The sequence below is a fragment of the Jaculus jaculus genome, chromosome 3 (genome assembly GCF_020740685.1).
Source record: "Jaculus jaculus isolate mJacJac1 chromosome 3, mJacJac1.mat.Y.cur, whole genome shotgun sequence".
In the NCBI taxonomy this organism is placed as follows: Eukaryota; Metazoa; Chordata; class Mammalia; order Rodentia; family Dipodidae; genus Jaculus; species Jaculus jaculus.
In genome coordinates, this window is record NC_059104.1 from 9,507,665 (window position 1) to 9,568,612 (window position 60,948).

General features: G+C 44.3%; 1 protein-coding gene across 1 annotated transcript; it reads right to left on the reverse strand.

Annotated features, from left to right (window-relative positions):
* Nucleotides 1-39,698: 39,698 nt before the first annotated feature.
* On the reverse strand, nt 39,699-59,143 carry LOC101596738 (protein-lysine methyltransferase METTL21E-like). The gene is made up of 6 exons (XM_004663365.2): nt 59,122-59,143; nt 58,877-58,908; nt 53,881-54,025; nt 46,489-46,655; nt 44,782-44,899; nt 39,699-40,102 (listed from the first exon to the last, which is right to left on the reverse strand). The coding sequence occupies exons 1-6, from the start codon at nt 59,141-59,143 to the stop codon at nt 39,699-39,701; spliced, it is 888 nt and encodes a 295-aa protein (XP_004663422.2).
* Between the last annotated feature and the right edge of the window lie 1,805 nt (nt 59,144-60,948).

The window sequence follows — 60,948 nt, forward strand, 5'->3', positions numbered from 1 at the left end:
GAAAGCAGAAACAGGAAGACTGGGGCTGATGAGAAACGTTGGGGTGTGTTTCTGCAAAGCACCATGCGTGACTCTGCCAGGAGTCACCGGGCAGGAAAGGTGACGTGCAAGCATTGTCTTGAAAGGTGATTCCAAGCATGGTTTATGAAGAGGAGAAAACAGGCATCCCATTATAGGGAGTGTTTTGGTTCAGGGACTGAAGCGCCCCTTACAAGCTCAGGCGTTGGAACACTGTGTTTACCTTAGCTGGTGGGTGCAGGTGGACCCTGGAAGGTAATAAACAAACCCACTTTCTATCTGTACTCCCCACCTGCCACTGAGATATGGCCAGACACCAAGTCTCACAAAGTCCCAGTCACCAAGCCCTGCCCACCATGACGGACTGTAGCCCCAGAACTAAATTCTTCCTATAACATTGCTTCCCTCTGATATTCTATCACCACTAAGAAAAAATTAAAAAAAAAAAAAAAAAGCAGGGCTGGAGAGATGGCTTAGCGGTTAAGCGCTTGCCTGTGAAGCCTGAGGACCCCGGTTTGAGGCTCGATTCCCCAGGACCCATGTTAGCCAGATGCTCAGGGGGTGCACACGTCTGGAGTTCATTTTCAGTGGCTGAAAGCCCTGGTGCCCCAATTCTTCCTTTCTCTCTTTCTCTCTCTCTCTCCTTCTTTCTCTCTCTGTCCATTGCTCTCAAATACATAAAAATATTTCACTGGCGAAATAAGCAAGGGTGATGTTTTCCTGTGAACCGGATACCAGCACAAAGGGGAAGGAGACCAACGCAGAGAAAAATCAACTCCTACCAAATCAGAGAGCCAGAGCCTCAGAGGCCCCCAACACCTCAGCACTGAAGCAGACCAAAAATGAACCCAACATGGCTCAGGGAAATTTTGTGGAAGAGGGGGTGGAAAGAATGTCAGAGTCACATGTTGGGTCATGATTTGCAGAGACATTTATCATACCAAGAACTGGGGCTAACTCCACAATGCACGACCCATTTTCATCAACAAGGAGGGTCTAGTGGGAGGGGGTAGATCACAGATGAGCCTAAATAATGGTACCAAACTGCCTATATTTACTGAAAAGAAAACTAATAAATTAAATTACAAAATAAAAAAATTTTTAAAAAATAAAAATATTTTTAAAAAACTTTTAAAGTAACTAATACAGGGAGGGGTGGTTCAGGCTCCAGTCTGTGACACAGAACATCGAGACATCATGCGCTGTGGCTGGCTTGTTGGGTGTGCAATAGGAAGCTGTTGGCATATGTGGATGTGTTTGAGGGTTCCCCTGAGCGAGAAGAACTTTGCAAGGGAATATCCCCTGTGACTGGCCTGCAGCCATCCGGGGCGCGGGAGAGCGTGAGCTGCATACGCCAGGAAGACAGGAAGCAGGCACAGCGGCCAAGGGCGGGCACTCTGGAGCCCACGGCCTGTGTCTGCATCCTGGCTCAGCCCTCCCTAACCTCATGGCCCGGGCATGTGGCCCCCTCCCCGTGAAGGAGGAAGAGCCGCAGGAGCTATCTGAGAACGAAAGAGGCTGTGCGGGTTGGAGGAGTTAATTACCTGTGAGGGGTTTTACACGCATCTGGCGAAGAAGAAGGAATACTTAAATCCTTGTCAACAAAACAGCGGTTGAGGCAATGAAGCATTGTGGACTCACTGGGAATGCCTGTTGTGGATGCCAGCATTAAGGGAGGTATTCCTTTAAAAATATATTTATTTATTTATTTAAGCTGGGTGTGGTGGTACATACCTTTAACACCAGCACTTGGGAAGCAGAGATAGGTGAATTCCAGGTCAGCCTGGGCTAGAGTAAGACACTACCTCAAAAAAACAAAACAAAAAAAATTACTTATTTGAGAGAGAGAGAGAGAATGGGTGTGCCAGGGCCTCTCTCCACTGCAAATGAACTCTAGACACACGCACCACTTTGTACATCTGGCATAATGTGGATATTGTGGAATTGAACTTGAGTCATTAGGCTCTGCAAACAAGTGCCTTAACTGCTGAGCCTCCAGCCTGAACCACTCCTTTCAACAACAACAACAAAAAAAAGGATTGCCAAGGCCCCTGGATCCAGTATTGTGCTCTGAGGATAAATTACACTCTGTTGTTACCTGAGCGGAGGCTTGTGTAAGGAGTTATGGCATTCTTCCTAAAGGCGGTAAGTCGTGAGGCCCCCCTAGAGAAATCAAGTACAAGTCTGTTTGCTTTAGTAGACCGTTAAAAGGAAAGAAGCAGATGGATGTATCTGGAGCCGAGGCAAGAGACCCTCCCCCCACCGTCAGAAAACTATGATTACCTTCACCTCGCTCGAAGGCAGTCTTTCCTTTTAATAGGTGCTTTAGGAAGAAATACAAGGGTATTAAGTCCATTTTTAATTCCCATAGCCAGATATTGTTGGGTCACTCCACCATAATTACTGAGTTATGCATCCAGATTGTATATAAAATAAATTGCTGTGTATATATGAAGAACTGAAGAAAAACTGAACTACAGTAGTCCTTATCCTTGCAGCTAAAATCACCTAAATAGATCATTAAAATTTTTACAGGAACACACTGGGTTGTATTTTATCTCCAATTTAAACTTATGTGGCCCAAGGGTCATTCAACCTCATCCTTACAACAAGAAAGACAAGATCACGCTGGGCAATTGACTGGCTAAACTCTGTGGGCTTTATCCTACAAACTCCTGACCTCTCGAGATAATAAAACTGAAGATTCTACCAAATCTGTCTCCTTGAAATAAAGGTGTAGGTACATGTGTGCAATACAAAATGCTGACCTTCAATTCAGAATCCTTATCGAGAACATATCCGAATCAGAGCTTATTAAAAATTAATTAACTGCAATGAACAAATTTATTAAAATCTCTTAAACATTTACAATTGAGACTCTATATGTTTCTCTAAAATGCAAATTTATTTTAATGTCACTGTGTATATTCCCCCTCCAAACCCTCACTCCTTCCTAAGTATAAATCTGGTGGTAAATATAGTGAATGAGAAAACCCCATATAACACGCAACTCTTGCTGGACAGAAATCATGAAAGTTTATTATTATCTTCATATGTAATTTGGGGGGAAAAAAGTAAATAGTTCCTAAAATATTTGTCTTGATGAACTAATAAATTTCCTTTTGGAAAAAAAAAAAAGAAGAAAATGAAATGAGGAAAGTGAAAAAATAGAATGCTTTGTACAGAGGCTATCAAAAGGCTTTGGACCCCAGTATTGAACTGAGAAGCCAGTACCATCAGGCCAGTGCAGAAGGCTTCTGATGTCACAAATTATATGCCTTTCAACACAACAGTGCTCCCCCACGGGAAGTTCTAAAAGGTTTGGTTTAAATTTTTTAGAGGTTCATTTCATGTCTGCACCATCACATATGCCAAATGACCCATTAAGGGCATTCCATCACAGCCCAGAGAGGTCTGAGTTAAACACACCAGGGCCTGGGGCCTGTGGTGCTGAGCAAACACGCGGCTCGATTTCCATTTGATGTAACTCTGCAAGAGGATATTATGCACAGAACATTAGCAGCCTGAAAGCCAGCATTCATGCGATGCCGTGGGACTTTTCCGAGTGGGCGCATGCCCTGATCCCATGAGACCACAGCCCGTCTGTCTTCATGCCGTGGAAAGTTTGTCCATTGCTATCATCTACTTATGGGATCTCAAAGTGTAGAGGGCACATCATCTGTCTTTGTGTTTTCATGAGCCCTTCATACCATCACGCCAACCCACTCTTCCTGGCCCACGCTCCCAACAGCTCCTATCATGAGTCCCTTCAGAATGTGACGTGTGGAGAGTGGGGGACCATGCACCCTTTTATCTTAGCTGTTCTTGTGTTGATTAGCCTGCTTTTGTCTGCAGGCAAGCATCCGGGAAAACACCTCTGTGACCACAATTACGTAAGTCATGTCTGTGTGTCTGCAAAGAAAACTGACAGCTGTAAGTCACTGAGAAGGTTCTGTATTCAAAACACTGAGCATGCCCTGAGCATGTTCTGCCACATGAGACCCCCGAGTCCACACAGAGTCAATGGTGCAAAGACATCCTGTGGACCTTGAATGAGTGCCACGTTGAGAGAGGGAGACATTGGATACTCCAGAGGGTGAAGTCAGAGATGCGTGTCCTAAACGCATTTATTCAAGGAGAACATTTAGACAGACTTCTGCAAAGTTCAGTTCACCCACATACATCAACCCTTATGTGTTTCTTTTTTCTTTTTCCATTCAGTCACTGTCCCCAGAAATCACCAAACTCAAGCAGATATTCTAAAAAGGATGGCAAAACAAAAAAAAAAAAAAAAAGAAATCCAGGTGGTTTCACAGGGGTCAGGAGTAGGACAGGTCAGGTTTGGACGTTCATCTTTAATGGCTTGTGTCCGGGGAGAGGTGTGGGGCTGGGGAGAGGTCTCAGTGGCTAAAGTACTTGCCATGCAAGCATGAGGAACTGAGTTTGGATCCCCAGTACCCACATAAAATGCCAGGCGTGGTGGTGAGCACCTGTCATCCCAATCATGGGAGGCAAAGTCAGGCAGATAGCCAGGCCTTGCTGGCCAGCTTGTGTAGCCTAATCGCTGGGCTCTGGCTTCAGTGAGAGACTCTATCCCAAGCAGTGAGAGGGCGAGCAACTGAGGAAGACACCCAATGTCAGCAGCTGGCCTCCTCATGCATTTTGACATAGACGTGTACCCACACACACTCACACATGTGCGCACACACACCATCCACGCATGATTGTGCAAAACTAGGGAGGAGTGAAGGTATATGCTACCCTGACGATAGGATCGATCAAACCTTAAGGACCTGCGGCAGTGTGTTCAAGAAACAATGAGAATGCATGTTTCCCAGAGAGGAAGATTTGCCTCACAGATGATGAGCCAGGCTAAGGCCGGATAGTAAAAGTTCTTGTGCATTGGCCTGAGGAGTTTGCAGCCCATCTTCCAGAGGAGGAAGCCACTGGTGGCTCTTGGTAGAATGAAAACCGCATTCCAGGAACGCTTACCTGGAAGTGTGGAACACACCTGAGGGGAACAGGATGAGCTGTGGGAAACTGGCAGATGGAAAGTTCCAAACTTCCCTACACGGAATCATTCCCGCGGCCTCACTGCGACGCCTGTGCTCAGAAAGAAAACTGGGGCTGGAGAGATTGCTTAGCAGTTAGGCACTTGCCTATGAAGCCTAAGGACCCTGATTTGAGGTCCGATTCCCCAGGACCCACGTAAGCCAGATGCACAAGGAAGTGCATGCATCTGGAGTTTGTTTGCAGTGGCTAGAGGCCCTGGTGTGCCCATTCTCTCTCTCTGCCTCTTTCTCTATCACTCTCAAATAAATAAATAAAAATAAACAAAAAAATTAAAAAAAAAAAGAAAAGAAAAGAAAGAAAACTGAGAAGCTATGCTGAATGGAGGTCAGCCGTTCCCTTTTTCCTGGGACTAAGCCAACCACATCCCTCAGCGTGAACATGACCCCAAGAATTCCAAGAGAAATGGCTGTGAGCTCCTCTCCCGACTCCCCTGGGGGAAGCACATTTTTTTTTATTTATTTATTTGAGAGCGACAGACACAGAGAGAAAGACAGATAGAGGGAGGGAGAGAGAATGGGCGTGCCAGGGCTTCCAGCCTCTGCAAACGAACTCCAGACGCGTGCGCCCCCTTGTGCATCTGGCTAACGTGGGACCTGGGGAACCGAGCCTCGAACTGGGGTCCTCAGGCTTCACAGGCAAGCGCTTAACCGCTAAACCATCTCTCCAGCCCGGGAAGCACATTTGATAGAGAATAGCAAGTGTCCCTTTAAGGGCCCCGGGTCTGCCTGAGCTGCTAAGAGCCCTGTAAGATCAACAAGCTTTAATTCGGGACGGTGCCAGCCCAGCACATCTAACTGCCCTTGGTTAACAGGTCTGGGCGTCTCTCGAGCCACAGAGGCTGCTTTTGCAAGTTGCTAAGCTCTGCACAAGCTCCTCACGCTGCCCTCTCCCCCGCCTGGCACGCCCACCGCAATGAGGTGCTTCCCACCTGCCTGCCAAGGCTTCCCTCCGGAACTCTGCCTAGTGCCCCCTCAGACTTGCCAGCATGGCTCCAAGCCCAGCCGCCGGGGCCCTCTCCCCCTGACCATTGGTCCTCGGTGACCTCAGCTTGTCTCCAGCCCTGTTCTCTTCACACCCAGGGAAGCGGGAAAGGGATTCGGTCCGTGTGGAGTCTGCGGCTGGCGGCGGGCAGCGGAGGAGAGGAGGCATCCCACAGAAGGTGTCCTGTTTCTGCTGCCACGTGGTGGGGAAAGGACGCACGGTCACTCCTCTCCAGAGAACCACACAACTTACAGGGCATGTCCCCAGTGCCTTGGGAGGGTCAGGAACGTGTCAGTGAACTTAACTCCTGAAAAGCCTTCACGGCACCACTGCTGGATCTGAGGCCTAAGCTCGCAGTAAGTATTTACACAGGCAAACAGAACGAAAGGACACTTCGCTCCATTCCTTCGAAGTGACTGAAATTGGGTCATCGAAGAAACATCTCCTCGTGACCAAATCCAGGTCAACGTGATACAAATGTGGAACTTGTGCGGGACTCAGTTTCTAGGCTGCTTGCATTTTAAACGAAGAGGAGAGCTGGAACAGAACAGGAAGATGGGAATGCCAATGTGCCACAAGGAACGACAATGTGGGCCCTGGGGAACCTCGTTCTGCCCAGTCACCTACATAAAAATGGGTTTTCTGTGGGTAAGTCCAATCTAACATCCTAAATAAAGGCGTGTGGCCATGACACACGAGGACATACATGGAAGGTCGTGGTTAACGTGCTGTCTTTGTTAAGTTCAAGGTCACACTGAGCCAGGATGAGTCAAAAGAGACGTCATTCCCCAGCTGCCTCTGATGCAAAGCCTGGCGACAGACCTGTGTCAAGCCACTTCTCTTGGAATCCACCACTGCCTCTTCCTGCTTTTCTACAAAACCTCCCCCATGTCAGCTTTTGAATGTGAAATACCCCCCACCACCACCACAGGTTCATATGCTTTTTTTCCTGTCTAGTGGTCCTGTGTGGGGAGGCTGTGGAGCCACTGGGACAGGAGGCGGGTCTCAAGGTGACAGGCACTTCAGATGCCAGCCTCAGCCCTCACCTTCCTGCTGGGCACCGAGCGAGAAGCCAGTGCCCAAGGCCACAGACCAGCCTCTCCAGCCAACACGTCCTCCCAGACGTGAGGGGCTGGCTGAGCCCTCGGACCTGTGAGCCTGAATCAAGCTCTCCTTCCTCAAGTTCCTTCTGCCAAGGATTAAAAGCCACATAACCCTCTTTCCAGCACTGCTCACCCTTCAGCCAATGGCAGCGTGGCAGCCGGAGATCCTGTGAAGTCACACAGCCGTGTTACAACCCTGCTCTGCCGAGTACCTTCTGGCAGCTTCCTTTTGCTTTTTCAGATAAAAAGAAAAAAAAAAAAAAACAAAAAAAAACCAAATCCTCAAGATGGCCTACAAGACCTAACAAGATCCACAGTCAGCCTAACCCTAACCATGCAGCTCCCTCCCTCTCCCCTTTGTTTGTTTGGGTTTTTTTTTAATTTTTTTTGTTTATTTACTTGAGAGCAACAGACAGACAGAGAGAGAGAGAGAATGGGCGCGCCAGGGCCTCCAGCCACTGCAAACAAACTCCAGACACGTGCGCCCCCTTGTGCATCTGGCTAATGTGGATTCTGGGGAATCGAGCCTAGAACCAGGGTCCTTAGGCTTCACAGGCAAGCGCTTAACCGCTAAGCCATCTCTCAGGCCTCCCTCTCCCCTTTGACTGCTGGGATCCAGCACCACTGAGTGCTCCCAGTGGCTCAGGCCCCACTGCTGATCCTGCTGGGACCCTCGTCTCCAGGGTCTTTTCATCAATAATTCATCCCACATTTTCCCTCCCTCAGCACCCCGCAGGGCCTCATAGGTCCGACCAATTTAAAACTAAGCACAGAACTCTGGCAACAGAGTGCTCAAAGCCCCTGACACTGCATTGTTTTCATGGCACACATGGTGGTTCGATTCAGGTGTCCCCCATAAACTCAGGTGTTCTGAATGCTAGGATCCCAGCTGATGCAGATTTGGGAATTAGCGCCTCCTGGAGGCAGTGTATTGCTGGGGGTTGGCTTATGGGCGTTATAGCCAGTTTCCCCTTGCCAGCATTTGACACCCTCTCCTATTGCTATTGTCCACCGGATGTTGGCCAGGGGGTGATGCCCACCCTCTGCTCATGCCATCGTCTTCCCCTGCCATCCTGGAGCTTCCCCTCGAGTCTGTAAGCCAAAATAGACATTTTTCCCCACAAGCTGCTCTTCATTGGGTGTTTTCTGACAGCAACAAGAACCTGGCTGCAACAGCACAGATCTCTTACTGAGTCTAGGGCTAACTTCTGGTCTCTTCCCACTCTTCCCATGAGAACTTAAGCCACGAGGAAAGAAAGGACAGTACTCCACTCAGTCCTGAGTTCTCCTGCCGTGAAGAGAGAAAGAGGGTCAATGAAGCAGACAGAGCCAATAGCAAGCAGATGGGTCAGAAAACACGGGAGAGGACAAGAGGATGGCACTTTTAAGATGGCAGAAGTAGAAATGTGATCACATGGTGGCATTTATGATTTGTTATCCAGAAGTCATCAAAACACATGGAAAATCCTTTGCTATAAATGAATCAAAGGAAGCCACACAAACACCAAGCAACACATGCAATTTACAGCATATATTCTTAAAAAAAATATTAAAAATTAAAAGACAGAAAGATAAGACATACAAACACAAACCAAAAGAGAAACTAGACTAACTAGTTTGTTTCTTTCTTTCTTTCATTTTCCAAGGTAGGGTCTTGCTCTAACCCAGGCTGACCTGGAATTCACTGTGTAGTCTCAGGGTGACCTCGAACTCACAATGATCCTCCTACCTCTGCCTCCCAAGTGCTGGCATTAAAGGTGTGCACCACCACGCCCAGCTTGTGATCATTTTTAAAAAGCACTTTAAAGACTAAAGAGGATTACTGCATTTTAGTTAGCAGAATAATCAGGTAAGAAAACATAGAAATGTGACAATTCTAACCTTATAATCACCTAATACTGCAGTTGATATTTGAGTGACAAAAGCTTACTTTAGGCTCACGGCAAAGTCAACAAACCATCCTAGTGGGGAATGGGCTAGCACACTTCTCTTGGCAATTGGTAGATGGTGCAATATAAAAACCAGTGAGGGGCTAGAGAGATGGCTTAGTGGTTAAAGTGTTTCCCTGCTAAGCCAAAGTTTTGATTCCCCAGGACCCATGTAAGCCAGATGCACAAGGGTCACGTGCATCTGGAGTTCATTTGCAGTGGCTATAGGCCCTGGTGTGCCCATTCTCTCTTTGTCTATCTCTTTTTTCGCTATCTCTCATGCTCTCTGCTTACAAATAAATAAATAAAAATATTTTTAAAAAATCAGGGATGGCTGGAGATATGACTTAGCAATTAAGGCACATGCCTGCGAAGCCTAAGAACCCCAGTTTGATTCTCCAGGTCCCATATAAGCCAGATGCACATGGTGGCACACACATCTGGAGTTCATTTGCAGTGGCTAGAGGCCCTAGCACACCCATTCTCTGTCTTTCTCTCTCTCTCTCTCTCCCTCTGTCTCTAATAAATAAATACATAAAAATATCTTATTTTAAAAAAATAAAAATAGAGCCAGGTATGGTGGCGCACACCTTTAATCCCAGCACTCGGGAGGCAGAGGTAGGACGATTGCCGTGAGTTCAAGGCCACCCTGAGTCTCTGTAGTGAATTCCAGATCAGCCTGGGCTAGACTGAGACCCTACCTTGAAAACCAAAAAAATAAAAATAAAATAAAAGCCAGTAAGACTACAGTGGATTTCCCAGTGCAACTACAAAGCTTGACCTAATTCACCTGCACAGAAATTGTTTCCTGCATTAAAAAAAAAAAAAAACATATTTAGGAGGCATGTACTATCATTTCTTTAGGAGATGAAGACAGCCTAGAGGAAACCAGTCTCAGAGGCTGGGAAGAGCAGGGTTGGATAAGGATGAGGCTGGGAAAGGGCAAAGGTGGGCTGGAGAGAGAGTGTTGAAGCTGGTCAGCAGCTGGATGCGCCTCGAGTGATGGGAACAGAACGGAGCGAGGGCTCCTTTGGGTGGGACGGTGAGGACGGCGACTCCGGTGAGAACTCGTGAGCTTCAAGGTCCTTTCAAGGAGGAAGCCGACCTTTGCCTCCCTAGATGTGTTCCATTTCGGTGGCTTTCCAGTACAGCTGGCCTCCCCCATGAGCTTGCTCAGCGGCGGACATTGCTGACTCCGTCCCTGTCAGCTGCTTTGGGCCGGGTATTTTGTCCCAATGGTGTGAAGGTAACCGCGACAGTTTGTGAGACACAGCAGACTTGTGATTTTCATGGAAATGCTGGGAGAACAACAGGATCAGGTTTGTATTATCCAGGAGGCAAACTTCAGACTAAAGACGTAGCTGTGCGGATCGTGAGTAAGGAAACCTAGGGCGCTCGTTGAGCAGCACATCACCCTGGCTATGAACTCAGCATAGGAAGTTCTTTTCAGCTATAAAGAATCCACTCCCTGGGCTGGAGGGATGGCTTGGTGGTTAAGATGTTTGCCTGCAAAGCCAAAGGACCCAGGTTAGATTCCCCAGCACCCAATTTAGCCAGATGCACAGGGGGGCACATGCGTCTGGAGTTCATTTTCAGTGGCTGGAGGCCCTGGCATGCCCATTCTCTCTTTCTCTATCTATCTATCTATCTATCTATCTATCTATCTATCTATCTATATCTCTCCCTCTCTCTCTGTCAAATAAATAAAAATAAAATATTTAAAAAAGAATCCACTTCCTGTACACTCTCTACTTATTTGTAAGTTACAGTCCTATTTCTGTTCTTGTGTTGAGTAAAGTCTTAGCATTTTGCCAAGCTGTCTCCATTTTTGGTTACATGAAACTTAGGACTTAGGTAACATAGAAGACAGGTCACATAGGTTGAAAAGGGTGTGCTTAGCATGAGCAAAGGCCCTGGTTTCAGGCCCAGCACAGAGAGGATGGGAGGTGAGAACGGCACACTGCAAAAGATGAGGACAGGAGTGATGTCCTGCAGGCCCAGCCTGGTGGCCTTTGACCTCACGATGATGACATCACGATCCTCCGCTCAGCGGCAGTGAGGACAGTGGTCATGGGGGGTGTTCAAAATGGAAGAGCTAAGCTCCATGTGGTCACTTCATACGCCATCACCCTGAAACTTTACGGTTCACTTGTGATCTCAGTGTAGTCAAAAGTGTATTGTAAGTTCAAAGATAAACTTTATCTCTACCTTAGATGAACTCGAAGGACTTAAGTCCAGGCATCTTTTCCCATATTTTACATGAAAAATATGGTTGGAAGATAAAAAAAAAAAGACAGATACATTTAGATAGGTATTAGAAGGAAGATAAGGAAAAGGAAGGAAGAAAGGAAGATCATGATTGAGTCTTAGAGATCAAAGTGGCTCCTTGGAAAGGCCTTGGGTTACTGCTTGAAATTGAATGGCATCTCTGCAGAGTGATGTTGAGCTGAGATCCAAAATATAAGCTCTGAGCTCTCCAGAGATACGAATAAAAACATGCAGGAACACAGAAAAATTAATGCAAAGGCTCTCTGTGAGCAAGCATCATTCTTTCAAAAATCACAAGTGTGACTAGAAGGCAGTCAGCTCAGGAGTGTGGTCTGAAGTAAGACTAGAAAAGCAGCCTGTTCTAGGTCTCATGGGACTTTACACACCATGATAAGAAGCCTGAAGCTCCTCTCTAGGAGCTCAGAAATCACTGGACAGATTTTAGTAGGAAAACTCATCATCCAAATTCTATTTTTAAAATATCACACTTGGGTAGGCATATAGCTCAGTGGTAGAGCAGTTGCCTAGCATGCATGAGACCCAGTACCAAACACACAAACACAAAAAGAAAAATTCAATTTTTCTGTCTAGGGAACCCTTGCACACTGTCCTTGGGAATGCAATTTAGTGAAGCCATGTGCAAAACAGTATAGAGGGTCCCCCCCAAAAAAAAAATGTTTTCAAACCACCATATGATCCAGCAATTTCACTGCTCAGTGTACAATCAGCAAAAATTAAATCACTTGTCAAAGATGCCATCTATTCTCCTATGTTTATTAAGGTGCTATTACAATACCAAAGAAATGGATCCGAGCGAAGTGGCCATCAGCTGATGGATGGGCAAAGAGAATGTGGTGCCTATATACACACAATGAAATACCACTCAGCCAGTGCAAACAGAACCCTATTATTTACAACAACGTGGCAGGGAGTGAAGACCATTATGCTAAGAGAAATAAACCAGACCCAGAGAGACAAAAGAGCTTCCTCATACTACAAGCTAAAACTCTCATAGAAGTTGAGGAAAAAAACAAAAAACCAGGGGATGTGGAGAATAGAAAGGAAGTAGGAGGGATGGAGAAAGGTTGATCAATGGGTAACTATAATTAACAATAATGCACTCAACATTTCACAAAGCTCGAAGGAAGGATTTTGAATGTTTTCACCACAGGTAACATGCTTGAGGCTATAACTATATTTAGCCTAACTTAAGCAAGATTTAATATATACACGTATGAAACACCGTACGGTAGCCTATTAGTATGTATAATTTTTTTTAATTCACAAAAATACATCCCACTAGCTTGCCAATGATCAAGATAGAGAGCTACCTAAAAAGGCATAGCAATAATTGAAAGCTGACATTTCATAGCCTGAAAGCCGCTGTTTCCCAAGCAGCCTCCACCGTGGCTAACCTGCGTCTAACACACAAAGCTCTGGTCTCGTGGCGCCATCTAGTGGCCAAAATAGAAACTGCTTCCTCTGCAAGTAGCCCTTTCCAGAATATTCAGCCCAAATTCAATCATCAAATTCTTTCAAACCCACTCTTTAAAATAGATTTAATCCCATTTACTTAGTTTCTATTTGTTTTACAAATATTAAAATGATAATATTTTTATTATAACTAAGAGGAATATACTGAGTGGACTAGGCTATAATCTTATGAGTAAAATTTACTATTATTTGGAATAGATCTCATGGAAAAAATGAGTATCAAGTTATCCCTCACTTAAAACCACTTACAAGCACTCCTTGAACATAACTAGGGGTAAATAATGTGATTTATGATGTTACTTTAATGAAGAGTCAAGCTCCTGTATATATTTTTAGCCTAGAATGTGGTCCTAAATGTGTAATCATAACATCTGGAACAGCTGGTGAGCGCTGAAAGTTCAGGGTTTTTTTTTTTTTTCTTCAAAAAGTAGCAATTTGAAGGATGAGGCTTTGTTTCAAGTGGAAAGCTATTTATAACTGTAGTTGGCAATTGTCGGAGCCGGCTCCTGCTGCTTGAGATATATATACATGGAACACTTTTCAAGACTATAATGGTCAAAGGAGAAAAAAAAAAATCCAACTTTTTCCTGGCTAATGTAAAGCAGCTCCCCTCATATTAATTTAAATATATGACACCAAGGCTACCAGTCCCCTTTGAGAGGATTTTCCACTTGCAATAGGGTGGCTAATTGAGAGGACATAACTGAACCGCCCCCCGCTTCACCAGTCATTTCTTGCCCATCATAGTGAAAGATCTTAAAAGGACTGCTTACTCACCCAACTTTATTCAGGAAACTTTGACACATTATAGCAAGTCTGTTAAAATTTTATTTTACTGGGCATAAAGCTTGCCAGCTGTTTTCCTAGGCGGCATAGAAGCAGTGAATTTTCACCCTATATGTAATTAGGGGGATTCTTATGTTGGGGAGACTTTTGGATCCTTGCACATCAAAGTAAGAACTGGGGGTACAATGGCAGAATTCCTCTTTCTGGGAGAATTAATTACAGTGTGATTTCTTGGTAGGCGTATTGGGCTCTAATGAGGCAGGCCAGTGCCCTTGGTAATGACTGTCTTTTGTCCAGTCTTGCTGCATGTTATATTAGTCCAAAGCACCTAGTCTCAGGGGTCTGCTCTACATGGAGTGATTGAGGGGTCACAGCCTTCTTCTCAGAGGCTTATCACAGCACCTTTCTACCACCATCGGCAGCCATTAGCACTAATTGGTACCCTGGGCACCTGTCGAGCTGTGCGGTCAGTGACTGAGGGGACGGGCCGAAAGAATTACCCCTCTACCTCTGGAAGTGAACCGTCTGGCTGAGCGTGGACTGTTCTGCTACTCAGGCTGGGCAGAGGAGGTGAATTAAGGAGAAATTTGTTCTCTTGTCAAACAAGACCGTTGAGGAAGGTCAGTCCACCGAGTGGGCAAAACAAGCCGCTGAGTTATGACCACGGCACAACAATAAATAGGTCTCTTGTCATCACCCCCACATTACCGCAGCCCTTCCTATCTCTCTCTCCCACTTTCAGCTGCCCCCCTCCATCATATTATAAATCCAATCAAAGCAAGTTCTCTGTCAGCATTTTTATCTCCCTTGCCTCGGAGTGTTCAGTGTTTAGACTCCATGACCAAGCAGCCCAGTCTCCTAGTGGCTGAGACACCATTTGTCTTTGTTTTGTTTGTATATAACTTCACCCTACCTACTTCACAGAAGATACAAGCGTATCTTGGAAATATGGTGGGGGCAGACCAGTGTGAGCCTTTGTCTTTGCAGGATATTAATTCTGCAAAGTGCCCATGTGTTTGTAATTGTAACGTCTTTTCCATGGCTACCTTAAATCAGGAGTTAGGGGAAAAAAAAATCCTTGAGAGAATTATCAGAGAACAATTAATAATCCTTTCCTCTGCTACAAGTAGCCACTACCAGATGACTTGGCATCGCTCACAAGACAACAGAAGGCGAGGAATGCTGGCACTGTGCCACCTTATAAACTCATTTTCTCTTTTACTTAATTCAGACGCCAGCACTTTTCTGAAGGCTGAGCAGAAAGGAATCAGAAAGGGAGTGGGCATTTGATTAATAAACTCACAACACGTACACAATTGTTTCAGAATACCAGCCAGGGCCCTTGTGCCTTTGTACAAAGAACATTAAGTTTGGGGGGGGGGGGGGGACAAAAGCCATTCACTTTCCACCTTGCATGACTTCAAAAGTACCTTTTATCTGAGTTTTTAAGCCTCCCTTTGGGAGAAGAGAAGCTAGAAATGGTTGACCTAGAAATAACTCAGGCTTGCAGAACTGCCTAAGCCCAGACATTAGTCAAAACCAACAGGGACCTTTTAGGACCATTTATAACTAGATCAATATGTCAACTGGTCTTGCCCTCAGCTCACTCAAGTTTTTGTTGGAATCAAAAGATTAACCCAGAAACAAAAGTACCAGAAGAAACCATTACCGTAGACTGTATAAGTAGATGAATCTGTTTTCTTGAGTCTTCCTTCCCCATCCCAAAAGGGCCATGACAAGTTGATGAGGTGTCAGGTCTGCGATCTTCATTCTCGATCACTAGCACAACACCTAAAAGCAGAAGATACGCTGCCATTGCTTGTTGTATTAAAGAATGGGTACATGATTGAAGTGTCCCTGAAAGCCAGAAAAGAAGTAATTTTATACAACTGAGACTACTCCATCCAATCAAAGGAGTGCTTTTTGCTGAAGTCCAGAATTGAAGTGCCCAGAGTGAAATGAAAAATGCATGCCATTAGCTAGAGATGTAGCACACTTCCATTTATCCAGCGGGAAAACATTAATTGACATTGTGGTACCCGGAGCCTGGTCCTGGGAACACATAGATGAAAGACACTGGATCCCTCACGAAGGGTTCAGGTTTGCTGAAAGGGCAGAGACCTCAGCAAACAATGTAGCCAGCTGCGCTGGCTCTTCTGTGAGAGTGCCGGGGAGGGGCTGCAACCGAACTGGGTCTGAGTAGAATGACTCGAGAGACCATGGGAAGGAGGAGGCTGTCTCTGGTTCAGAGAGGACCCAGAAGCGAGTGGGATAGAGGGAGTGTGAGAAGCTTGATGAAGAGGGGGCAATTCAGTGGAAGGTGCACAAGAGAAATGCAGTGGGAGTTAGAGAAGAAAGGATGCAGAAGGAATGGAAGAAGAGGAAGATAAATGCTAAAGGGACTCAGAAAGTTTGGCTGGCATAGTTGAGCCATGGTCTGGAACACAAGCTGGGCTGCAATAGGGGTGACTTGGTCCAGTCATCTGGGAGGACTAAATATATCCTTGAGCACAGTAGTTATTCTGCCGTTCCACATTCATTCCTGGAGTGTTCTTCCGGAAGTTTGGACTGCCTAGCGGCAGATAGATGCCATGTACATATAGTTAACCACAAAATTTAAGTTAGTGAAGAGGAACAAGTTCAAAAGAACCACTGTGTGGTGGTTTGAATCCGGTGTCGCCCGTAAACTCGTGTTTTCCGAATGCTTTGGTCCCCGACTGGTGGGAATGTGGGAATCGGAACCTCCTGGAGGAGGTGCATCGTTGGGGGTGGCCTTACCTGTGTTATGACCAGCCTCCCCTTGCCAATGTTTGGCTTACCTTCCTGCTGCTGCTGTCCACCTGAGGCTGACCATGTCCAGCCTCTGCTCATGGTATGTTTCTCCTGCCGCCGTGGAGTTTCCCCTCCAATCCATAAGCCAAAATGAATGCCCTCCTCCCCCAAGCTGCTTTTGGCCGAGAGGGTAATGACAGCAATAAAGCTGTTACCGAGAAGTGGGGTTGTTGCTGCTAGAAAACTGACTGTGGCTTTTCTTGTTTGTTTGTTTGTTTGGAACTGATTTGTGGGAACGATGTGGAAGGACATGAAACCTTGGATTAAGAGACACCTTGCAGTGCTCTAAGTAAGCTTGCTTGGACCATTCTGGTTAGAGTTGGAAGTCCTGACTGCAGTAAGAACTGTGGTCTGTGAGGTTTAGTTTATGAGGGTGAGGGGAAAAAATAGCTTTGTTGGGGCTGGGCCTACAAGCAGTTCGTGTGAGAGGCTTGCTGCATTTTGCTACCTGTATTCTGAGAATTTATGTGGGATTACATTGCATATAGATGGACTGGTATGAGCAGATGGATGTGGCATAGAAAGAAAGAAAAGCTTTTGGCTAAAGACAGCAGCTCATTTCAACTGCAATTGTTTGAGAGATTACAACTATTGAGATTGAGCCTGATGATCTGCTCTGGGACAGCAGGAATAAAGCAGACTCTTTTGAAAGTAAGGGGCCTGAATGCTGAAGGAGTGTCCTGCTTTTCCCAGTTGGCTTTATCTGCCCCCCTCCAGATTAAAAAGTTGGCTGCCCACCTGGTATTATGGAGTATCACAAATTCAGGAAAGAGACCATTGGATTTGTAATGTGGTTGGTTGTGTTTTTTGGAAACAGCCAAGAGAAATGGGAGATAGGGTTGTTGGAAGTCCCAACGCGGAGACCTGATGGAGCCATGAGGAGGAGCCGTGAGTTGCAGTGGAGACTCGGAGGAGACACCAGAACCACAGGAAAGCTACCAAGAAGAGCTACAGCTTGGGGTGCATTTTCCCCAGGCTGTAAGAAGCCCAGCTGGAGGAGTGGAATTTGAATTCCAGAGACTCATTATTGCTTAGGGTCGTCAGGCTTCAAGTTACAGAACTTGATGTTTTCCCTGTTTGTTTTAAATCTCGTATTGGTTCAATTCTTCCTTGTCATGCCCAATGCCATCTTTTGCACTGTAAACGTTTATTCTGTGCCATTACTTTTTTTTTGGTATTATGGTTCAGTTAAGAGACTTGGACTATGGGGATGTTGGAACACTGTTGAGACTGATTTAAAATATATATATATGGAGACTTTAAAAGTTGGGCTGAATGTATTACATTTTACATCATGGATGGCCATGAATTTTCAGGGGGCCAAAGGCAACATGTGGTGGTTGATTCAGATGTCACCCATAAACTTATGCATCCTGAATGCTAGGTCACCAGCTGATGGCAGTTTGGAAAACTGAGTCTCCAAAGGAGGTGTGTGTGTTTTTTGGAGTGGGCTGATGGGTGTTATAGCCAGATTCCCCTTTGCCAGCCCCTCCTGCTGCTGTTGTCCACCTGATGTTGACAAGGAGGTGATGTCCAGCCTCGGCTCATGCCATGGTATTCCTTGCCATCACTGGAGTTTCCCATCAAGTCTGTAAGCCAAACTAAACCTTTTCTGCCCACAGGCTGTTTTTGGTCAGGTGCTTTGTGCCAGCAATATGAGGCTGACCGTAACACACTGTGTGCAATGAGCGTGGTAAATTACACTGTCCTGCATCATCCAAACACTAAGAGCCTGATTTGTAAATGTCCTTGCTGCAGGAAAGACAGATGGGCTAGAGGTGCACTTCCGTTAGCAGAGTGCTCTCACGGCATGCAGGAGGCCCTGGGGTCAATCGGAAGCACTGCACAAAACTCACATGGTGACATGTGTTTATAATCCCGGTTCTCAGGAGGTGGAGGCAGGAAGATCAGCAGTTCAAGGTCATCCTTAGCTACATAGTGAGTTTGAGGCCAGTCTGGGCTACATGAGACTCATGTAAAAAAATAAAGTGTGCTTAGGAGATGTTTCAGCAGTCAAAGGTTCTTGCTTATGAAGCATGCTGGCCTCAGCACCCATGTGAAGCCATATCCCAGTGTGCCTAGGTCAGTGACAGCTAATGTTGAGCTTAAGACCCAATCTCAAAGAAGGTGGAGCTTTCAAAGTTGTCCTCTGACTTCCACATGCCTACCTGCCTATACACACACACTTGTAAAACATGTGAAAATGTAAATATGTGAGAGTAATCACGCATCAATTTAGTCATTCAACAATGTGTGCATATTTCAAATCAACCTACACATATGATAAATATATACTATTTGATTTGTCAGTTATAAAGTTATCTAAATTTCTTTCAAGTATAGCACAGCAAGGGAAAATGGGTTACAGTCAATGAAAAATAAAACCAGGGAGAATGCTTGATGATGATTTTCAAGGCACAATTTGGTAGAATTTGGCAAAACTGATTAGCCTGGAAGATGTAATGACTGGAAAGGTAGAAGGGAAGATGGGCTTGAAGGTAATCAGTCTCTCACCAGAACAACTGGAAGAAGATGAAATGGTTATCAAAAAAAAAATAAAAACCAGGGCTGGAGAGATGGCTTAGCGGTTAAGCGCTTGCCTGTGAAGCCTAAGGACCCCGGTTCGAGGCTTGGTTCCCCAGGTCCCACATTAGCCAGATGCACAAGGGGGCACACGCGTCTGGAGTTCATTTGCAGAGGCTGGAAGCCCTGGCGCGCCCATTCTCTCTCTCCCTCTATCTGTCTTTCTCTCTGTGTCTGTCGCTCTCAAATAAATAAATAAATTTAAAAAAAAAAACAGTTGACACTCTGGAAAAGGCACACTTGACCTTCAAACTATCCTTGAATCCTTCATCACACCAGTGAACTACTGCATATGCTCAGGAGTCATGTCAGAATGCAGCGAAAAACGCCCTCATCAAGAGGAGCCTCTATGAGATCGAGGAAAGCATTATCTTACAATATTCTAATTTCACAAAGATGCACTTGATGTTCTCTGCATCTTCCCTGCATGACAAATCACAGGCAAGCAATGCCAGCCTTGGTGCTGAGGCTGAAAATGCATTCAATGGCAAAGCCATCTCATCCACTCTGAATCTGACATTTTTGTTTTAATGCCGTCTCAATTTGATCTCCCCCAAGGAGACTGGGGATCTGGTTTTCTCACGAAAGCCTGCTCAGCTACTCAAGTCCTAGACATGATGAGCGGTGACAGGCAGTGAAACAGCTCAGCCCAGGTCAGTCGCCTGCCCTTCCTCAAGCCCTCTGTCTCACACTCTCTCCTCATCTGCCTCAAGTGCCAGGGCCCCACACCTGCGCATTATTCATTTTGCCTTTAGCACCTAGAGCACACAGGTTCAAACTCCTGACCGGATGGATGGGCAGAGCTATGCTAACAGTCACTTCCCTGTTACAAAATGCACCTGAAAATCATTTTCCCAAGTCTTCCTTCAGGCACTTTAAACACTCACAACAGTAGAGTTTTTTTTTTGTTTTGTTTTTTTCAACTTTGCACTGAAGTTAGCAAGTAATCTACTAGGCAGGAATTTTATTCAATCCCAGAAGGTATTCTAGAAAAATAAAATTATAAACAGCCAGGCGTGGTGGCACATGCCTTTAATCCCAGCACTCGGGAGGCAGAGGTAGGAGGATCCCAGCACTTGGGAGGCTAACATGGGATTGTCACAAATTTGAGGCACAAATTTGAGGCCAGACTGGGATACACAGAGAGATCCCATCTCACAGAAATAAATGGTTTTTTTATTAAATTTACTGCAAGAAACACCATAAATGTTAGAAAGCATGAACTGAAATCTCATTTAAATTATCCCTGGCATTTACATTTTGCCTTATTAGCCAAGAATGGTTTTTGCTGAGGGACCTTTCATGGATAAATTTGAAGACAACACACACACACACACACACACACACACACACAAGAGGCAGGAAAACTGAGCATACTACAGAATGTCTTCCACAGCACCCTACCAAGGCATCTATGCCAGTGGCAGTCAATTTCCTCATCAGACATAGGGCACAAAACATTTTGAGGATTTGACTCCCAAAGCAACAGATTTCTTGACATCTAGTCATGGTTACCTGTATAGATAATAATCCTTTAAAATTCTAAATCACTTTATGAATGTCTTGTATTATGTCTCTGGTGAGTAAAACAAGAATCCCACCAGAACCTCCTTGTATAGTTAGTTAGTACTAAAGACAGAAGCCACCAAAATTATAAAGCACCCAAAACCTAGAGAATTCACCTTTAAACTGCTGCCAAAGGAAATAAAAGCTAAGAAGAGGGCTAGAGAGGTGGCTTGGTGGTTGAAATGTTTGCCTGCAAAGCCAAAGGACCCAGGTTTGTTTCCCCAGGACCCACATAAGCCAGATGCACAAGGGGGCACATGTATGTGGAGTTTGTTTGCAGTAGTTAAAGGCCCTGGCATGCCCATTCTCTCTCTCTCTCTCTCTCTCTCTCGCTCTCTCTTTCTCTCTGTCTCTCTCTCTTTCTGTGTAATTTAATTAATTAATTAAAGCTAAAAAGAAGAGGTCATTCTGTGTAACAACAATCGCCTAGTAAAAAATAAAATGGGAAGCCAGGCATGATGGTGCACACCTTTAATCCCAGCACTTGGGAGGCAGAGGTAGGAAGATTGCCATGAGTTCGAGGCCACCCTGAGACACCATAGTGAACTCCAGGTCAGCCTGAGCTAGAAAGAGAACCTACCTTAACAAACCAAAAAAAAAAAATTAAAATTAAAATTAAAATAAATAAATAAATAAATAAAATGGGGCTGGAGAGATTGCTTAGTGGTTAAGACACTTGCCTGTGAAGGCTAAGGATCCAGGTTTGATTCTCCAGATCCCACATAAGCCTGATGCATATGGTGGCACATCCATCTGGAGTTCATCTGCAGGGACTAGAGGCCCTGGTGTGCCCATCGTCTCCCTCCCTCTCTCTCTCTCTCTCTCTCTCTCTCTCTCTCTCTCTCTCTCTAATAAATAAATAAATTTTAAAAAAAATAAGTAAAATGCCATGTATGCAAATCTTAGACAATCCAAAGGACAGAATGTACTATTCACCTAACACGCTAGTCTTACCTGTCACTGTGATGGTTTGAACATAAAATGCCCCCATGTGTTTGAATACTTGATCCCCGGGTGATGGCGCTGTGTGGGAAGGATGTGGGGTGTTTAGGAGGTGGGATCTTGCTAGAGAAAGTGTGTCTCTAGGGGCAGAACTCGAAGCGTTATGGCCCAGCCTTACTTGCTGTTCTCTCTCACCACCTGTCTCTACTTCCTCCTTGCTAGAGTGACAACGTGACGTTAGCTTTCTCCCCCTGCCAGGCCTCCTCTGCTATGGTGGACTGCACCCTCTGGGACTGTAGGACCGAGCAAACCCTTTCCTCCCATAAGCTGTTTCTGGTCAGGTATTTGTTTACAGCAATGAGAAAGTAAATGATACAACAATATTTAGCACTGTGAGAAACGCGTAAATTTAGAGCATCACACCTATATGTGCCTGTCTTTGTAAAGGACTTACAATACTACTGGACACTATGGTAAAATCATCAAACAAGAACTGGAGAGATGGCTCAGCAGATAAGGTTCTTGCCAGCAAAGCCCAAGGACCTGGATTCAATTCCCCAGTAAGGACATAAAGCCAGATGCACAAAGTGGCACATGCTTGTTTGTTTGTAGTGCCTGGAGGCCCTAGTGTACCCATTGTCTGTCTCTCTCTCTCTCTCTCTCTACATGCAGATAAATAATCAAACAAGAGAATTTATTTCAATAGATGGAATTAAAGTTTAAAAAAATTAAGGTATTGGGCTAGAGAGATGGCTCAATGGTTAAAGGTGCTTCTTTTCAAAACCTGACAGTCTGGGTTTGATTCCCCAGCACTTACATAAAGCCAGATGCACAAAATGGCACATTTGTCTGGAGTTTGTTTACAATGGCAAGAGGCCCTGTTATGCATTCTCATTCTCTCCCTTGCAAATAAAACAATAAATTTTAAAAAAATAAATAAATAAATAATGAGCTGGGTGTGGTGGCGCACGCCTTTAATCCCAGCACTCGGGAGGCAGAGGTAGGAGGATCGCTGTGAGTTCAATGCCACCCTGAGACGACAGTGTTAATTCCAGGTCAGCCTGGACCAGAGTGAGACCCTACCTCAAAATACCAAAAACAATAATAAAATAAATAAAATAAGATTTTTTTTAATGTAAAGGAAACTCTTTCCCCAGAAACACCATGGAGCCCAGCCTCTACTTAAAGCTACATTGTCAGTAGGAATGCCACCTTTATACGTGTCAAAGTGCTGATGTATAATTGCCCTCACAGGTTCATGCTTTGAATCCTGACCCCCAGTTTGTGGTGCTATCGTGAAGGCTGGGGGGCCTTTCGGAAGTGGAGCCTGGCTGGTGGAAGTAGGTCAGTAGAAGCAAGCCTTGGAAGGTTGTGACTCGTCCTGGCACCTGCCGAGCTCTCTCAGATTCCCGGTTCAATCCATGTGAACAAGTCTCTGCCACACGTGCCCCCTACCATGAGTTTGGCCCTCCACAATGGGCTGGACCCTCTGGTACCATGAGCTAACATAAATCCTTCTTCCAGGCTGGAGGAATGGCTTAGCAGTTAAGGCATTTGCCTGCAAAGCCAAAGGACCCAGGTTCAATGCCCCAGGACCAAAGTTAGCCAGATGCACAAGGGGACACGCATGTCTGGAGTTCATTTTCAGGGGCTGGAGGCCCTGGCACACCCATTCTCTCCCTCTCTCTCTCACCCATTCTCTCTCTCTCTCTCTCTCTCTCTCTCTCTCTGTCTCTCTCTCTCTCTTTCTCTCCCTGTCATTTTCTGTCAAATAAATTGATAATAATAAAATATTTTTAAAAATAAAATAAAATAGGGCTGGAGAGATGGCTTAGCAGCTAAGCGCTTGCCTGTGAAGCCTAAGGACGCCGGTTCGAGGCTCAGTTCCCCAGGTCCCACGTTAGTCAGATGCACAAGGGGGCGCACGTGTCTGGAGTTCGTTTGCAGAGGCTGGAGGCCCTGGCACACCCTTTGTCTCTATATATCTGCCTCTTTCTCTCTGTCTGCCACTGTCAAATGAACAAATTAAAATAAACAAAAATTTAAAAATATTTTTAAAAATAAGTAAATAAAATAAATCCTTCTTCCCTTAACTCACTTGTGTCAGGCACCTTGTCATAATCATGAGAGAATTAAGAAAATAGGTCTGTGCAGCATGGAGTGCCAATGCTGAGAACGCTGGCTCCATAATTCCCAGTGAGTCAGAACGAAGGCCCTGCACACAGTGAAAGAAGGCAACCTACCTCACAGTCACACCACCCCTGCCCTGGGTAAAGAATCCTCTGGGGCTGGAGAGATGGCTTAGCGGTGAAGGTGCATGCCTGCAAAGCCTAAGAATCCAGGTTCAATTCTCCAGGTCCCACATAAGCCACATGCATGTGGTGGCACATGCATCTGGAGTTCATTTGCAGTGGCTAGAAGCTCTGGCATGCCCATTCTCCCCCCCCCCTCTCTCATGCCCATTCTCACTCACTCTCTCTCTCTCTGTCTCTCTCTCTCTTTATCCCTCTTTCTCTAATAAATAAAAAACTAAAATATTTTAAAAAATAGCAATAATCTTCTGGCATTTCTTCAAGACCTGGCATGTCTCTTGAACAAAGCATAGAGCCCTAATAAGACTTGTATAATATGTTCCTGCTAACAGGGGAAAGTGAAGCATACCAATTTGCTCTTAAAGTTTAAAAATAACAAGTGGGGAGCATAATATTTTTTCATCAGTGTTGTGGGATTGCCTATGTTTCAACAGTGAAACACAAACAAGCAGGGAAATTCAACTCAAATAGAAGGTGGACATAAATATGCAGACTCTGAAGGTCAATACAGCCTCTTTCGGCTCTGTGCTATTTTGAAATGCTTGGTCTGTACTGAGTGGCAAGGTTTCTTGTAAAAAGGAAAGTTTTGAAGCAAGCTTGCAACTGTGACTTAACTGGCACTTCTGGGAGAAAACGTGAATGGTTTGGAGAAAATGCTGACTTGTTACTAATCTCTCAGAGGAACCTACGTACCTAAGGGAGGATGTCCAGCGGAATGTCTGATCAACCTGATCCTTTCACCGGGATTCCGCAGCAACCTGCAAATGACCGCTCCCTTGCAACTCCACCTTCACTCTTGCTTGGACTTGAGACAAAATGGAACCATTGAACTCTGAACTTGCCACATACATGACTCTGGGTTTACAGGGCAGGAATTTCCACAGGAAATCCCATAGCTATTTTTTTTCCCTTCCTAATGAGACCCAGACACATATTCCAATGGGATATCATAATACTCCATTTCCAAAGGGATAGCTACAGTTAGAATTCTAGGAAAAAAAAATATTTGGTTCCTGCCATATCTATGAATTGATATATTCCAATACTAGGGTACTAAGATTCCAGAGAGAATGCTTCACATCTTGGTCAGATGGCTGCCTCACATTTTCAAAATCATGACATAAGAGGCAATATTGACTAACTGGATTGTGTCCAAAAATAATAATCAAGGTTCTGAAAGTAATGGCAAATGGCAAATGACTGAAACAGCATTAGAGATGTTTAGCCTGGGTGAAGGACACAATACTCTTATACTCTTCCCATTGCAATTTTACAGGAGAATGTTGTACAGGGAAGGTATATGTTTTGTTAGTTAAAAGATGAAATAATATTTCAGATTCTCATAAGGAAATCTTTTCTCTTGGCTCGACTATACTGTTTAGCCAGTGACAAAGTCACTTGTCTAACAGAATTTCCAATTGTGGTCTGTCAGCAATCCTTCTCACTAAACAAAAGATTGGGCTCCTAATTCCTAAGGTAGCTTTAACTCACAGTGGAGTTTCCGAAAGATTGTATGAGAATTCCGCATCATCCCTGGGGCAGTTTCTTCTGAACCAACACAATGTAAGTCAAAACTACTTGATCTGGTGACAGTAGACAACATTGACATTGCCTTGCACATGGAGTTGTACATAAACCCATAGGAACATGAACTTCAATGTTAGACCTGGGTTCAAATCCCTCCTTCCACTTAACCTCACTAAACTTTTATTTTCTCATCTGTGAAAAGGGACATTTCAGCCCATGTCTTGGTACCTGGTTCCCTGTTGCTTGCAAGGAATAAAAAAGCTACTGGAGGTAAAGAGGCCAGCAAAGCCAGTGGTTCAAAAGGAACCCCAAAACCCAGGACCCTTCTTACAACACAATTCGTCATACCCTGAAACACTCCACCTGAACCTAGAAGGCGTCCCTCCATGCACCGAATGTCGCCTTGAGGTACCTAGGCAGAGCAGAGAGAAGAGAACGGTGGGGATGGGAAAGGACAGCTGTCCACAAGGAAATGCATCTGAGCACATAAACACGTCTCACTTTTTATTCAGTATCTTTCCGAGGATAATTATAAACTCCTGTGTAGTTGTAAGAAATAATGCAGAGAGGTTTCTTATGCCCTTTTCACCTACCTTTTGCAAATAATTCTATTGTTTTTGGTTGGTTGGTTGGTTGGTTGGTTGGTTGGTTGGTTGGTTTGGAAAATTAGGAACACTCATCCACCATTGGTGGGAATGTGAGTTGGTTTGATTTTTCGAGGTAGGGTCGCTCTCTAGCACAGGCTAACCTGTAATTCACTACGGCATCTCAGGATGGCCTTGAACTCTCGGTGATCCACCTACCCCTGCCTCCCGAGTGCTGGGATGAAAGAGCTGCACCACCACGCCCAGCAATTCCATGATTTTTAATGTGTTTGCGTTCAGGTGTGCATGTGCGTCGGGGAGGAGGCAGTGCCCGTAGGCGTTCACGCACACGGGAGCCAGGGGACACATGTGAGTGTCTCGTTCCCCGGGGAGCCATCTAACTATGTGAGGCTGGGCACTTCACTGGCCTGGAGCTTGCCAAGTAGGCTAGACCGGCTAGCCAGCAAGGCTTGGGCAGCCTCCTACCTCCAGCCCCCCAGCCTCAGGATTCCAAGCACGCGCCGCTGTGCCTGGCTTCTTTCACGCTGGTCTCGGGGCCTCAAACTCAAGTCCCCAAGTTTGCGTGGCAAGCTCGCTACCCACCGAGCTGTCCCCCCGCCCCAGTTCGGTCTTTGTTTCACTAGGTCTTGTCAGGTGTTTGTTCTCCGTCTACTCTGCAGATACAGTGAGTGAAAAGAAAGTCATGAAAACTGCTGGAATGACACAGCCGTGAAGGCGCTCAGAACCGGGGAGCAGTTCCCCTCCTGACCTGCGTGTTGCTTGGGGTTTGTCTCTCCAGCTGGGCTCGCTCGTTAGCCTCTGTCCGCCACTCCATGGACAGAAGATGCCCGTTCTAGAGGCTGACGTCTGGAGATCTTAGGAAATGTCAGTGCCGCAGCTCACTGGGCAGAGGATAAGGTTTGTGTTTAACACAGCAATATTCCCATTTCTATCGATTGGGCCAATTAATATTTCAGTTCTGGTGGTGGGGGGAGGAGCAAATGTTCTCTTTCCCCCAGAAACAATTACTCTGTATTGACTGAGCTCCAGGGGAACTGCATCCTACGATATGGCCGAGATTGGTGTCAATACAGTTGGAGTCCTTCATGTGGAAAATTCTCTATTTGGCAATTACATGCAGAGAGAAAATTTGGAATTCATAAGTGGTTCCGTAAATCACGAGCCGTGCAGAGTGCAGTAAGAGCCTGTGTGCCCCAAGCCAGGACTTTCCTGAAAAGAGCCAATCAACAGAGTGTTATGGGGAAGTCTGAAGAAAAATGCACATTTCTGCAACGCAATGCAATCACTTCAGCGCCTGTGTTTCAAGTCCCACACACTGAAGCAGGGATCTGGAGGCGGCAGCTGTGCAAGGCTGTGAGGCTATTCCACCCGGGCGCCAGGCTGAGGCCCATGGTGGAGAATGTTTCCTTTGGGCTGGGCGTGGCGGTCACCACCTGGAAGCAGAGCATCTGAAACGACCCGCACAAGACCCTTGAGCAATCAGAAGGAGAAACAATTGCTGGGGCTGGAAATCTAGTAGCTTACCTGCCTCTCAGTTGCCTGGGACACTTCCTGCTGGTGTGTGACTACCTGGAAGTCACCCCACTAATCTCATTGGCTCACCATGCTGGGATGGAATTGTTTATTTGGTCTTCCAGTACACTTGAGTTCTCTCTCTCTCTCTCTCTCTCTCTCTCTCTCTCTCTCTCTCCTTTCCCTACTTCTCTCTCATAAATAAATACTTCTTTTAACATCCCTTCCCAATTTAAATTGTTTTTACAATGATAATGCTGAGTTTTTCAAATTACTTCATGAGAATTATCTACTGAATGTGCTATGAGGTCATGCCATGGGAAAATGACTCTAACTCAACACAAATCTGAAGAGAAAAAAATATGGTTGCCCACTACCATAATATTACACTTGCGACAATGAAGGAAAGTCTCATTCATGCCAATCACCTTCTAGTTCGTCCAGCTGATGGGGATGATGAGGGACAAACAAAATGTTGCCTCAATGTGTATCTGTGGTGACAAAATTGAGAACTCTTCTTGAGTGAACGTGTCCCGGTCCCCACCCCAGCCTTGATGACCCCCTTTGTGCCATGACACACCCTATCCTCAATGCTGTCACTCTTTGTACGTATCAGAATTGTCCTCCTAAAGACAAGATACAGGTTCTGTGCTGATTTCTCGTACTTTGAACATCAACACTTATTTTTAATTAAGAGCTTGTCTCCATATGAAGCCAGCACAGACTGTCCCAATAAAATTAAACATCATCACTGTCTGTTCTTCAGTAGCTTACATTTTATACTCAGAGTCCCCAAGCTGGGATTTTTTTAAAAATATTTTTATTTATTTACTTGAGAGAGAAAAAAAGGCAGGGAGAGAGAGAGAGAGAAAGAAAGAGAGAGAGAATGGGCACACCAGGGCCTCCAGCCACTGCGCACGAACTGCAGACACATGTGCCACTTTGAGCATCTGGGGAATCGAACCAAGAACCTTTGGCTTTGCAGACAAATGCCTTAGCTGCTAAGCCTTCTCTCCAGCCCCCTCCCCCAAGCTAGAATTTTAAGAACTATCCTCCTTAGCCTTTGGCAATAATCCTTACAAGATTTTTCTTTTAATTCACTTCAAGACTAGTTGCAGCTATGTTTAAAGTGTTAGGCACAAGTGGATATAAGGAACACATAAACAAAAGAATATTAAGTGCAAGCAAAAAAAAAAAAAAGCTAACCTACATTATGGAAAATGGGATAAAGTGATCTCTGCACCAACTTGGAAAAAGGAGAGCCTAGACCGATTAACTACTCAAGGGTGGTCACACGGAGGGCCTTCTGGGGAAGCTTTGGTTGCAGGAAGAAGGTCGTGTTGTGAAGCCGTGGCTCGTCCGAGACAGCACAGCGAACGTAGAAAGGGGTGCATGCAGGGGCTCCTCGGACGCTACCTCTGCGTGCGCCAAAATGCCCCGCTCTCGGGGGTCTAGCCGAGGGTTGCCGTGAGATTCTTGAGAACAGTAAGTCTCAGCGTGAGCTTTGGGGAGAACAGCATCGGCAGCTCATGGAAACCTGGTAGCCTCAGAGCCATGCCAGATCCAGATCCAACGACTCAAAACCCCTGAAATCGGGGATGAGCAAGACCAGTTGAGCCAAACTTCTGGGCAGCTCTGATGCATGTTGAGAGTTACTAGAGCTTTACAAAGGCACATCTGACCTGGCATTTCCTCTCAGCGGTGAAATTCAGACACCACCACCTTCAGTCTCCACTCGTCACTTCAGTCCATCCTGCCACACACGCCGTTCTTTTTTTTTTTTTTAATTTTTTATTTATTGATTTGAGAGCGACAGACACAGAGAGAAAGACAGATAGAGGGAGAGAGAGAGAATGGGCGCGCCAGGGCTTCCAGCCTCTGCAAACGAACTCCAGACGCGTGCGCCCCCTTGTGCATCTGGCTAACGTGGGACCTGGGGAACCGAGCTTTGAACCGGGGTCCTTAGGCTTCACAGGCAAGCGCTTAACCGCTAAGCCATCTCTCCAGCCCAACACGCCGTTCTTTTGTCACACGCTTACTGTCTCTCTCACACAAATACTCACTCAGCCACTCACATGTAGCCAAATACCTGAAAAGTTCAAGGAACTGGAAACCAGTCTACCTTTTTTTTTCCTTTCTTTCTTTTCTTGGAGTATTTTTTTTTTCATAATGTGCAGAGAGCTGAGGGAAGGAGTGGGATTTAAGTGACGCCTGATTAAATAAAGAAGGTGGCGTTGTACAGAATACTGTTGTCTGTTTACTCCTGGTTGACTATGGTGCATTTGCATGAAATCTGTGGTCATTCACTTCACTTGCTTAAGTCATTTCTACTGTTTTCATCTGTTCAGAAGGGAACACTCTTTTTATAGGCCACTGGGGCCTCCCAGGGGCCATGGTCCATAGTTTCCAGTTCAGCTGATCTTCCAGTCTACCTTTGGGAGAATAGTATCCAAATCCTTAGATTTTCACCTAGTTGATAGAGTCAAAAAAATTAAAATTAAAAAAAAAAACAAGGATGTTCTGAGGATATAGTACATCTACATCTGAGCTGACGTCTCCCCAGATGCTGGCTCCGCCTCTTGCATTTACCAAACTTCATATGCCGTTCTTGCCGGGCAAAGACCACTTTTCACAGGCTTCAGTTTCTCCTGATCAAGCTGAAAACTGACCAGGAATGCGAACCGTGTGCAGACGGTCCGTGAGCTCGGGTTTCCACTCCTACGGTCCCGTCCTGCAATCGCTGACTGCCCAGGGCAGCCATTTCCCATCAGGAGTTTTAAAACATCATCTCTTCTCCTCTCAACTCTGGAACATTCTATGACTAGTTGGCCTGGCCACTGTTCTCCAGAGGTATTATCGCTGTCCCCTGGCCAAGCACCTCACAAGGCGGCCTCCTCTGACATCATGGAAGCACTCTGAGCCTCCCACTGCTGCGTCAGCTGGTGGCTGTCACCTGTCAGAAGCCTTCAGCCAGAGAGTGAGACTGACTGAGCAATATTTGCCTTCCAGAAGCAAGATGCCTGTCATCAGATCCACCTCAGGCTAAGAGACACCCAGGGTCATTTCCACTTAAAGCTCTTCAATGCCACGGGTTCCAGTCTGTTACACGTCCGTGCGTGTCCTCAGCTGCCTGGGTCTCGGGGAAAAGCTTGCTTCCAGGAAGATGGTTTCCAAGAGCTGCTGTCCCCACCTCACCCCCGGGCTTGAGTGTGCCGAGGCACTGAGCCTCTGCGGCCCCAAAACACCAGCATCAGTCACAGAGCCCCGTCACAAACAGATCAGATGGTGTGTGGACGTTCAGCAGCCCCACACTGCTGGCCTTCTCTGCTGAAAAGTCACCTCAGGTCACTGCTCCCTTCCCTCACTTCCCTCCTCAGAGCCATCGTACAGTGAAAACAGCTCAGGCTTCCACTCAGTGTCTCCTTGATACAAAAAGGCCTTCCATGTCTCCTTCTCTGGCTGCTTCAAGATCGCCGTGTGTCTTTAATTAGTCTAATATGGGCCCAACGTCTTGCAAAGAAGAGTGTATTTCAGCTTTCAATGGGTCTATATGTGCCCTTGTGAAGTCATGCTCTTAGAGATGAGCTACATGAGAGGGGATCCTCCTACCAGGTCAGCCTCAAGAGACCCTCACATAAGCTGATGTGTGCTCAGATACATGCCAAGGCAGTATTCCCTCCCATCGAACTGGAATACAATTCCATCTGAGGGTTTTCTTAACACACTGAAAAGAGCACAGACAGACTTCGGGACTATAGAGGTCAGTCAAAGCTCCCATCCCAAAGATCACGCCTCGAAGAAGATGCTCACACCCTGCTCCCCATGAGACCTCAGTATCTCCACATGTAAATTGGGCCAGTGTCTTCAGAGCTGCTGGGAGGAGACAGCATGAAGATGTGTAAGAGATCTTTAACACAGACCTACAACAGGGAACATTCCATTTATGCCAGTTATTAGTCTGCAAGGGTTAGCAGAAACAACAATTTTCCCAGCAAGTGGTTCAAACAGGTCTCTCTCCTCTTCTGCCTCCAAAGCATCACACATGCTGTCTCGCTGCAGCCAGAATCTGTCCCTTCTTCTCCTCTCTGCCCTCATCCTCCACCGCCTTCAGCCAGCTGCAGATTGCTTCTCAGCGACCCTCGCTCTTCCCTGCCTGTGGATTCTGTCAGAACATGGCCCACTGCCTTGCTTGCACATTTTCCCCTACCTACCACTGGCGACTCTGCCTACAGCCATTTGCACTAAACTGAGAATGGTCAGGGACCACCGTGTCCACCTTGCCCCCTGCCACGTTGGGATATTGTAGGTTTTCAATAAGTAATGAGTGGATGGATGAGTGGCTGAATGGATGAGTGGATGGATGGATGAGTGAGTGAATGGATGAGTGGATGGATGTATAACAACCATGAGAAACATTCCCAAACACAAGAAGACAAAATCTAAGGAAACTGAGAGGAAGTTTCATAGATTATTTGGCATTCTTATCTTTGTTTCCTTCAATTATTTATTTATTTTTAATTAAGTTTATTTATTTATTTATTTGAAAGAGAGAAAGAAACAGATAGAGAGAGAAAGAATGGGTGCACCAGGGCCTCTAGCTGCTGCTAATGAACTCCAGATCCACACATCACCTTATGTATCTGGCTTACATGGGTCCTAAGGAATCGAACCTGAGTCCTTTGGCTTTGCAGGCAAGTGTCTTGCTGACTAAGGCATCTCTCTAGCCCCAATTATTTTTTTTTTAAAAAGTCTATTTCCATCACTCCCACCCTTTGTTCTCTCATTCTTAAAATGCTGCACATACTCCTCAATTCCTCGTTCCGACACACAGATATAATATGTATTCATTACGTTTGACATCCTTCTATTTCGCAAATCAACCTCCTATTAGTCACAGAGATATGAAGGGAATCTTTAGGAGAAAGATGTTAATAATTTATCCATTTCAAACTGTACTTTTACCCTGAATACCAGGTGGGTAAAAACATTACTCATATTTTTAATCTAAAAATTTCTTACATTTTTATGGCCTGTCCTTTGGGCTTATTTATGATGTAACAAAGAGACAACCTTTGTCATTACAATTTATACTCTACCAACAAAGGAAACATAGAAAGAGATAAGAACCCCAAATTAAATCATAGCACCAGATAAGAAAGCCCAAATTAAATCATGACACTAAAAACAAAAAGAAAGAAAGAAAGAAAGAAAGAAAGAAAGAAAGAAAGAAAGAAAGAAAGAAAGAAAGAAAGAAAGAAAGAAAACCAGGGAATAGGCTGACTCACAATTTAAATAAAATCTAAGGACAGCATAGGATGTAGACAAAGAAAACCTCAAGGCCTAAACTACAAATCACACAGCTGCCACGTATCTGATTTCCAAAACCACCATCTTGCATTTGTTACATCGTGAAATAACCCCTTACTATTAAGATATTTTAATGGTGTGCTTTAATCTTATTTTGCTTGTACATATGTTAGAAAAACCAAGTGATACTTTCAGTATGATAGAGTATTATTGGTTGGCAAGAGGTTATCTAGGTTTTGTTTTGTTTTGTTTTATTTTCTATTGATGTCGCTGATCTCAAACTTGACCTGAACACCCGTTTCCATTTTTAGAGAACTCTTAAGAATCCTTGATGGTAAGTGACAATTCCAAAGCTTGATTGGATTTCATATGAAGTCAATTGCCTCAGTAACAAAGAAACTGAAAAAATCGAGGATGCCTTTGAGCTTGCCCATTGAAAACAGCGCTCATGATAGAGGCTAAGGGTTCATTCGCTAGAATAAGCAGTCGATCGTGTATATTCAACTCTCTGATTGCTACACAGCTAGGCAACAGCCAGGCAATACTTGTGTCCAGCTCAGGAACCCTTAATAATGCAGTCAATGTGACCTCAGAACTGATCGATGCTAAGGCCACCTAAGCCACCCTGTCCCACTGATACTATATATAATTATACAGAACATGCCTTTGATGTCGTGAGGAACTTAGAAACAGTGCAAATATTGACACTGGCTTGCCGGTAATTCCCTAGACTTAATTTCGCAGGACAAACTCAGAGGACAAAGCCCAGGTGTGAAGTGCCTTTGGGAGTCAATCCCAAGCTTCACAAAGATGTAAGGAACTAAGGCCACACACATCCACACTCACAAAAGTGCCCTATAGTCAAAATTTGCTTCGCCTATGTCTCTACCCACAGTCTCACAAAAATATTTTCCTGCTCCCACAGCAATTTTATTTACTGTTATTGCCTTATAATTTGGTGGAAAATGTCCATGTTTAGCAATTTTTAACTCCTCCACATAAAGTTTTACAAGAAAACCAAATTAAAGTGAAGAAGCGCCATGCAGTAATTTTCTCTTGGTCTTAACGATAAGCCTGCTTGTCTGATTTATTTAAGGTAAAGTGACTCTTTTCTATCCAGAACCCAAGCTCCTTGGCTTATTTCCAAATCTTTTCTTGTATCAAAATACCACCCAGTGAGCATGTCCTGTTTCTAAAGAAGGCTTAGAAATTACCTGCTTGTGTGCAAGTGGCATTGCTTGAACTCAGATATAGTCACAGTACGCCACCTTCCTGGAACTGGAGGCCTTAAAGAAAAATGGAGTGCTCCATTCTGATCTTTCCTAATCATTTTTCTCCCATAATAATGAGTTTATGCTGGGCTGAAGAGATGGCTCAGTGGTTAAGATGCTTGCCTGCAAAGCCTAAGAACCCAGGTTCAATTCCCCAGTACCCATGTAAAGCCAGACACAAGGTGGTACATGCCTCTGGAGTTCACTTGCAATAACTAAAGGCTTTAGTGCCTCTGCCTCTCTCTCTCTCTCTCTCTCTCTCTCTCTCTCTCTCTCTCTCTCTCTCTCTCAAATAAATAAATAAAATATGGCTTAAAAATAATAATGAGTTTATACTATTGCTACAAATCTGTTAGGAGATACTCAATACCACTCATTCTTTAACAGAGCGGCAGAGAAGGGGAGAGAGAACAGAATATAAATATTAAGTGGAAAGGTGTCTTTAAAGTTCCAACAGACAAAAACTGCCACAAAAATGTACCATTAAACTATAGGACAGAGGGAATTTTTTCATAGTGTTTAATTTCCTTAAGGTCAGTTGGTTCAATCTGGGAACCTCTGACTTTTACAATTGCCTGTGTGTCACTTTAAGCTATGGACCGTCACCTACAGGTCTGTTTGTGTTCTCTGAAGTGTTATTATTTTGTGGTGACCTCTATTAAAACCTTGACAGTCAGTACTCTACTCCACTGCAAACCCAGAAAGTTACCACAACAAGCGAGAGGAACAAGGAAAGATAGAGAGAGAATATGACTATGGGCATGCCAGACCTCCCTCCACTGGATCTGGCTTTAGGAATCTAACCCAGGTCATCAAGCTTTGCAAGCAAGCAAGTGCCTTCAACTACTGAGCCATCTCCCCATTCCTAAAGCTTTTTCATAATCTAACCTAACTTGTCCAAGAGCCAAACATAGAGGAGCAAAAGTTCACATTATAAACCCTTTGAACTGAAGTTAACAAATCAATTCCTATCCATTAAAAAAAAGAAATTGTAAGAAATAAAAAAGCCTACTCAAATTACATCTTTTGAAATTGAATTACTATCACACTAAACCTAGAAAAGTAAGAAGAAGCTGCAACAAAGGAGAGAGAGGGGCAAGGAAGAAGGAAGGAAGGAAAGAAGGGAGAGAGAGAGAGAGAGAGAGAGAGAGAGAGAGAGAGAGAGAGAGAGAGAAAGAAAGAAAGAAAGAAAGAAAGAAAGAAAGAAAGAAAGAAAGAAAGAGGGAGGGAGGGAGGGAGGGAAGGAAGGAAGGAAAGAAAGAAAGAAAAAGAAAGAAAGAAGGAAAGAAAGGAAGGAAGGAAGGAAGAAAGGAGAGACAGCACACAGTGAAGTAAGAGGTGGGAGGTGTGGTGTGCAGAGGCGGGTGTTAAAATTCTCTGGTGAAGGCTATAAACAGAATGAAACAATGGATACAGAACAGTTGTGTTTGACAGGGTGACACGAGAAAAAGAACTTTAAAGAACCATATGGTTGGTTTGGTCCCAACAGTCTTTGAAAGGACATTTTCTCTAGTCTCCTTAAAAATAACTTCACAGTGATATTCAAACACTTTTAAAAAAAAAAAAAGAAGAAGAAGAAGAAGAACCAGGGTTATTTTTTTCCACATTTATCCAAATCCTTCATTCTGGACTCACGATATTCAGGCCTCTAGACTCACCTGAGGCAACTTTTAAGAACTTACAACTCTAATGACCAGTTCGAAAACCACTGTGACATTAAGTTCATATTTTTGTTTCTCAGAAATCACAGGTAATCCTACAGCTGGAGAAGGAAGAACATCAGAAAAAAAAAAAAAACCTTAAAATGAACCTATGTCTGATTTATTTTCTTCCTTTCTTACATACATAGCAATAGGGCTCAAATTTGTGGGATGACTTACCGTAACCCCTCTTTACTACACCTTTCCTTCCTCTTGCCCTTCCTCCCAACAGCCTCCTTCCCTCTTTCCTACAAGTTTCCTTTGAACCTCTCCTCACTCATTTTCTCATCCTGTGTCCCTTTCCTGCTCTCCTGTCTTGAGCCATAGCTCACTCATATCTCCTTATCAACATACTTATAAACATTAAAGTTGGGATCCACGTATGGCAGAGAACATTGTCTTTCTTGGCCTGGGTTCCTCAGTGTTCTGCAAATTTCATAACTTCACTTTTCTTTACAGTTGAGTAAAACTCCGCTGTGTATGTGCGCCCCGTGTCCGTGATCCAGGCAGCAGCAGGGCCGTGTTCACTGCACTGCCTCTGGATCCACGAAAGAGCCTCACAAGCTATTGCTGAGCTTATGCTCAGCAACTCACAGGAACACCGGAATCAAACTAGACTTTCTCCCTGGCATTCCACACTTGGTGTGGTTGGAATTCCTGCTGGGTGTGGTCTTAGAGTATATCAAGAGCTGGCCAGTATCACCTTTCTCCCGTCCCCATCCCTGAGCAGATGTCTCTGTCCTCTGCTTGGATGGCTGCCACAGCTTGGAGCCGACGTCTTGACGTGTCTCTCTCTCACCACCAGCCCTACTGGTCCTCACAGGCAGTGACAGTTCACGCTACCAGAACCCTCCAGTGACGCTTCATTTGTCCAGAGGAAAAGCCAGTGCTCTTCAGTGACCTAAAAGGTCACGTGCTTGCTGCACAGATACCCTTCAGCAGCCTGCTGGGAGGGCCGCCGGCAGACAGCTCACAGCTGTCGCCCTCTGCAAGACTGTCCTCAGCTAAAGTCACCTCATCTGAAGCCACGGGTCTTCTGAGGACAGCCTTATCCCAGGGCAGCACCACGGGAGGGAATCAAGACCCAGATACTGCATCCCAGAAGGACCATCCTCAAAGGCCACTCAAGGTGTGGCACTGGATGGGTTAGCCAAGGCTAAGGCTGGACCAGCACTGTAGCACCACCTCAGCTTGTGGTCATCCAAGCCTTTCCTCCATCTCCATCCCGACAGCAAAGCCTCACACCTGTCTACTCAGCACCTTCCAGCCCAGGGTCTGCATCTGGGGATCCCGGCGAGGGCACAGTCCCCCATGAGCTGTTCTGGGCACCTCCCTTACTTCCATCCGACTTCTGCCTCCCTGCTGCCCGCCAGGCACAATGCCCTTGAGTGTGTTTAAGCACATCAGCATGCCTCTGCCTCCAAGCCCTCGTTCCTTCTGCCCAGAATAATGGCCCTCACCCTTCCAAAAGCTCATTTGTCATCTTTCACCCAAGCTTGTCCTACCTGTCTTCCCTCAAGTAGGGCAGGTAAGGAGGGACAGGTCTCACTTTCATAATATATTTGTATGTCATTCTAAATGTGTTTTTTTTTTTCTTTTGAAGAAATAGCTTCATTTGAGTGTTTTAAATTTACTCTTTTCAATGCATAAAGAAATTGCTAGGCTTCGGGGTGCTCTAGGATCAAACAAACCTGGGTAGGATGGGGCGATGGCTTGCTTATCACACAAGCATGAATACCTGAGTGTGGATCCCCAGAACCAACACACACACACACACACACACACACACACACTCACTCACGAAAAAGACCTGGGGATGATTGTTCCCATACTGGACTCTACAGATGTATAGTCCGGGCCTCTCATGCTTGGTTCTTTTTCAGAGAAGAGGAGGGATGACACTGCTGTCCTCCTGCTGTGACTGGGGGCACGGAATGACAATGGGGAGGAAGCAGGATGAGACACAGGGGAGCGCTGGGAGATGCTCCTAAGAATGCCGCGCACCACAACTCCCACTGGGTGATTCGGAACCTGCCTTGCAGGTCAGAAGTCCAAGGACCCTTCCCAGCTGTGCTCACCCCGAGCAGACACACAACTCTCAGGGTTCCACACTGGAGAAGAGGAGGTCATCGAAGGGTACAGAGACAGCCAGCTGAGGACACTGAACAGTGGCTGCCAACAAACAAAGCCACGGCCATCACAGAATCCTAACTCTTGACTCTTTTTGCAGTAACTTTAATTACTTCAGACTTTATTCTAATCTCTAAGGCCCACGTTGGGGGAAAAAAAAAATCACAGAGGGTTTCAAATATCTAGGTCTATCTATGTTCATCAGAAGAGCTTTAAACTTTAAAACCAGCCATATGTCTGCTTATTTGAGATTAGAAACCCAAGTCTTTTCATGTATTTTCAAACCCAAAGTTTTTATATTTATTTATGTCTCTGTAAAACAAATGCATTTTACTTGGCTTAAAAATAAAACAATAGCTCCTCCAGAACCTCAACTATTCTCATGTTGTTTCTAGTCATTCATTTTTTTATTAAGTAGAGTGAAATGCCCTTGCCCACAAGGACAGATCCAAATGTTTGTCTGAGTCAGCCGTTACCCGGGAGGCCCAAACCACCAGGCAGAGATGACAGCCCACCTATATGCTGGCACTGATGGAAACCACATATGTCTGACATCCACCATTACATCATGGATCTGCCTTTTCAGATTTATTTACAGATCCCCTATGGTCAATGTCATTATCTTTAGGGAGAGTCATTTAAGTCTGAGTTTAAAAGAATTAACAGTATAACTGAGTGTGGTGGTGCATGCCGGTAATGCCAACACTCCAGAGGCTGAGATGAAGATTTTAAGTTTCAATTCCAGGCCATTCTGGGATATAGAGTGCTAAAAGAGAGAGAGAGGGAGAGAAAGAGAGAGCGGGGAACTGGAAAGATGGCTTAGAGGTTAGGACATTTGCCTGCAAAGCTAAAGGATCCCAGTTCAATTCTCTAGGACCCATGTTAGCCAGATGCACATGGGGCCACATACATCTGGAATTCATTTGCAGTGTGGCTGGAAGGCCTGGAGTGCTCATTCTCTCTTTCTCCCTGGTTCTTTCTCAATAAATAAATAAATAAGAGAGAGAGAGAAGAAGAGAAGAGGAGGGGAGGGGGAGGAGAGGGAGGGAAGGGGAAAAGAACACAGGAGAAAAGAGAGTCAGACATAGTAGTTCAGTCCTATAATCCCAGAACTCAGGAGGCTGAGATCGGATGATTTCTATGAGAGTTCCAAGGCCAGCCTGGGTTATAGAGTTCCAGGTTGGCCTGGACTAGAGTGTTACCCTGCCTTAAAAACAAATAAATTTTTTAAAAAATTAGCAACAACATTCATCTCAGAGATGCCATTATTTAAATTATTATTTTTCCATGACACATTAAAATAATAATAGTACCATTCAATGAAATAACGGCAGTGTGCTAGAAGACAGCATACAGCATTCAGTGAGGGCCCAGTGGGTTGACAGTTCCTGGTACCACCCATTTGGAGGGTGATTATCAATGCTGATGGAGGAACTTAGAACTAGTCACCCCAATCCTTCAGATGCACTTGTGTGTGAAAAAAAAAATCCTTATCTATGACAAGACAAATTAAGAAAGCTGTCTTTTATTCTCATAGGAGAGAAAGGGAAAAAGAGGGTGAGAATGAGGGAGGGGGAAAGTAAGGGAAGGAAAGAAGGAGGGAAGGAAGGAGGTGGGAGGGAGGGAGGGAAGAAGGGAGGAAGGGAGGAGGAAAGCATGTATTTTCTCTTGGAAAAGTTCTTGGTACATCAGATTATTCCAGGTTTTCTTTAAATAATAATCTACTAGAAATTGCACTTTGATGTCCTCATTTGGGAATATTATGCGCTCCTCCGATTTTTCTTCATAGCCTTGTACAGTTTAATACTCAGACTAGGGAAATTGGAAATTTCTTCCAGATCAAACAGCTCCTTAAATCTATCTACAAATTTATTTTCTTTCTCCAACCTGAATTTCATGGCCCAGAGGATGATGGTAGTTTCTTTGCAAAGATGGTCAAAGGTAATGAGGAGTTCCTCCAGGAAAGGATGAGCGTAGACAACGTCTGCTGCCAGAAGATAGTCAAAGTTATTAGAAGACCTGGGGAAGTTTTCATCAAGAGCTACTCCCCAGGAGAGTTCTTTAACCTGAGGCAAATGCTTGCATTTCATTTTGGTGTTTCTGGAAAGATTATATTGCAGGTTTCCAAGTAACTCGGGTAAATCTGTGGCAGTTACACGAGCACCTGTGAACAAAGGTTGGTTTAAAAAAAAAAAGAAAGAAAGAAGCCCCTTGGAATATGAACAAATCAGCAGATTACAAGCCAACACATCCTCTCAGATTCTATACAATGGCTATGATGCCACCCAACCCCCCCCCAAAAAATAAAACACAGAATACAGTTCTATTCAGAACAGATTCTAAAATAGCTGTCTTTTCTTAAGAAAGAGAAAAGAAAGAGAGAGACAGAAAGAAAGAAGGAAGGAAGAAAAGAAAGAAAGAAAAAGGGGCTGGTTAATTGGCTCAGTGGGGTAAAAACAGTTCTGTCTGCATAATCACAAGGACCTGAGCTCAATCCCCAGCAGCCATGTAAAAAACGAAAAAAAGCCAGGCCTGGTCATGTGCCCAGGTGCTGAACAGAGTTGAGACAGAGCTGCTGGGGCTTGCTAGTCGGCCAGTCTGATCAAAAACAACAACAAAAAAAAAAAAAAATAGCAATCTCAGCCAGGCGTGGTAGCACACACCTCTAATCCCAGCATTTGGGAGGCAGAGGTAGGAGGATCGCCATGAGTTCGAGGCCACCCTGAGACTCCTTAGTGAATTCCAGGTCAGCCTGGGCTAGAGTGAGACTCTACCTCAAAAAAAAAGCAATTTCTAAATTCAATGAGAGACTCTGTCTCAAGAAAGTGAGGCAGAGTAAGTTGAAAAGGAGACATAAAGGGTGGAGAAAGGAAGGGAGGAGGATACTTAATAGGTTGATATTGTATATATGTAATTACAATGATTGTAATGGGGAGGTAATATGATTGAGAATGGAATTTCAAACGGGAAAGTGTGGGGGTGGGGAGGGAGGGAATTACCATGGGATATATTTTATAATCATGGAAAATGTTAATAAAAATTTAAAAGAAAAAAAAAAAAAGAAAGTGAGGCAGAAAGGCGGTAGAGGAGAAATGTGGTGTCCTCTAGCCTCCTCGCGTGTGAGCAAGGGCACGCACATAGCACGCACACACCACCTCCTGCACGCCAAGAGAAAGGAAGAAACAGAACCCCACAGCACGTCTTCACACCACTGGCCCCTGTATCGTTCTGTTCCCCTGCCTCTTTAACATATCCGTGGTTGTCATTTTCTCTCTATCTAAGAAAGTAGAAAACAACCAAGTAAAAGAGGAAGAGAAATCTTTGGTGCCCTCTTTAGAACACTCCACAGTCACTGGTGAAAGCTAAAGAGGTCCTTGTCCAGAAGAACTCTGAGCCTCGACAATTCTGAAGCATGGCAGGTGACACAGAGCAGCTACAGATCCCCTGGGACTCATCAGGTCCAACCTGGGTGAGGAAATCCCTGTGAAGAAGAGAAGTGAACAAGAGCTTCCAGGCCCATTAAAACGTCCATCTGAGGCGGGCGTGATGGCCCACGCCTTTAATCCCAGCCCTCAGGAGGCACAGGTAGGAGGATCGCCGTGAGTTTGAGGCCACCCTGAGACTACAGAGTGAATTCCAGGTCAGCCTGAGCTACAATGAGACCCTACTTCAAAACACACACACACACACACACACACACACACACACACACACACACACACACACAAAGACATCTGAATACGATACTATGTGATGTGTCAGTAGCTGTGAGCACAACGTGAATGGGATGAGGATAAATTAAGATAAATAAATCGACAAAGGGTAATACTCCAGTGGTCCTTGTCGGAGGGGTGGCGCTGTCTGTACTAGTTGCCCTTCAACTGAGAACTGGCTGAAACAAAGACTTAACCTGTGTAGAAATGGGAGACTTTGTACAACGCCTCTTCAATTGTACAAGGCATTCGAAGACAGAAGCCTGCGTGCGTTTTGCTATTGAGAAATGACCTGGTTCTTCCCATTCTGAAATGAGTTGATTTGCAGGTAACTAACAGCTTCTTAAGGTAAATGGCATTTTGATTTTTCTCCAGCTCTTTAGTAAACATAATCACTAAGAGGGGAAACAAAATAATCCTGGAGCCGGGTGGGGTGGCACACACCTTTGATCCCAGCACTGGGGAGGCAGAAGTAGGTGGATCCTTGAGGAGACTACATAGTGAATTCCAGGTCAGCCTGGGCTACAGCAAGAGCCTAACTGGGGGTGGGTGGGGTGTGGGGGGAGAGCCTGTCATGTGGGACCAAATGAATGTAAGTAAATTTGGCCATCCTGCGGTTGAACAGGAAGCGCTCACATGAGACGTAGAGGAAGAGAAATGAATAATTTCAGTGCATTTTATGGAATGCATCATGACACCCATGTTTATGCCCAGAGTTTCAACTTGATGTCATCCTGAGTGTAAATCTTCTCATGAGAAGATATTTATAACCTAGCCACTCATGTATACAGTGGTTTTAAGGTCAAAGACCATAGACGAAGGACAGAATGTTTATGTGAAGAAGAGATAAACAATTTATGTGTTATACATGAATAGCAGTGGTTATTTTCAGGCAGAAATTTGGCATGAGCACGTTTCTAGAAATTTTGTCCTTGAAGTGAACTTTGGCCAGTAGTGGAGCATACAGAATCTTTAAACCTGGAACTGGCCAATTCCACAGCATCCGACAAGCTCAGAGAAGATAAAGAATGGGAAACCAGACCTGGGAGAAAAGTCTCATTTGGCTCAGAACAAATTGTAACCCACTTCTCAGTCATATTGTAAGTGTGTCTTAATATCCGTTGCAGGAACATTCTTGTGAAAATGTTAAAATGGAGGGAAATATAAATATAATTGGTAGGATCTGAGATATGTGAAATCTTACATTCTAATCATTTCTATCATTTTCAATAAATAGTTTTAAAATCCCAAGTTAAAGAATATCTCTGCCTGTAATAAACGGAAGCTACCGAACTATTATATTTAAGATTTTTGGATCTAGAAAGATAAACACTTCTACTTTCAGAAATATTGACTAAAAACAAAGTTTGCCTTTTGATGTTTGTTTCAAGTTGGACAAACATCCCGATGGGATCAATTCCTCGTAATAAAACAAGTGACTTCCTGACATGTACACTCAGCTCTTGGAGCGGGAGGCCTGTGAATCGAACAGTATCTCTGGCTTTGTCCTCAGCGAATGGAGCAGCGACTTTGGAAAGTGGCATCAGACAGAGCAATTTATTTCTCAACGTCTGGGACCACTTCAAGGGTCCATGTCTCTCCAGCATTTAAAAAGTTGTAAATTACTAAATCCTGAGTTCCTCTCGAGACTTTAGAGTGGCAGGTGTGTGCTTCTGAAGATCAAGGAAATCAAGACGGAGCTGGGCAGCGCTCACCAGAGGAGGCAGCCAAATGAAGGCAATGAGCTAGATAACAGAAGCACAGCCTGGGCGGAAGCCGGCCCAGGCGCAGAGGGTGCATCACACGCTTAGTTAGAAAGGATGCTGGTGGCGAGAGAACAAGGGGGCCATAAAAGAAGAAAGGAAATGAGAAAAGAAGACCAAGGACAAACCCCTAAAAATAGAAGCCATGTGTGATTTTTTTTTAATGTGATCTCTAATCCTTTCCTATTCTAACAGGTGCCTGCTCATAAAAATCTAGGACTTCAAAATCCAGAAGGCATCTACAGCTACCCAGGACCGTCGAAATGGTGCTAAACTCTAAAGGACATCAGAGGCAGCAAAGTAGACCAAGCCCAGCATCGCACATCCCCTCCAGCAGCCTCCCTTCCGCCGCCCAGTATATTTCAGCTAAGGTTTGTGACTGTATATTCCATGGGGAAATTAATTTATACAGAAAAGTGCTAGAAAGAAAAAAACAAAGAGACCTTAACATGGGTGGGGTCCCTTGATGAAGTCCATTTTAAACAATTAAGATCCAGTTCATACTACACTGGGAAAAGAATTAATGATATTCGATCCTTAAACTCTCTGACCATTACCTAGTCAGTAAAAAAAAAATCTCATGGGCTGGTGCTTGACTGCAAAGCCTAAGGACCCAAGCTTGACTCCCCAGAACACACATAAGCCAGATGCACAAGATGAGGCATGCACACAGGTGGTTCATGTGCACCATGTGGCCTACACATCTGGAGTTCATTTGCAGTGGCTGAGGCCCTGGCACACCAATTCTCTGTCTCTCTCTTTCTCCCTCTCTCTCTTTTTTAAAAAAAGAAAAAATTAGGGCTGGAGAGATGTCTTAGCAGTTATGGCGCTTGCCTGCAAAGCCAAAGAACCCAGGTTTGATTCCCCTAACTCACATAAGCCAGATGCACAAGGTGACTGTGGCTGGAGGCCCTGGTGTGCTCATTCTCTCATTCTCTCTCTCTTAAATAAATAAAATATTTTTAAAATAAAAAAAAATACATAAATAAAAATATCCTGGAAAGAAGTGACTGGAGTGCTCAGTACTGCAATATCTCTATCACACCTTCCAAGGCTCAGGGTCTATTGCAGAAGGGGTGGAAGAAAGAATGTAAGAGCCAAAGGATGGGTAGGATGCCTTACAATGTGCTCCCCCCAGATACAAAATGGCCTGGATATCCACGACCTCGCAGTGCCTGACACCACCTACAGAAGACCATCATAAGAGGAGGAAAAGATCATGACAAAATAAAAGAGAGACTGGTTGAGATGAAGAGAATGGAGTTTCAAAGGGAAAAGTGGGGGAGGGAGGGTATTACCATGGGGCATATTTTATTATCATGAAAGTTGTTAATAAAAAAAGTTAAATAAAAGAAATATCTACTTACCTAGCAAACTTGCGACAATGGAAACCAGTCCTGTTCCAGCTCCAATTTCAATCACATTTTTGTCAACCATATTGTATTGCTTTGCATTTGTCTCCAAGAAATAGCATAGAACAAGGGCCTATAAATATTGGGAGAAAAGTGTTTGGAATTAACAACAGCAAAATTGGACCCTGTCAGATAAATAAGCTGCAAGCATTATGACGTGCATGCGTGCACATGTGTGTGTACCTGTAAGTGTGCATATACATTGTTCCAGAAAACCACTGTCACCAAAAGTACATATTTTGATAGGTCCAACATTTTTTTCAGATTTATTTTTATTTATTTGTTCTTATTAGAGACAGAGAGAGTGAGTGAGTGGGAATGGGCGCTCCAGGGCCTCTAGCCACTACAAACAAACGCCAGACATGTGCGCCCCCTTTTGCATCTGACTATTGTGGGTCCTGGAGAATCAAACTTAAACCCTTTGGCTGCGCAGGCAAACACCTTAACCGCTAAGCCATCACTCCAGCCCAGGTTCAACATTTTTGTCAGGTAGAAAGAGTCCTGGAGGATTATTGAAAAGAAAAGAAAAGAAAAGAAAAGAAAAGAAAAGAAAAGAAAAGAAAAGAAAAGAAAAGAAAAGAAAAGAAAAGAAAAGAAATAAAAACACAGAATATCGTGAACCAAGTTTGGCCATCGTTAAAACTCTAACAATACTAGCCATTTCCAAGTAGTGTGAGAGGCTGGGACAGGAAGTGGCGCAGGTCTGCTAACCCCCACAGATGGCTGGTAAAGCAGTGGGGGTCTTTGAGAATATTCTGCCTGCAAGTCTCATACAGATGTCGTATTTACATGAAACTCAAATGGAGCCAGTAAAATGAGAAACAAAAATGCTTGCTTAGGCTGTGGAGAGAGTTCAGTAAGTAAGATGCAAGCAAAAGTACTTGAGTTCATACCCCCAGAACCCGCATAAAATGGCAAGCACCTTGGCACACCTGTAACCCTAGTGCTGGGGAGGCAGAGACGCAATTGCTAAGGCTCCCTGGCTGGAGAATCTAAATGAATGGATGAGCTCTGAGTTCAGCAAGAGACCCTGTTCCAAAGAATAAAAGTGAAGCATGAATGAAAAGACACCCAAGGGAGCCGGAGAAATGGCTCAGCAGTTGAGGTACTTGCCTGGAAAGCCTAATGACTAGAGCCGGATGCCCCAGTACCTATGAAGAGCCAGGTGTACAAAGTGGTGCATGCATCAGAGTTCGTTTGCAGCAGCTGGAGGAACCGGCCTGCCCTTTCTCTCTCTCTTTCTCCCCCTGTCTCTCTCTCTCTCTCTCCCTCCCTCCCTCTTTCTCTCTTCTCTCTATCTTTCTGTGTTTGCAAATAAATAAGTAAAAATATATTTTAAAAAGACACTCAAGGTCTATCTCTGGCATCCACATGCATGAGATCACAAACTTTAATGCAAAAAAGAAAGTAAAATAAAGAAAATGATTGTGCTTCTAATCCCTTGCTATAATTTAAGGAGAAAACATTTTATTTACCTTTTAATTTTTTCACCTTTCAAATCTTGATACTTAGAATTACTAAGGATAACCATTTCTAAATTTTAGTTGTTGTCTGATTTTAGAAAACAGAACATTACAACGAGTTTTCTTTTTCCAAGTACAATGTAACAATAAACAAAACTGGAAAATAATTGAGGACAGAAAATTTTGTAAGAAATCATACCGATGACCAGACCACAGCACCGTAACTATCGGTGGCCTCAGTAATCCGAATCTCACGACCAACAAAATTAAAGCCTTCCCAGGGAACGGCTGTTATTCCAGCTGGAATGAAGCGTCTCGCCATGATCTCTGCAGCCACCTGCTTGTCGTTGTGGTCTTCCGTGAGCTCTGAAAGGAGGAGAAGGCAGGGGCTGTCCGTGGCTTGAACAAATTAAATCCGACTCACAAGGGTAAATATCATGCTTTCCTCATGTGAGGAATCTAAATTTAATTCAGATTTCTGAATATGACAGTAGAAAGAAGACTATGTGGAGGGAAGGTGTAATGGAAGGGGAAAGAAGAGAGGACAGTGTGAGAGAAAGAATTAAAAAAAATAGTCCTCGTTCTCTCTCATATACAGACTCTATATTCTGAAAGTAGACAGGGGCTATTTGAGAGGAGCTAAACGTGAAGAAACAAAGAAGGGTGGTCACTGGGGTAAACAGGAGCCAAGTGTGATGTAGAGGTATGAAAGAAACATTTTTGTATGCCTACAAAAAAATAATAAAAACTAACTTTTTAACAGAACCTGGGCTGGAGAGATGGCTTAGCGGTTAAGCATTTGCCTGTGAAGCCCAAGGACCCCAGTTCAAGGCTGGATTCCCCAGGACCCACGTTAGCCAGATGCCCAAGGTGGCACACCCGTCTGGAGTTCATTTGCAGTAGCTGGAGGCCCTGGTGCACCCATTCTCTCTCTCTCTCTTTCAGCCTATTTCTCTCTGTCTGTCTGTTGCTCTTAAATAAATAAATAAAAATAAACAAAAAAGAAAAAGAAGAACCTGATGGAAATGAAGGATTTTTTTAGTCTAAATTACTGCTGAAGGTTCATCGACCTTATGTAAAATAATCTAATGAACTATTACAAAATGAGAAAAAATAAGATATATTATAACCTAATATTTCATACAACTGGGTCCCAACACCTGTCTGACGTTTACTGAAGTTGATACCATCACATCCCACTTCGGCAACACTAAATGAAATGCACACTACTTCATGTATTCTAAAGTGTCATGTTTTTAAGACACCGATGAGTTCAGCTAGACTAAGAGAAAGACTGAACATGGAGTATAGGATGTCTGCAGTACTCAAAGTTTCCAGATGATCTCAGTGTGTCAGAGGCAGGCAAGTATGCTTGAGAACAAACGTGAATGTCTTCGTGAAATCTGAACAGTGGATTCAGGATCTAATAATGGGAAATTTATAAACATGAGCACCAAAATTACAACCAGGATGGCTTTAATGACATCATTTGGGGAGGAAAGGGGCCTTAGCCTCAAGCTCAACATGAGCAAAAGTACAAAACAGCTACCAAGAAAAGGAAAAGGTAAAGGAACAATGTAACTTCTACAAGGAGGCTGGTAAAGGTTTTTCCATATTGGTTGTGGTGGTTTGAATGAGGTGTTCCCCCATAAACTCATGTGTTCTGAGTGCTCGGTCCCCAGCTGGTGGCAGTTTTGTAATTGGAGCCTTGCGGGTGGGGGAGGGGGTGTGTGTTCTTGGGGGCGGGCTTATGAGTATTATAGCCTATTACCAATCTTCTGGCACATTCTCCTGCCGCTATTGTCCACATGAGGTTGGCCAGGGGATGATGCCCACCTCTGCTCATGCAATCCTTTTCCCTGCTATCATGGAGCTGCCCCTTGATTCTGGAAGCCAAAATAAACCCTTTCCTCCCACCAGCTGCTGTTGGGTGGGTGCTTTGTGCAGCAGTGAGAAGGTAACTGCCACACTGGTGACCCCACACTGAGAGGAGGAAACCCCAGTTCTGAGGAGCACCAAGAGACTATAGCAACTGGGAAGTGAGAAGTCTTAGTAAGCAGCCTGTTTCAGTTACCTTAACGTTGCTGGGACAAAGCATCTGACCAAAAGCAGCTATCGGGAGGACAGGGCTTGTTTCTGCCATACAGTCTCCAAGGCAAGCTGTGCGATGGCAGCGGATGGATGGTGGAGCGGAGGGTGGGCACTGCCTCCTTGCCACAGCAGGTGTAAAACAGCAGCACGAGAGCGAACTGAGCTCTGGCAGGAGGGAAGCTGGGCTATAGCAACCCAAAGTGTGCCCCCAGCAATACACCTCCTCCAGCAAGGCTCCCCCTCCCAAGCTTCCACCAGCTGAGGACCAAGCATTCAAGACACATGAGTTTATGAGAGGACATATGAATCAAACCACCACACAACCATATGAGGTTAGTGTGCAAGGATCAACACACACACACACACACACACACACACACACACACACACACAAGACCTAATAGGACAAAGAACTCTCACAACACTGAAAGACTAAGAAACAAAAGACTAGAATTGTGTATGTATGCTAATGTACATAGGCACCCTTGTCAAGATCTAGATAAAACTACATACACCCCCCCTAAAAATAAAAAACTCCAGCTTAGACACAGCCCACAATAACATACCAGTCCATCACCCCACTCTCCCACTCCCACAAATATTTGCCCATGAGAGCTGCAGAGAAAATAGATGAAATCTTGTTATCTTTCAACAAGAGCCATCTCTTTAATATATTTTCCTGTAATTCTGCTTAAACAAGTAAAGCATTTACATTCGGGGAGAGCGCCAAGATCCAAATACGGCTGGTGACGTGTTCCGTCTGAACTTTAACTTTCATTTCACTATATGCACTTGCTTTGCAAGGACTGAAGTGGGGGCAGCATTTTCTGTGGACGTTCTTTGGGGAAAAGCAGAGAACATTAATTGCTTCCTTGACCTTTCACTGAATGTGCCCTCTTGGGTCTTCTTGCCGACTCCTTATAAAAGTAGCACTCCTCTGACAAGTCACCTAAGGTGTCATGGATTAATAGATGTCAGAGTACACCAAATCCCAGGAGCATCTATTGAAGCTTCAGTCTTTGATATAAAAACTTGGCCAGTGAATATTTACTGGGGCGGTCTGACATCTCTGACTTTGCACATTCCTTTAAAGGTCAGTTGGCCACATTACTCTGCTGGCTAACAGGTGGTAACTGCAGATGTATTCTTGGCTTTTCACACTGTCTTTTCTTTGAACAGAGTCAGTCATTTCTCTCTGATAACAACTGCACCTTTACCTTCATAAGAAAATGAAATTTTAATAACACATGAATATATTAGTTTAATTGGAAATTATACTAATATACACTCCCAGGATAAAACCTTCAAAGAGATTTTACTAAACAATCAACCACTATTAATTGCATATGGACTCCAAGAGAACAGGACTCTATCCATCATATTTCATAACTTAAAATTAACTATGTGTCACATCATATTTCATAACTTAAAATTAACTATGTGAGGTTGAGTAAACTTTATGCTTAATATTAATATTCTTTCTTATTTTTAAATATTCCAGAATAAGTAAACCTCATAAAACCACCATAATTTATATTATGAAAACAAAATATCCTGAACTTGGCTGCTTTAAGAACCATGTTGATAAAATGATCAAGATTCTCCTGAAGTAATTGATAAATCACAAAACAAAATTTTCATGACAGAACAAATCGTAATTTGTCTAGATGGAACAAGTGAAATTTTTAAAAGCGAACAAACGCCTGCAATTACGTCCATCTTCACTGGAGAAATGAGACAACAGAACAGAGGAAGGACTGCCTAGAAAGAGGAGGGTCCTTAGGTTTAGGAGAGAGGGACAAAAGAGAATCATAGGATGGGAACAGGATCAAATTACAGTATGTTCCTATATTAAAGGTCTCAATCTAAAAAGTCACCCGCATCTATTTTTCCAGCATAAAAATTAATAGGGATGTTTGAGGCGTTTAAACGTGCCTGTGTGTGTGTGTGTGTGTGTGCGCGCACGCACGTGTGTGTGTGTATGTGTGTGCGTGCATGTGGATGTCTGAGGACAGCCTCGGGGCATTTAATTCTCTCCATCTACCTTGCTTGAGACATCTCTTTGCTGTTTCTTCTACAGCATGTGCCAATCTAGCTGTCCCGCGAGCTTCCAGATTCTACTGGTTCCGCCCGTCATTGCCACAGGCACGTTGAGATCCCAGACACGTGTTCTACTTGTTGCCAGCTACGTGCTGAATCAAACTTGGGCTGGCAGGCATGCAAGCAAGCGCCTTCCATGGCCGAGCTGTCTCCTCAGCCCCAGTACGATAGGTTTAGTACAGTAGCAATTACTTATTTAAATCAAAAGGTGTGTTTAATATTAAGTTACAGTAATAATGCCACCTATTTCAGTGTGACAAGAATCTTTCAGCTAGAATGTGACAAAAATAGCTGCAGTATCTCAAAGGTAATCCTACAGCATTTTTGTTGTAATAAAATGAAGGAAGTTATTCCAAACATAATTTATAAAGAGCATATGCCTCAAAGCATAGGGTCCATGATTTGCTGGGTGTGGGTTTGAACATGGAAAGAAAAAAAAGATGAATGAATTATCGAATAATGTTTGGTTGGGTTTTAGTTAAGAATTAAAGCCCCATTTTCCTCCAACAATTAATATCATCATCGTACAATGGAATGCTAGTATATATTTCCAAAGATTAACTTTTCTGCATATCTTCTTTGTTTTCTAGTATTCACGACCCACAGCAAACAACCGCAGCAAAACAGCATCACACAGATGCTGGATCTTGGCCTCCTTGTGTGGGAAGCCGACACCTCATTACGTCTGTGCTTGAGACAAAAGCTTATCAGGGCTGAAAAGATGGCTTAGCAGTTAAGGCACTTGCCTGCAAAGCCTACGGACCCTGGTCTTATTTCCCAAGACCCTCATAAAAGCCAGATGCAGAAAGTGGCGCATGAGTCTGGAGTTCATTTGCAGTGGCTAGAGGCCCTGGCGTATTCATTCTCTCCCCCTGCCGCCACCTCATTAATATTTTTAAAAAGATGCATCATCTTATGATTTTCTTGACAAATTTATTACTTAAACATAAATATTAAAATAAAATACAATTGAGACAACATTTTACAGTTATGTTGCTATCTTAGGCTTATCGATTTTAATGCTTTTTCATCCCCCCCAAAAAAGTCCTAGCACCATTTTTCTGCCCTTAATCCTTGTTTTGGGTAATTTAAAATCTGCCAGGTGCTCTCCTGAGTTCTCCGGAGAACTGAGGGGGATGTCAAGAATGGAGTGGAAACTAGCGAGATTCTGCCACAGTGTGGTGATGGTCTTCTTGAAGAGAGCTCATTGGTGAATCGCCCTCATTGCTGGATTACAGATGGCCTTCAGAAACAGGGTCTCTGTCTGTATTCTTCTCTTTTATACCTTCAAGGTCAGTTAGAACAATAACAAGTGGAGGGTCAAAGCAAAGAAATACACTGAGAAACAGGAAAAACACCACTTCTTTAACAGCTATGACAAGTGGAAGCAAGCTCCCATTTGAAGGGTTGTCATAAAAGCCTGCTGGCAGATTTCAAGTCAACTCCACACCACTAGGTGGGCGACTGTCATTCAAGTGACTGTTCTATTCAAAGATGAATGTCATGTGCTTTTCAGAAAGGCATACAGATTTTTTTAAGGTATGTTTTTTTAAGGTATGTTTGGATCAGTAAATGGTCACAGACTAACATGGAATACACAATTCCAAACACTTCAGCAATGTCTTGGTCTCTTGCACTGAAATGGATTCCTGCAAAGATTCCACAGATATTTCCTGTCTAATGTTCTGTTTGGTTTCAAAAAGGTACAAGGTCTGCAACTCATCAAGTACATCAAACAATACAGTATGTCATGTCTTTACAGAAGACAGGAAACTCCTCATCAGCAAGACTGCTCAGGATGCAAATGGAAAGCAACATAAAGAAATTAAATTTGTTATACTCAAAATGCGCATCCTGAGCCAGGCATGGTGATGCATGCCTTAAATCCCAGCACTCGGGAGGCAGAGGTATGAGGATTGCCATGATTTCAAGGCCATCCTGAGACTACAGAGTGAATTCCAGGTCTACCTGGGCTAGAGTAAGACCCTACCTCAAAAAAAAAAAAAAAGAAGATGTGCTTTGTGGGTCATGAAAGGAAAACACACTAAATGGATATCAACGCTATTCTGTGACAGAGAAATATCTAAAGTGCTACCAAAGCTATGTGGTTGAATCAGGAGAAGCATTCCAAAGGAGGTGCTATCTGTACCCAGGAAGCTGTCAGGTCAAGATGCACTATAGATCAGGCTGAAAAAGTAGGTTGAGAAGGTATTAGGTTCCACATTGACTTGTTCGTAAGGTAAGAAAGAGCCCATAAAAATTGTTGGGACGGAGACTGACATGATCCGATGTGATATTTAAGAGCTCCATCTGGCAGCAGAGCTGAAGGACCAGCAACATGAGAAGCTAAGTAGAAAGCTGTTACAATGGTCTACATAAAAGGCAGCGAGAGTCTGAATGGAGGGAGCAGTCATAGCTGAGAAAGCAAGAATGAAGCTATGTGTTTCTGAAGTAGTGACATAAGTCCCTTGGAAACAGTAACTTGCATTAAAATCTAAGTTTTGAAGATATCTAAAGGAAACTGGTAAGTTTAAGGTATTATTTATGCAATATGTGGAAACTTAGCCTGAGCACATATTTATTCAGGTTATCATTTTTAACATATTTTATTTATTTATTTGAGAGAGAGAAAGAGGCAGAGTGAGAGAGAGAGAATGGGCACACCAGGCCCTCCAGACACTGCAAATGAATTCCAGACACATGTGCCCCTTGTGCATCTGGCTTACATGGGTCCCGGGAAATCAAACCAGGATCCTTTGGCTTTGCAGACAAATGTCTTAACCACTAAGCCATCTCTCCAGCCCCTCAGGTTATCTTTTAAACCAACAAAATGTGCTTTTCACACCAGTCATGGTATGTGATATAGACTCTCAGTAGTATATCAAATAGATTACCTAATGTTATAGTTTGACAGGTTTCTTCAACAAAGCTGAAGTAGAAAGACTTTCCTTTTCTTTTTCTTAATATTTTTATTTTTTATTTTCTTAATATTTTTATTTATTTATTTGGGAAAGAGAAAAAACGGGGGCGGGGAGGGCACACCAGGGCCTCCTGTTAACTCCAGACACATGCGCCACCTTGTGCATCTGGCTTACATGGATCCTGGGGAATCAAACCTGGGTACTTAGGCTTTGCAGACAAGCTGCCTTGACCACTAAGCCATCTCTCCAGCCCCCCAAATTTTCTTTTTCATCTAGTAAAGCAATATTAATGATAAAATCCACATTACCTGTTGCTACAAGTTGGTAAAGACTTATGAAAATCCTCCTGAGAAATTTTCCTATCTTGTCCCAAGTAGAACTTTGCAGGAGGCCCTGGAGAGAGCCAAGTGAGTCATGACCAGAACTGCACTAATGAGCCACCAGCGCCGATGTTGTCGCTCAGGCATTAACTCACTTACTCGCCGAGCACCCGAGCAACGTGACTGTGAAGACAGAGGCACCTGTAAGTTCTAACACAGAGGCTTCACCCGACACCTCAAAAAACTGGAAAGGCCGACATCTCCCCGTGCTCAGCAGACTTATCAGAACTTCATGCTCATGAGTCTGCCATCAAATAAGGGAAGACATGCCACTGGCAATAAGGTCTCTTGGCCAATTTGCCAATTTGGGAAACTCTGAGAACTAGAGTATAAGCTAAGTGGTATAGTGGCATGAAATTAGAGGCTTCATGCCATGCTAGGAAGTCTTCATTTTATCCCCTAGGAAATAATGAGACGCGGAAGAATTTTAAACAGGAGAAAAGAGTGGCAAGATTTAAATGTTCTTTTTTTTTTTTTTTTAATTATTTATTTATTTATTTGACAGCGACAGACACAGAGAGAAAGACAGATAGAGGGAGAGAGAGAGAATGGGCGCGCCAGGGCTTCCAGCCTCTGCAAACGAACTCCAGACGCGTGCGCCCCCTGTGCATCTGGCTAACGTGGGACCTGGGGAACTGAGCCTCGAACCGGGGTCCATAGGCTTCACAGGCAAGCGCTTAACCGCTAAGCCATCTCTCCAGCCCTAAATGTTCTTTTATTAAAAAAAAACAAAATCATTCAAGATACAGAGTGGGAGAACAACTACAGAGGGTGAAGAAAGTCCAAGAAGGCAGCCAACTAGGGATAGTCTAACAGCATGTACGAGAAGAAATGAGTAAAGACCAGACTCAAGGCGATCGGTGTTAGAAACAGGACGAAAGGCTGTGGAGGAAGAAACCAACTGGATGAAATGATAAAGGAGATGAAGGGGAGGGAGAAGTCTGGAACGACCTCAGGTTTCAAGTAGCCAGAAAACAATGCTGCTGCCATACATGGAGATAGAAAATATAGGAAGAGGGGCAAGTTTATAAAGGAAAATGACTTCCAATGCATCGATGAATACCCACGGATGATGTGATGGCTGTGCAGGCGTGCCACTAAGACTGAGGGTCCTCGCCGCAAGAAGCACAGCTTCCCAGCAGGACAAGATGCTGCTACACCCTGAAATAGTGGGAGACTACACCCCACTGAGGCTACCTGCTAAAGCCACTGTCGGCAGGTCACTCCTATTGTGGTCAGCTCTTGCTCAGAGCCTCCCCTGCAAGACCACCTGAGACTTCCTTAGAGCCACGTAATAGGTAATGAGTCTTCCTACCAACTATCCAGTTCCCTGTCCTCTTACATGCTGAGTGCCTGTGTTGGGACCTGAAAGCTCTCCCAGCCTATTGCTATTCCTTCCTTCTGTATCTCCCAGAAACATTCATGACAAATAATTCTCTTGCACATTTAGCCCCATTTTATGAGAGAGAGAGAATGAGAATTGACACGCCAGGGCCTCTAGCCACTGCAATCAAACTCCAGATGCATGTGCCACCTTGGGCACGTGCGTCACTTTATGCATCTGGCTTTAGTGGGATCTGGAGGGTCGAATGTGGGACTTTAGGCTTAGCAGGCAAGCCCCCCTAACTGCTAAGCCCCCTCTCAGGTCCTTTAACCCCATTTTGGCATTACTTCTGGAGGGACCCAACCTAACACAAGGCAGGACATATCATCAGCTAAACACCAGCAGCAACATGCTTGGGAGCCACTGTGCCCAGGGATGCATGACCCTCGGGCTGGGGTGGGTCTGCCCGTGGCTGCAGACCCACAAGAGACTGCGATCGTAAAGCCTCTGCCACGGGAGCTGCAGGCATAGGACAGGCAACATATGGTGCTCAGAAGAGTTAAGGCGGGTGAGTCTTTAGACAAGTGAGATTATAACGCAGTGTTAGATACATAGAAAGAAAAAGTTAGTATTTACCCTAGTTTTAATCTTAGTATATTTAAGTGACATTTTATAATCTACCAATGTTTATGCCAGTGCTGAAATACTAGAACTAAAAGTTGGGTTGGCTCTATCCCTTCAAAGCCCAAGATACTAAGTATAAAAGTGTTAGGACAGGACAAATGAATACCCTCCAGTACTTGAGAACCAAGTGTTCCTCTTTGGCAGAAGTCTTGCCAAAAAAAAAAAAAAAAAACACGCCACCTGGTTCATCTCCAGGAAGCAGCACACTTAATCCTCTTAGCATTGTATATTTGAACATATTTTAAAGCTTTAATTGGCTACATGGATGATTATGGGGTGCATTTGTTCATGTTGTAAAACACTATAATCCTCCTTCTGTCTGAACCCTGCCTTGAACTTTCTCTGCTTCATTCGTGACTTGCCAAATTATCATGTGCACAGTTGAAACCAAGAATTGTTACTAATGGTAATGAGAATGGCATAATTTTATTCATACACCACGTAAAAATTGCATTTTCGTTCAAATTATCTAAAGGGCTAGATTCTCTGTGTGATTACAAGTTCCATGCTTAGGTCCATAAGGATCCCTACAGTGAGAGTGTTAATGTCTAAGCAGGTAGGCTGCCAACTCTGGGCTGGCATCCAGCACTGCCTACAGATATGCTCACCTCAGTAGAAGCTCCCTGGGGTGGCAGGAAAGAAAAGAAGACTAAACTTCTTAGGAAATATCTAACAGTGTGCATGCTTACAAGGGACAAGGAGAAAAAGCAAGATGATTTGGTATTATAATTGTTCTATGTGGATTGGAGAAATGGCTCAGCAGTTAGATATGCTTCCTGCACAAGCAGGGAAGGTCTGAGGGACCCTGAGCCTGCCCCAGTTCAAATCTCCAAATCCCACATAAAGCTGGGAGTGGCCCACACATGCCTGTAATACCAGTCCCACAAAGGAGAGCAGAGAAACCAGGAAATGAGACAATTGCCAGGGCTTTGGAGAAACAGCAATCTTTGGTATCAGTAAGAGACTCTGGCTCGAATAAGAATGGATGGAGGCTGGAGAGATGGCTTAATGGTTAAGCGCTTGCCTGTGAAGCCTAAGGACCCCGGTTCAAGGCTCGATTCTCCAGGACCCACATTAGCCAGATGTACAAGGGGGTGCATGCATCTGGAGTTCGTTTTCAGTGGCCAGAGGCCCTGGCGTGCTCTCTCTATCTCTCTCTTTCTCTCTCTCTCTCTGTCCATTGCTTTCAAATAAAATAAAAATAAACAAAAAAATTAAAAAAAAAAAGAATGGATGGAAGAGCATTGGGTGGGACATCCAATGTTTGGCTCCATCACAGTCAAGCTCATGGGGCACCACAAGGGCACATAGGTGTACCTATGCCATACACACACACACACACACACACACACACACACACTACATTATACACAACTACACATAAACAAAAAAAATGTACTCTACAAAACCAGCAATTCTTCTAGGCTATGTCAAGAACTAGGCATTTTGGGGGGGTGGAGGTAATGAAGAGATGGCTCAGCAATTAAACATGCTTGCTTACAAAGCCCAGCCACAGGGTTCAATTCCCCAGTACCCATGTAAAGCCAGAGGCACAAAATGGTACACGCATCTGGAGATCCTTTTAAGTGACAAGAGGGTCTGGCCCAGCCATGCTTTCTCTCTCCTTCCTTCCTCCCCACTCACTTGTAAATAAATGAATAAAAATAAAAATTGAAAAAAAATAACTAGGCAATTTTTACCTCAATGTAGATAGTTAAATTTTATAATCCATGCCAAATCATACTTCACATGCAAGAAAAAAAAAAATGTGGCTCTATTTCAAGTAATTACACTGGTAATAGAAATCAAATTTAAATTCTTCTTACATCTAGAAGTCAAATTATATTATAAAGCCAGTTGTGGTGGCACACGCCTTTAATCCCATCACTTGGGAGGCAGAGGTAGGAGGATCGCCATGAATTCAAGGCCACCCTGAGACTACATAGTGAGTTCCAGGTCACTCTGGGCTACAGCAAGACACTACCTCAAAAAAAAAAAAAAAAAAATTACATTAAATATTTTTGTATCTAATTAGCAGTCACAGGGATGGGCCATAAATGGATGTTAAAGATATTTTGTAGCCTAGCTTCACCTCTTATCTAAGCGTCTGTAAAATTTTTAATTTTTACATAAAACTTTTTAAAATTTTTATTTATTTATTTGCAAGTAGAGAGACAGACAGAGATAGACAGGGAAACAGAGAGAAATAGGCAATGAGAATGGGCATGCCAGGGTCTAGTTCCACTGCAGCCAAACTGCAGGCACATGCGCTACTTTACGCGTCCAGCTTTATGTGGGTATGGCAGACTAGAACTCAGGCCTCAGACTTTGCAATCAAGCACCTTTAACCACTGAGCCATCTCTCCAGCCCTACATGAAACTGTTTTGATGGGCTGAAGAGATGGCTTAGTGGTTAAGGTGCTTGCCTACAAAGCCTAAAGAGCCATGTTGCACTCTCCAGGTCCTCTAAAAGCCAGACTCACAGTGGCACAAGCATGCCAGGTCGCACATGCACACAAGATGATGCCTGCATCTGAAGTTGATTGTAGTGGCATGGTGGCGCACAGTTGGGAGGCAGAGGTAGGAGGATCGCCATGAGTTCAAGGCCACCCTGAGACTACATAGTGAGTTCCAGGTGAGCCTGGGTTAGAGAGAAACCCTACTTCAAAAAGCAAAAAGGAACCTGTTTGGATGTATCTTGCAAACTTCTTATTTGAAGTAACTTAGAAATTACCATAATGTGTTTAATTACAATAATGTGTGGTATCAAGTATGCGGCACTTGGTAACAAAATCATTCCTTTGGGGGCTGGAGAGATGGCTTAGCGGTTAAGCGCTTGCCTGTGAAGCCTAAGGACCCCGGTTCGAGGCTCGGTTCCCCAGGTCCCACGTTAGCCAGATGCACAAGGGGGCGCACGCGTCTGGAGTTCGTTTGCAGTGGCTGGAAGCCCTGGCTCACCCACCCATTCTCTCTCTCTCCCTTTATCTGTCTTTCTCTCTGTCACTCTCAAATAAATAAATAAAAAATGAACAAAATCATTCCTTTGCAAATCAAGGAAAAGCTGTAAGTGTTTTGCAAGTTTTTTACGTGCTTATTATTGCCAGTAACATTTCTCTCACCTATTACCAGGAAAATAGGAGTTTAACAGTATACACTAAACATATTGGGGACATTTGCCAGTTAGCACAAGCCAAGATATGATATGCAATTAATAAAAGTCCTAAATCAGTTTAAAATATTAACTAAAACTATAAATGATTGATTTTGTTTTCTATTAATTGTTTTGTCACTTGGAATTGGCCACATTGCAAGAAAAAAACAAAATTATTTACCTTTCTGATCTTCTGGATTCATTGATTGCTGAATTAACAGATGGCAATATGGTGATTTTTTCCTGATCATTTCTTGAACCCTAGGCCAACAATGCATTAAAATAGCAAATGTCATAATTAATTTAAAACGTGCAGTGAATATATCTTGCTTGCCTAGGGTTTAAATTGTTTAAATTTTCATAGGGCTAAGGAAATTATAGTGAATATCACTCATTGACAAAGACCCTATGAGCCCTTGTACACACTATCTAGTTAAATCAAAATGAAGGCAATGGTCCCAGAGTCAGGAACTCCTAACACGAGTAGGGAAAGAAAGCATAGCCCTCCCCATCGAATGACTGCCCCGTCTGTCACAAAGACAGACTTCACGGTCACACTGACTCATAAGATGTCCATTCTGGAATCTAAGAAGTGACTGAGAGATCAGGAGGAAATCTGTCCTGTTCAGCACTAACAGCAACTGTGAAAACTGTGACAGTAAGCTAAAACAAAGCTTCCTAGCAATGGAGTCAGTCAGAGTGAACTGTTCCCACCCACGTGTCCGTAGCACATTCAACTGACCCAACCATCCGGTGGCCTGCAACAGTCCACACCATCCCAGTAAGCATTGAAAACTGAAGTCCAAGTGCTGTCCACCACCCAAGTCGAGAGGATGGTTAGAAATGGCTGAAATGAGTTCTTAGTCTTTGGAGAGCAGCCTGCTGTTCCTACTGCTTGACTGGGTGTGAAATAAGTCGTCACGAAACTACTGTAAGTGTGACACCTCTTTCTTCCAACAACACCAAAACATGTCCCACGGTCACATTTCCCTTTACATCATGCCTCAGTCAGCTAGAAGCCAGATCATCTACACACACACACACACACACACACACACACAGACCCGAAGATCAAATAAAATCACCAAGGTTTGCACAGCCAAAGCAAGAGCAGGTCATATAGTTGGCTCCCAGCTTCCTACGTCTTCCACCAAAGAGAGCAGTCGTGATTGTTTACAGCTGCCTCCTGAAGGTGAGTACTTGCTGAGTATCAAGGCTGGACCTACCCAACTCAGTCGCTGAGTTTACAGAAGGTGAAAAAGAGTCACCCACAATCTGAACTTGGCTGCAGAGACTATAGTGCTCGACAATGCTGTCTGTCCCCAGAGCTCACAGCTCCCTACTGTACACGCGGGCCCTGCAGGCAGGAGGGATTAGGGTCCCAACAGCTGCAGCTTCCTCGCCTCTGGCTGCACAGCAACAAGTCTGAGATGCCCAGAACTAAAGGACGAGAGGACGGACCGTAAGAACGCCCCAAGGACAGGGCTAGAGCTGACGGGTGACCACACGCCACTCCTGTGAGCGAGTGAAGGCTTTGGAGGAAGCACCCCCACTTTTTCAATTTTCAATGCCAAGAGTTATTCCAGGACACTGTGGCTATGACGTCCTGGGGAACAGGGGCCGCGTACGTTTTATGTCACCGATCTGGGTGTGAACACTGTTTTTAGAACCCGATAACTACAGCCACATGAGGTCCCCGGGGGTCAAATGACCACGACTCCCTCCTGCTGGGAAGGAACGAGAGGCGTGGGATGTGCGTTCCTCTGAGGAATGAAATGTGGGCACGCAGGGGTGTGTCTCAGAGAACACAAAAATCCCACGCACTGCTGGAAATGTTCTCCTTAAGGTTGCTGGAGGTAAAAGCCCAGCGAGTGTGGCTTCCAAGAAGTGCTTTCTCACGCACTGTCTTAAGAGGCACGAGAGGCGGGCAGAGCTGGGCAGCTGCCACTTCAACGTCTCAGGAATCCGGAAGCTGTCCTCATTATTCCTATCAGCAGCCACTTGTCAT

What these genes read in the sequence shown, in the direction of transcription:
- LOC101596738 (XM_004663365.2), bottom strand. Translation starts at nt 59,143, where the DNA reads ATGAATCCAGAAGATCAGAAAG. An exon ending in GTGCTGTGGTCTGGTCATCG is followed by an intron (nt 44,900 to 46,488) that starts GTATGATTTCTT and finishes CAATATTTATAG; the next exon opens with GCCCTTGTTCTATGCTATTT. An exon ending in CATTGTCGCAAGTTTGCTAG is followed by an intron (nt 40,103 to 44,781) that starts GTAAGTAGATAT and finishes CTTTGTTCACAG; the next exon opens with GTGCTCGTGTAACTGCCACA.